Genomic DNA, 69,762 nt, shown 5'->3' with positions numbered 1-69,762 from the left:
AAATGTAATTAAAAATAAACAAAAGCATGAATGGTATATTATATACAAAATATTCATTTTTTATTTTTTTTGGACAGGGACAACCAAGCAAACCAAAATTGGCTCTGTGAAAGTTCCCAGAAAATAGTTCTCATAACACAAAATATGTTTGCCTGATGTTGCAAGAACGTTCCCAGAATGTTGCTCTCACATTTTGTTGTGGCAGTATGTTCTAAAAACATTACTTGTGTTATTACATTACCTGGAAACCCAATGACAACATCTGTGGTGGTTATCACAACATTTGAGTGAATTTTAGGAGAATATTCCCAAATAGATTTAATTTAAACATTTTACATTTAAATTTTACATTTAAGTCATTTAGCAGACACTCTTATCCAGAGCGACTTACAGTAGTGAATGCATACATTTCATTTCATGCATTTGTTTTTTGTACTTTTCTGAAAAACAACAATGTTTTGTTATCAAAAACATTATCCTAATGTCACAACTAATGTTCTGGGACTGTTCCCGGTTTTCTGGGAATACAAATCAATCAACATTTCTGTAAATGTGCCAGATTTAGACTTCTGGCTAGTTTTCAACTTCCTGGGCAGATCAATATATGTGACCCGTTTCAGGAAACTAGGCGTATGTCACGGGTCACTACTTCACAGGAGAGCTGTTTGAGTGTAAATTTTAAAAAAAAATGTTAAATAGTTTTTGGGGTAGAAATGCCTTCTCGAACATGTGAACTTTCATGTACCTTATCAAACGTATGTCATCTGTAAATACGAATAAATTTGTTAAATTACCAGCCTAGTTGCTTTAGCCACAAATAAAGTCAGCAACCCTCCCGCTAGCCATGATCAGCTTAGATAATGAGTGGGCTGGACATGCTGAAATATGTATTTGGATTGGTCTGCCATATAGCACTCTTCTGTCTATTTGAGCTGATCAGTATGTCTAGGTAATCCTGTCTAACACAGCTTTTAAAAAAATGAATCGCGTAGTTAACCTCTATGGGACCGGCGGGACGAATTCGTCCCACCTACGTAACAGCCAGTTGAATCCAGTGGCGCGATTTTTAAAACGTTTGAAATACTATTACTTCAATTTCTCAAACATATGACTATTTTACAGCTATTTAAAGACAAGACTCTCGTTAATCTAACCACACTGTCCGATTTCAAAAAGGCTTTACAACGAAAGCAAAACATTAGATTATGTCAGCAGAGTGCCCAGCCAGAAATAATCAGACACCCATTTTTCAAGCTAGCATATAATGTCACAAAAACCCAAACCACAGCTAAATGCAGCACTAACCTTTTATGATCTTCATCAGATGACACACCTAGGACATTATGTTATACAATACATGCATGTCTGTTCAATCAAGTTCATATTTATATCAAAAACCAGCTTTTTACATTAGCATGTGACGTTCAGAAAAAGCATACCCCCCGCAAACTTCCGGGGAATTTACTAACAATTTGCTAAATTACTCACGATAAACGTTCACAAAAAGCATAACAATTATTTTAAGAATTCTAGATACATTACTCCTCTATGCACTCGATATGTCCGATTTTAAAATAGCTTTTCGGATGAAGCACATATTCTAAGTATATAGCCCAGCCATCACGGGCTAGCTATTTAGACACCCACCCAGTTCAGCCTTCACCAAAATCACATTTCCAATAAGAAAAATGTTCTTACCTTTCCTGTTCTTCGTCAGAATGCACTCCCAGGACTTCTACTTCAATAACAAATGTAGGTTTGGTCCCAAATAATCCACCGTTATATCCAAACAGCGGCGTTTTGTTCGTGCGTTCTAGACACTATCAGAATGCTAAATCACGGTCGTGCGCATGGCGCAGAACGTGACAAAAAATTTCTAAATATTCCATTACCGTACTTCGAAGCATGTCAACCGCTGTTTAAAATCAATTTTTATGCAATTTATCTCGTAGAAAAGCGATAATATTCCGACCGGGAATCTGCAATTAGCTAAACAGCCGAATGAAAATACTCCACGGGGGCGAATCACGCACGCGCCTAATTCTATTGTCCCCTGATGGGACACTTGGAAAAGGAGATAATGTGTTTCAGCCTGAGGCTGCCTCGTCATCGTTCAGGTTTTTCCCGGGTTCTGAGAGCCTATTGGAGCCCTAGGAATTGTCACGTTACAGCTAAGATCCTGACTCTTCAATAAACAGAAGCAAGAACAACAACAACTTGTCAGACAGGGTACTTCCTGCATGAAACCTTCTCAGGTTTTTGCCTGCCATAGGAGTTCTGTTATACTCACAGACACCATTCAAACAGTTTTAGAAACTTTAGGGTGTTTTCTATCCAAACCTGAACAATAATATGCATATTCTAGCTTCTGAGTTGGTGTAGGAGGCAGTTAAAAATGGGCACATATTTTTTCCAAAATTCTCAATGCTGCCCCCTAGCCCGTAGAGGTTAAACTGTATAAGCTGTTAGGATTCCTTCCTTATGTCCTTGTTAATCATTGGTTCATTGGTGAAATAAGCATTATGACAATATCATTAATAAAATCATTCAAAAACCTTTATTAACTTATTAACCTGTTGGGGCTAGGGGGCAGTATTTGCACGGCCGGATAAAAAACGTACCTGATTTAAACTGGTTACTACTCTTGCCCAGAAACGAGAATATGCATATTATTAGTAGATTTGGATAGAAAACACTCTGAAGTTTCTAAAACTGTTTGAATGGTGTCTGAGAGTATAACAGAACTGATATGGCAGGCAAAAACCTGAGAAGATTCCATACAGGAAGTGCCCTGTCTGACAATTTCTTGCCCTTCGGTTGCATCTCTATCAAAAATACAGCATCTCTGCTGTAACGTGACATTTTCTAAGGCTTCCATTGGCTCTCAGAAGGCGCCAAAAAGTGGAATGACGTGTCTGCTGTCTCTGGGCGAAGAACAGCAGGGGAATTTGTGAGTGGTCAGGCTGGGAACAGTGACACTGGAGATGCGCGTTCATGAGAATTCTCAATTTTTTTCTTTCAGCCTTTGAATGAATACAACATCGCCTGGTTGGAATATTATCGCTATTTTACGAGAAAAATAACATAAAAATTGATTTTAAACAGCGTTTGACATGCTTCGAAGTACGGTAATGGAATATTTAGAAATTCTTTGTCACGAAATGCGCTCGCGCGTCACCCTTCGGATAGAGACCTGAACGCACAAACAAAACGGAGCTATTTGAATATAACTATGGATTATTTGGAACCAAAACAACATTTGTTGTTGAAGTAGAAGTCCTGGGAGTGCATTCTGACGAAGAACAGCAAAGGTAATCCAATTTTTCTAATAGTAATTCTGAGTTTAGTGAGCGCCAAACTTGGTGGGTGTCAAATTAGCGAGCCTGTGATGGCCGAGCTATCTACTCAGAATATTGCAAAATGTGCTTTGCCGAAAAGCTATTTTAAAATCTGACACCGCGATTGCATAAAGGAGTTCTGTATCTATAATTCTTAAAATAATTGTTATGTATTTTGTCAACGTTAATCGGGAGTAATTTAGTAAATTCACCGGAAGTTTGCGGTGCGTATGCTAGTTCTGAACATCACATGCTAATGTAAAAAGCTGGTTTTTGATATAAATATGAACTTGATTGAACAAAACATGCATGTATTGTATAACATAATGTCCTAGGAGTGTCATCTGATGAAGATCATCAAAGATTAGTGCTGCATTTAGCTGTGGTTTTGGTTTTTGTGACATATATGCTTGCTTTGAAAATGGCTGTGTGATTATTTTGGCAGGGTACTCTCCTGACATAATCTAATGTATTGCTTTCGCTGTAAAGCCTTTTTGAAATCGGACAATGTGGTTAGATTAACGAGAGTCTTGTCTTTAAAATGGTGTAAATTAGTCATATGTTTGAGAAATTGAAGTTATAGCATTTTTGAGGTATTTGTAATTCGCGCCACGCTATTCCCCTGGCTGTGGAATCGCAAGCGTCCCACGTTCCCAGACAGGTTAACCCCTGTGCGGCCTCCAGCGAAAAATCCTATCGCCATTAGCGTAACAAAATGTAATAATTTTTTTTTTCAATTTCTTTTTCAAATTATATCGTTTTATAGATACACCTCTCCTGAATCGAACCACGTTGTCCGATTTCAAAAAGGCTTTACAGCAAAAGCAAAACATTAGATTATGTTAGAGGAGTATATCGTAAAAGTAGCCACATAGCCATTTTCCGACCAACCACATGCATCACAAATAACCACAAAACAGCTAAATGCAGCACTAACCTTTTACAAACTTCATCAGATGACACACCTAGGACATCATGTTACACAATGCATGCATTCTTTTGTTCAATAAAGTTCATATTTATATATAAAAACAGCATTTTACATCGGCACGTAACGTTGACTAACTATTTTCCCTCAAATGCATCCGGTGAAACAGTGCTACAATTTACTAAATTACTATTCGAAAACATTTTTAAAATGTAATATTGTCATTCTAAGATTTATAGATGAATATCTCTTGAAAGCACCTGTAATGCCAGATTTAAAAATAACTTTACTGGGTAATCACACTTTGCGATAAAAGGGGATGCGATACTCAGAAAATTACCTAGTAAATATAGGTCTTGGAACAATCGCATATCACATCTAGTCTTGTATACTATTGTCAATAATCCCTTACCTTTGGTTGTCTTCATCAGAAAGCACTTCCAGAATTCCCAGGTCCACAACAAATGTATTTTCGTTCGAAAAAATTACTCCTTTATGTTCCAAGAGCTTGTTCTTGTTAGCGCGTCTGAAGGCTGATCCAAATGCTCTGTCGGCCGCGGGACAGCTATTTCGAGAAAATGCATTTTTTTTCCATTTAGGTTCGTTCAAACATGTCAAACGTTGTATAACATAAATCTTCAGGGCCTTTTTCAACAAGAGAGCCAATAAGATTCGAGGGGGACGATTGCATTGTGTTTCAAAACGTTTCGAAAGGGGAGGGAAGCCAGGGCCACCGGTGTCATAATGGTGATGGCCCTCCTCATGTGACCAATTTCAACAGCGTCTCATTCATTCAGTTTTAACAGTAGGAGACTCAAACCACTTTGTAAAGACTGGGGACATCTAGTGGAAGCAATAGGAAGTGCTCAATGAACCATTGCTCACTGTGTGAATTACAGGCAAAGATGTGAAGTTGAGTCCACAATTCAGAATTCCACATCCTGTTACGATCGGTCTCGGGGTTTTGACTGCCATATGAGTTCTGTTATACTCACAGACACCATTCAAACAGTTTTAGAAACTCTAGGGTGTTTTCTATCCACAAGTATTAATTATATGCATATCCTAGCTTCTGAGTTTGAGTAGGCCGTTTAAAATGGGCACAAATGTTTTTCAAAAATCGCTGTAGCGCCCCCTATCCTAGGGGAACGCGAAGAGGTTAATCTAACCGCATTGTCCGATTTCAAAAAGGCTTTACAGCGAAAGCAAAACATTAGATTATGTCAGGAGAGTACCCTGCAAGCGGAACGCCTCACCAATATCCAATGGTAGAGCGTGGCGCTAAATACAAATACCTCAAAAATGCTATATCCATCCAATCAACCCTGGAGTCTTCATCCTGTCATAGAACATAGTACAGTCGTGGCCAAAAGTTTTGAGAATGACACAAATATTAATTTCCACAAAGTTTGCTGCTTCAGTGTCTTTAGATATCTATGTCTGATGTTACTATGGAATACTGAAGTATAATTACAAGCATTTTATAAGTGTCAAAGGCTTTTATTGACAATTACATGACGTTGATGCAAAGAGTCAATATTTGCAGTGTTGACCCTTCTTTTTCAAGACCTCTGCAATCCGCCCTGGCATGCTGTCAATTAACTTCTGGGCCACATCCTGACTGATGGCAGCCCATTATTGCATAATCAATGCTTGGAGTTTGTCAGAATTTATTTTTTGTTTGTTTGTCCACCCGCCTCTTGAGGATTGACCACAAGTTCTCAATGGGATTAAGGTATGGGAGTTTCCTGGCCATGGACACAAAATATCGATGTTTTGTTCCCCGAGCCACTTAGTTATCACGTTTGCCTTATGGCAAGGTGCTCCATCATGCTGGAAAAGGCATTGTTCGTCACCAAACTGTTCCTGGATGGTTGGATGGATGGTTGGGAGAAGTTGCTCTCAGAGGATGTGTTGGTACCATTCTTTATTCATGACGGTGTTCTTAGGCAAAATTGTGAGTGAGCCCACTCCCTTGGCTGAGAAGCAACCCCACACATGAATGGTCTCAGGATGCTTTACTGTTGGCATGACACAGGACTGATGGTAGCGCTTACCTTGTCGTCTCCGGACAAGCTTTTTTCCGGCTGCCCCAAACAATTGGAAAGGGGATTCATCAGAGAAAATGACTTTACCCAAGTACTCAGCAGTCCAATCCCTGTACCTTTTGCAGAATATCAGTCAGTCTCTGATGTTTTTCCTGGAGAGAAGAGGCTTCTTTACTGCCCTTCTTGACACCAGGCTATCCTCCAAAAGTCTTCGCCTCACTGTGCGTGCAGATGCATTCACACCTGCCTGCTGCCATTCCTGAGCAAGCTCTGTACTGGTGGTGCCCCGATCCCGCAGCTGAATCAACTTTAGGAGACGGTCCTGGCGCTTGCTGGACTTTCTTGGGTGACCTGAAGCCTTCTTCACAACAATTGAACCGCTCTCCATGAAGTTCTTGATGATCCGATAAATGGTTGATTTAGGTGCAATCTTACTGGCAGCAATATCCTTGCCCGTGAAGCTCTTTTTGTGCAAAGCAATGATGACGGCACGCGTTTCCTTGCAGGTAACCATGGTTGACAGAGGAAGAACAATGATTCCAAGCACCACCCTCCTTTTGAAGCTTCCAGTCAGTTATTCGAACTCAATCAGCATGACAGAGTGATCTCCAGCCTTGTCCTCGTCAACACTCACACATTTACGTTTTTTTTTTTTTTACATTTAAGTCATTTAGCAGACGCTCTTATCCAGAGCGACTTACAAATTGGTGCATTCACCTTATGATATCCAGTGGAACAACCACTTTACAATAGTACTTCTATATATATTTTTTGGTGTTAACGAGACAATCACTGACATGACGTCAGCTGGTCCTTTGTGGCAGGGCTGACATGCAGTGGAAACATTCTGGAGTATAAGCAAATTGCCATCATACAAACTGAGGCAGCAGACTTTGTGAAAATGTATATTTGTGTCATTCTCAAAACTTTTAGCCACGACTGTACAATGTAGGACTTGATTGAAAGTTCTCTGGTTCAGTATGTCATCATAGGGTGTTAAAATGGTGTAACGGGGTGAGTGACTGGTTGCCGGGAAGTCAGGCGCAGGAGAGCAGAGATGGGTGATAACAGGAGAACTTTAATATACACCCTGGCCCAAAGGCACAGGCGAGGCAGCACAAAGCACAACCACTGTAACATTAACCAGATTAAACAAAACAAACAAACCTGTGTTTGAAACAAACCTAGCGCAAGCCAGCCTGTAGCGTAACACCCTACACAAAGAACAATTCTACACACAGACATGGAGGAAACAGAGGGTAATATACATTTAGTCTGATGAGGGAATGTGAACCAGGTGTGCGGGAAAACAAGACAAAACAAATGGAAAATGAAAGGTGGAGCGGCAATGGCTAGAAGACCGGTGATGACGACCGCCGAACGTCGCCCGAACAAGGAGAGGGACCGACTTCGGCGGAAGTGGTGACAAATGGACTCTTTTGACCTAAATTGCTTTTGTTTTGAAGATGAGTACTGAATTGCATGGCCTGTGAAGGCACATTTAAAAGTGTCCCATACAATAAGGGAATCTGCAGTACCTATGTAATGTCGGAAAAAGTCAGTTATAAATTATTCTGTCCTAGTTAAAAACAAGTGATTATCCAATAGGCTTTGATTACATTTCCAATATCCTCGCCCACGTGGAAATTCTGTAAGAGTAATATATTTGCCAATTATGTGATGGTCCGACCGCATTCTGTCCCCTATTAACACTTTTTTATATTTTGGTGCAGAGAGAATGACGTAAGAAAGTAATAAAGACGATAAGCTTGATTGAGCCTCGGCCATGTACATTTCACTAGGTATTTGCGCCTTCATATATCCACTAATATATCCATGACATTCATGATTTCCTTAAGTGCATGAGGCTGATAGTTTGTAGTGTGAATACCTCCACAGAGGTATTTAAAAATGTATTATAATCCCCAACCATAATAATAGACTATTTTATTGCTTGTAGGGTTGATCAATTATTATATATATTTTCAAAGAAGCATGGATCATCATTATTTGGACTGTATAGGTTAATAATATATATGTATATACAGTTGAAGTTTATGTCGATATAGGACTCGTTTTGCTGTGGATATAGATACTTTTGTACCTGTTTTCTCCAGCATCTTCACAAGGTCCTTTGCTTTTGTTCTGGGATTGATTTGCACTTTTCACACCAAAGTATGTTCATCTCTAGGAGACATAACGCGTCTCCTTCCTGAGCGGTATGACGACCATGCTGTTTATACTTGCATACTATTGTTTGTACAGATGAATGTGGTACCTTCAGGCGTTTGGAAATTGCTCCCAAGGATGAACCAGACTTGTGGAGGTCAACAATTTTTTTCTGAGGTCTTGGCTGATTTCTTTTGATTTTCCCATGATGTCAAGCAAAGAGGCACTGAGTTTGAAGGAGGGCCTTGAAATACATCCGCAAGTACACCTCCAATTGACTCAAATTATGTCAATTAGCCTATCAGAAGCTCCTAAAGCCATGACATAATTTTCTGGAATTTTCCAAGCTGTTTAAAGACACATTCAACTTAGTGTATGTAAACTTATGACCCACTGGAATTGTGATTCAGTGAATAAGTGAAATAATCTGTTTGTAAACAATTGTTGGAAAAATTACTTGTGTCATGCACAAAGTAGATATTCTAACCGACTTGCCAAAACTATAGTTTGTTAACAAGAAATTTGTGGAGTGGTTGAAAAACGAGTTTTAATGACTTTAATCTAAGTGTATGTAAACTTCCGACTTCAACTGTAAGTACACTGCTCAAAAAAATAAAGGGAACACTTAAACAACATAATGTAACTCCAACTCAATCACACTTCTGTGAAATCAAACTGTCCACTTAGGAAGCAACACTGATTGACAAGAAATTTCACATGCTGTTATGCAAATGGTATAGACAACAGGTGGAAATTATAGGCAATTAGCAAGACACCCCCAATAAAGGAGTGGTTCTGCAGGTGGGGACCACAGACCACTTCTCAGTTCCTATGCTTCCTGGCTGATGTTTTTGTCACTTTTGAATGCTGGCGGTGCTTTCACTCTAGTGGTAGCATGAGACGGAGTCTACAACCCACACAAGTGGCTCAGGTAGTGCATCTCATCCAGGATGGCACATCAATGCGAGCTGTGGCAAGAACGTTTGCTGTGTCTGTCAGCGTAGTGTCCAGAGCATGGAGGCGCTACCAGGTGACAGGCCAGTACATCAGGAGACGTGGAGGAGGCTGTAGGAGGGCAACAACCCAGCAGCAGGACCGCTACCTCCGCCTTTGTGCAAGGAGGAGCAGGCGGAGCACTGCCAGAGCCCTGCAAAATCAAAAAAAAAGAAAGAAAAAAAAAGACCTCCAGCAGGCCACAAATGTGCATGTGTCTGCTCAAACGGTCAGAAACAGACTCCATGAGGGTGGTATGAGGGCCCGACATCCACAGGTTGGGGTTGTGCTTACAGCCCAACACCGTGCAGGACGTTTGTCATTTGCCAGAGAACACCAAGATTGGCAAACTCGCCACTGGCGCCCTGTGCTCTTCACAGATGAAGCAGGTTCACACTGAGCACATGTGACAGACGTGACAGAGTCTGGAGACGCCGTGGAGAACGTTCTGCTGCCTGCAACATCCTCCAGCATGACCGGTTTGGCGGTGGGTCAGTCATGGTGTGGGGTGGCATTTCTTTGGGGGGCCGCACAGCCCTCCATGTGCTCGCCAGAGGTAGCCTGACTGCCATTAGGTACCGAGATGAGATCCTCAGACCCCTTGTGAGACCATATGCTGGTGCGGTTGGCGCTGGGTTCCTCCTAATGCAAGACAATGCTAGACCTCATGTGGCTGGAGTGTGTCAGCAGTTCCTGCAAGAGGAAGGCATTGATGCTATGGACTGGCCCGCCCGTTCCCCAGACCTGGGACATCATGTCTCGCTCCATCCACCAACGCCACGTTGCACCACAGACTGTCCAGGAGTTGGCGGATGCTTTAGTCCAGGTCTGGGAGGAGATCCCTCAGGAGACCATCCGCCACCTCATCAGGAGCATGCCCAGGCATTGTAGGGAGGTCATACAGGCACGTCATACAGGCCACACACACTACTGAGACTCATTTCGACTTGTTTTAAGGACATTACATCAAAGTTGGATCAGCCTGTAGTGTGGTTTTCCACTTTAATTTTGAGTGTGACTCCAAATCCAGACCTCCATGGGTTGATAAATTGGATTTCCATTGATTATTTTTGTGTGATTTTGTTGTCAGCACATTCAACTATGTAAAGAAAAAAGTATTTAATAAGATTATTTCTTTCATTCAGATCTAGGATGTGTTGTTTAAGTGTTCCCTTTATTTTTTTGAGCAGTATATATTTTTGCAACTGCATTTACTTTTGATTCTTAAGTTTATTTAAAAGCAAATACTTTTAGACTATTACTCAAGTAGTATTTTACTGGGTGACTCACTTTAACTTGAGTCATTTTCTATTAAGTTATCTTTACTTTTACTGAAGTATGACAATTGGGTTATTTATCCACCACTGGCTTTATTCACTCTTCCTACTACTATAATGAAACGGTCTGATGAGTCTGCCTCTACACTTGACATTGGTTATTTATCCACCATGGTATTATTCAGTCTTCCTACTACTATAATGAAACGGTCTGCTGAGTCTGCCTCTACACTTGAAATTGGTTATTTATCCACCATGGTATTATACAGTCTTCCTACTACTATAATGAAACGGTCTGCTGAGTCTGCCTCTACACTTGGCATTGGTTATTTATCCACCATGGTATTATACAGTCTTCCTACTACTATAATGAAACGGTCTGCTGAGTCTGCCTCTACACTTGGCATTGGTTATTTATCCACCATGGTATTATACAGTCTTCCTACTACTATAATGAAATGGTCTGCTGAGTCTGCCTCTACACTTGACATTGGTTATTTATCCACCGTGGTATTATACAGTCTTCCTACTACTATAATGAAACGGTCTGCTGAGTCTGCCTCTACACTTGACATTGGTTATTTATCCACCGTGGTATTATACAGTCTTCCTACTACTATAATGAAATGGTCTGCTGAGTCTGCCTCTACACTTGACATTGGTTATTTATCCACCGTGGTATTATACAGTCTTCCTACTACTATAATGAAACGGTCTGCTGAGTCTGCCTCTACACTTGACATTGGTTATTTATCCACCGTGGTATTATACAGTCTTCCTACTACTATAATGAAACGGTCTGCTGAGTCTGCCTCTACACTTGACATTGGTTATTTATCCACCATGGTATTATACAGTCTTCCTACTACTATAATGAAACGGTCTGCTGAGTCTTCCATGTCATTGTGAACGGTATTTTTTTACTGCTCCGCTAGTTTTAGACTGAAAATTGGAATGATATGATTGACTGCATATGACCTTGTAAATGTATGTTCCTTAAGGTTAGCCACATCAGTTTCGACTTCTTAACCATGGTTTGTAGCGTAGTCGTGTCGTCCGAGCATGATGACAAGCCTTGTTCCATGTCGTAGACGTTTTTTTTAACTGTATCCAATTCAGTACGAACCATTGCTGTATGCTGTGCGAGTTCATTCTTTTATGTCCTTACTGAGCGCCTCCTTGAGTTCTGACTTGCGTATAGATGAAATATCCGCTCTAAGGGCAACAAGAATCTCGGCCTTCAAATCCTCAGTGTTCATTTTTCCCGAGCTGATGGGAGGAGCCACTGCTCCCATTTGTTGAAGAACTCGAGTTCCTCGTCTTGGGCCTAGTGTTTTTGTCACGTCCTGACCAGTATAAAGGTTATTTGTTATTGTAGTTTGGTCAAGACGTGGCAGAGGGTATTTGTTTTATGTGGTTCGGGGTGGTGTTTTATGTAGTAGGGCGTTTGATTTATTATGGTTTTGGTCTATGTTCTAAGGAGCAAATGGAATTCAGTCTGGACTATAGGAAGCAGCGCGCTCGGGAAGAGATGGCATCCTGGTCGCTGGAGGTATTGGAATCTAGGATTGACTGGACATGGGAACAATTACTGGACTACTGTGACAACCTGCCTGGGAGGAAGGTAGAGCACGAGAGGCACCCCCAATACTTTTTTTGGGGGGGGGCACACAGGTAGTTTGGCTGGGCCAAGGGTGAGCCCTAAGCCAGCTCCCCGTGTTTATATGCAGAAGCGTATGGAGTGGAGGGCGCCGTGTTTTGCTGAAGTGCGCACAATCTCGCCCATACGCACGCACAGTCCAGTGCGAGTTATTCCAGCCCCTCGCAGATGCCGTGCTAGAGTGGGCATCCAGCCTGGTAGGAGGATGCCTGATCAGCGTAACTGGTCGCCGGTACGCCTCCTAGGACCAGGCTACCCTACTCCCGCTCTACGCACGGCAACCATCAGGCCCCTGCACAGCCCAGTTCGCCCTGTGCTAGCACCCCGCTCGTACAGGGCTACTAGTTCCATCCAGCCAGGACGGGTTGTGCAGGAGGTGAGATCAAGACCGCCTGTGCGCCTCCATGGCCCGGTGTTTCAGTTCCTGTCTCTCGTGCTGACCCGGAAGTGCGAAACCCCAGTCTGGCACGTCCAGTACCAGCACCACGCACCAGGCTTCCAGTGCGTCAGCCCAGTCCGACTCGTCCTGTTCCCGCTCCCCGCACTAGCCCGGAGGTGCATGTTCCCAGGCTGATACCTCCAGTACCAGCACCACGCATCAGGCTTCCAGTGCGTCAACCCAGTCCGACTCGTCCTGTTCCCGCTCCCCGCACTAGCCCGGAGGTGTGTGTTCCCAGGCTGATACCTCCAGTACCAGCACCACGCATCAGGCTTCCAGTGCATCAGCCCAGTCCGACTCGTCCTGTTCCCGCTCCCCGCACTAGCCCGGAGGTGCGTGTTCCCAGGCTGATACCTCCAGTACCAGCACCACGCATCAGGCTTCCAGTGCGTCAACCCAGTCCGACTCGTCCTGTTCCCGCTCCCCGCACTAGCCCGGAGGTGCGTGTTCCCAGGCTGATACCTCCAGTACCAGCACCACGCATCAGGCTTCCAGTGCGTCAACCCAGTCCGACTCGTCCTGTTCCCGCTCCCCGCACTAGCCCGGAGGTGCGTGTTCCCAGGCTGATACCTCCAGTACCAGCACCACGCATCAGGCTTCCAGTGCGTCAGCCCAGTCCGACTCGTCCTGTTCCCGCACCCCGCACTAGCCCTGAGGTGCGTGTTCCCAGTCTGGCACATCCAGTACCAGCACCACGCACCAGGCATCTAGTGCATCAGCCGCTCGCCAGTCAGGAGTCGCCAGAGCTGCCCGCCAGTCAGGAGTCGCCAGAGCTGCCCGCCAGTCAGGAGTCGCCAGAGCTGCCCGCCAGTCAGGAGTCGCCAGAGCTGCCCGCCAGTCAGGAGTCGCCAGAGCTGCTCGCCAGTCAGGAGTCGCCAGAGCGGCCCCTCTGCCCGGATCAGCCAGAGCGGCCTGTCTGCCCGGATCAGCCAGAGCGGCCCATCTGCCCGGATCAGCCAGAGCGGCCCGTCTGCCCGGATAAGCCAGAGTGGCCTGCCGCGCCGGAGCTGCCAGAGAGGCACGCCGCGCCGGAGCTGCCAGAGTGGCCCGCCGCGCCGGAGCTGCCAGAGTAGCTCGCCGCGCCGGAGCTGCCAGAGTGGCCCGCCGCGCCGGAGCTGCCAGAGTGGCCCGCCGCGCCGGAGCTGCCAGAGTGGCCCGTCTGCCCGGAGCTGCCAGAGTGGCCCGTCTGCCCGGAGCTGCCAGAGTGGCCCGTCTGCCCGGAGCTGCCAGAGTGACCCACCGCGCCAGATCTGCCAGAGTGGCCCGTCTAACCGGAACCGAGGGGGTCTGCCTGTGACCCGGAACCGAGGGGGTCTGCCTGTGACCCGGAACCGAGGGGGTCTGCCTGTGACCCGGAACCGAGGGGGTCTGCCTGTGACCCGGAACCGAAGGAGTCTGCCTGTGACCCAGAACCCGGTGAGTCTGCCTATGACCCGGAACCAAAGGAGTCTAGCAGCAACCCGGAACTGAGTAAGTCTATTAATGATCCAGAACTAAATATAAGTAACTGTGTTTCAAATGAGTCTGCCGACAGTGTGAAATGGAAGAGGTCTACCTACGATCCGGAACGAGGGGAGTCTGCCTACGGCCCGAAACGGATTAAGTCTGTCTGCATTCTGGAGGCTAGTAGGCCGGAGCCTGAACCACCACCTGTATAGGTGGGTTGGGGAGGGGGGGTGTAGCACAAGTGCCGTCGGTGACGGCAGCCACCCTCCCTTCCCTCCCTTTAGTTTAGGGGGACTTTTTTTGTTGTTGTTGTTTTGTTTTTTTGTTTATTTATGAGGTGCATCCGGGGTCTGCACCTTTAGGGGGGGGGGTACTGTCACGTCCTGACCAGTATAAAGGTTATTTGTTATTGTAGTTTGGTCAGGACGTGGCAGAGGGTATTTGTTTTATGTGGTTCGGGGTGGTGTTTTATGTAGTAGGGCGTTTGATTTATTATTTCCGGGGTTTTGGTCTATGTTCTATGTTTTGGTATTTCTATGTTCTTTCGGGTTTGTTGTATTTCTATGTTTAGGTTAATGGGGGGTTGGACTCTCAATTGGAGGCAGGTGCTTTCTCGTTGCCTCTGATTGAGAGTCCTATATATGGGTAATTGTTTGGGTTAGTGTTCGTGGGAGATTGTTTCTTGTTTTGCCTGTGTGAGCCTTACAAGACTGTTTTGTTGTTCGTGAGTTCTTCGTCATTTTGTTATTTTGGTGTTCACTTTAAGTTATAAATAAATCAAGATGAGCATCCACATTCCTGCTGCGTTTTGGTCCTCCATTCCAGACGACAACTGTGACAGTTTTCTCTTTTGTCTTTTGTCAGTGACTCCGCTGAACTTAAACTTTTGCAGGTAATGCGCCATTTACGCATTAAAACTAAGTAAAAACAAAGTAAAGCACGTAATTTCCTAGTTCTTTTTGGGTTGAAGCGCAAAGAAAATATTAAATAAATGCAATTTCAGCAGGAGCTCACAAAAACAAAGTTAAGTATAAATTATTCTAGCAATATCTGACCTACTTTTAAAACCTTTGTTTTGCATTAAAAGGAAAGTTTTGATTGCATAAAAATATTTAAATAATATGAAAATGCATTTAAATCTCTTGTTCGCAATAACTTTTACATTGATTGTCGTAGAAACATCAGAGAAAGTGCAAATGGTCTGGCCTACTTTTACAACCTTTGATTTGCATAAAAATTCTAGTTTTGATTTAGTAGAAATAATCAAGTTAAATAAAAATGCATTTAAATCTCTTATTCGCAATAACTTTTGCATTGATTGTCACAGAAACATTAAAGCAAGTAAAAATTATTCTAAACACATATGGCCTACTTTTACATCCTTTGATATGCATAGAAAGTCAATTTTTGATTCTATAGAAATAATCAAATAATTTAAAAATGGATTTAAATCTCTTTTTTGCAATAACCTTTGTATTGATTATCATCATTATCATAAAACGTGAAAACAAGTGTAATCTATTCTAAAAAGGTCTGTCCTACATCTACAAACTTTGATTTGCTTAAAAAGTCAAGTGTTGATTTGATAGAAATAATCATATCATATGAAAATGCTTTTAAATTTATTGTTCGCAATACCTTTTTAATTCATTTTCATAGAAACATTAAAACAATTGAAAATTATTCTAAAAACATCCTGCCTACTTTTACAACCTTTTATTCACATAAAAAGTAAAGTGTTCATTTGATAGAAACAATCCATTCATATACAAATGCATTTAAATTTATTGTTCACATAATTTTGCATTGATTGTCAAACAAACCTCAAAACAAGTGCACATTATTCTAAAAACATATGGCTGACTTTTACAACCTTTTATTTGCATAAAAACTAAAGTGTTGAAAATATGAAAATGCATTCAATCTGCAGAATGAATAACATAAACACATAACACTGACAGAAGCATTATTTAAACAGAAATGTTTCTGATGAGGTTACTAACGGCCATCATATTTGACATTAAACCATTGAATAAGATGTTAGAGTGGGAGAATTTTGTTTGGTTACACATCAGGTGGGATGTATCATTGGGGATTCATCATTCAGTATGGAGTCACTGTAGAAATGGGAGTATTCCAGGCAGGAGATGCCAACAACTGTCTGGAGTTGTGCCTGCCTACACTGTGATGAAAAGGTCAGTTTTCAATTTTGATGAATAGGCCAACATCCAAGCATTGATGGGTGCAAAACTTGAGTTACCCATTTTCATAAGCTATTTGTATATGACACAACAGACCAAACCCAGTTTGTCATACATTGGGCATCTCTGTGTATATAATGATGTGCACATATTGAGCAGTTTGTGTTCGCTTGGAAGACTGAAAGAAAAAACTGAATTACCAATTTTTTTATTCAATGTTGCCACATAAAAAAAGGAGTCATAAAATAAATTATTATTTTAATTGACTGGATAACAGGACTTAGATGTAATTCGTGCAACTTCATCAAAAGTGCTAATTCCTTGAACTCCACATCATGCCTGTGGAATCGTCCCAGCAAACTGTTCTCTTTTGAGTGACATTTCCTTCTGGGACAACATTATGGTCAAGTGTGATGGCATGTCGGGGAAGCTAGCAACAACCTGTGTTGCCATCTAAATATTCAGAAAAAATGTGACAATTTAATTGCAATTCATGAATGTCCATTATGACATAAAGGTCATTCACACATACAGTATGCACTCAGTAGACAGTTTATTAGGTACACCACCCCGATCACGAACATGATTCACTCCAACAGACAGTGAGTCATGTGGTTTGCTATATAAAGTAGGCAGACAGGCATTGAGGCATTCAGTTACTCTTCGATTGAACTTTAGCATGGGCAAAACAAGTGACCGAAGCGACTTTGATCGATCGTCGGTGCCAGTCGCGCCGGTTCCAGTATCTCAGGAAAGGCCGGGTTACACTCCTATCAGCTAATAACAAGAAGAAGCCGCTCCAGTGGGAACGCGATCACCAACACCATACAATTGAGTAGTGGAAATAAATCACCTGGTCCGTTGAATCCCGGTTCCTGTTGTGTCATGTTGATGGCAGAGTCAGGATTTGGCGTAAGCAGCATGGCCCAGTCGTGCCTGGTGTCAATGGTACAGGCTGGTGGAGGTGGTGTAATGGTGTGTGGAATGCGTTCCTGGCACACGTTAGTCCTCTTGATACCAATTGAGCAACATTTGAACGCCTCACCTTGTCAAATCCATGTCCCAAAGAATTCAAGCTGTTCTGGAGGCAAAGGGGGGTCTGACCCGGTACTAGGTGGGTGTACCTAATAAATTGGCCATTTATTGTATGTAAGACATTAGATAAAACATGTAATGTAGTGATTCAGTAATGTCATCAGCTCACCTCCATGACAAACACCCCACATTTGAATCTGTCCTGTTGTACAGTGTGGTTGATGGTAGCTCCCTTCTACTTAATCCCAGCCAGTCATCCTTCCCTGCCAGTTAAGGCACACTTTGAAGTACTCCGTGTCTTACAGTGCTTTTAGAAAGTATTCAGACCCCTTGACTTGTTCCATACTTTGTTACGTTACAGCCTTATTTTAAATGTATTTATTCTTTTAAATTCTCAGCAATCTACACACAATATCCCATAATGAAAAAGCAAAAACAGGTTTTTTGAATTTTTTGCAAATGTATTAAAAATAATAAACAGAGAATTCAAACACTTTGCTATGAGATTCGAAATTGAGCTCAGGTGCATCCTGTTTCCATTAATCATCCTTGAGATGTTTCTACAACTTGGAGTCCACCTGTGGTAAATGAAATTGATTGGACATGATTTGGAAAGGCACACACCTGTCTATATAAGGTCCCACAGTTGACAGTGCATGTCAGACCAAAAACCAAGCCATGAAGTTGAAAGAATTGTCCTTAGCGCTCCGAGACGAGGCACAGATCTGAGGAAAGGTAAACAACTCTGCAGCATTGAAGGTTCTCAAGAACACAGTGGCCTCCATTCTTAAATGGAAGAAGTTTAGAACCACCAAGACTCTCCAGCCAATCTGAGTAATCGGGGGAGAAGGGCCTTGGTCATAGAGGTGACCAAGAACCCAATGGTCACTCTGACAGAGCTCTAGTTCCTCTGTGGAGATGGGAGAACCTTCCAGAAGGACAACCACCTCTGAAACAATCCACCAATCAGGCCTTTATGGTAGAGTGGCCAGACGGAAGCCACTCCTCAGTAAAAGGCACATGACAGCCCGCTTAGAGTTTGTCAAAAGGCACCATGAGAAACAAGATTCTCTGGTCTAATGAAACCAAGATTGAACTCTTTGACCTGAATGCCAAGTGTCACGTCTGGAGGAAACCTGGCAGCATCCCTACATTGAAGCATGTTGGTGGCAGCATCATGCTGTGGGGATGTTTTTCAGTGGCAAGGACTGGGAGACTAGTCAGGATTGAGGCAAAGATGAACGGAGCAAAGTACAGAGAGATCCTTGATGAAAACCTGCTCCAGAGCGCTCAGGTCCTCAGACTGGGGAGAAGGTTCACCTTCCAATAGCACAATGACCATAAGCACACAGCCAAGACAACCCAGGAGTGGCTTCGGGACAAGTCTCTGAATGTTCATGAGTGGCCCAGCCAGAGCCCGGACTTGAACCCGATCTAACATCTCTGGAGAGACCTGAAAATAGCTGTGCAGCAACGATCCCCATCCAACCTGACAGAGCTTCTGTCAGGTTGGATCTGCAGAGAAGAATGGTAGAAATCACTCAAATACAGGTGTGCCAAGCTTGTGGCGTCATACCCAAGAAGACTTGATGCTGTAATCGCTGCCAAAGTTGCTTCAACAAAGTACTGAGTAAAGAGTCTGAATACTTATGAACTGTAATTTACATTTTTTATAAATTAGCAAACATTTGTAAAAACCGTTATGGGGTACTGTGTGTTGATTGATGAGGGGGAAAAATTATTTAATCCATTTTAGAATAAGGCTGTAACAACAAAATGTAGAAAAGTCAAGGGGTCTGAATAGTTTCCGAATACACTATACAATATTCTGCCTATATGAACAAATACAATATTTCTAGCCATACTTGATTTAATGAAAAGCAGTAAACATACACATTTAATAACAGACTCATGAACACAATCACGCAATAAACATACACATTGTTTCACATTCTTTAATAACAGACTTATAAAAAACAAACAAGCAATAGGCTACAGCTCGCTTCCGATTCCATGGCGCTTCACAGCTGCCCCAGGAAACTCAACCTACTGTAGCCTCATGCGGACGAAAGAGTAGCGAGGAAGGAATTCACTGCTGCTGCAATGTAAGCAGTAAGATACACGTTGTGACAGTACTTTGTGATTTTTCAGACATTTGGAGCCGTAGTAGACTACTACAGTGTGAGAGTTCCATGGTTTTACAGGTGTGACTACAGTGCTTCTTGTGCGTTGTCAGTTATCTGTAATGCTGTTTCCAGAGCCACTGTGGAAGTGGAATTTAATTGAATGCTGTAAGTTTTGTTTAATTTGTCTCATATGTGAGATATATGGTCAACTTTGTCATTTCTAGCTAATCATTTACTTATATTAGTGTGGTTGTGGTGGTTTTCGGCCAACAGAGGGGGCCGTTCGCTCTAGTGGTTGCTTCAGTTCACGGGCTCTCACTGCTGTAGTTCTCACGCTATGTTGTCAGTTGAATGAGTGACAAGCCAGCAGTGGCTGTACTAAGAGCAACCAGATATGAACTCATTGATTTCCAAGGTGAGTGAGTTGTAAAGCACATAATAAGAAACAAAGTTAAGAGGAGTGTAGTTATGTTACTGTTGTATTGTTTTCGTAATGTTTTCATAGTTAATCCTTTGACACATACAATCACGTATTTGTGATCATTGTTGAGTGGTCCCTGCGGCGTATGATCTCAAATATGTGATTGGAACTGAAGCAACAGAACGTATGACGCAACAAATGCGTCTAAACACCATTGTTGTCTGAACAGCATCTAAACATTTTTTTGTACTGATGGAAAATAAAGGTCTTCAACTTTATTCCTCAATTTTACCATTGTAAAAGATAAATGCGAACCTCATCATCCAAGCATCACACGGAACACATCCACAGCCAAAATCATTCAGTAAACCAGTCTAAATAACAGGTTGCGCTGACAAAAAACAAAACATAAGTTAGCGACCTAACAGCTTGACTAGTTTACAATGTACCACATCTCTGGTGAGCACAAAAGACTAATGTAATGTTTTTTAGAAAATAAATGCGTGTCAGCGAAGCTAACAGCAGCAACATTCTTTATGATGGCAGCCATGTTTGTTTACGTTTGCGAAAACTCCATAATCACAGAATGCGAATTCACTATAATGCCGCATTCAAAACAACTGGGAAATCGGAAATCTCCAACTTCCGACTTCAGTGTATTGAAAACCACTAGGAACTCAGAAAATAATGAGCTCCGACTGGGAAAAATAGATTTGAACGGTCGTCCAACTAGGAATTACAACTCAGGGCCTCTTTCTAGAGCTCTGACTTTCCGACGGGAACATCACTGATGTCATGATTTTACCTTGTATTTTTCCGATTTCCAAGTTGTTTTGAACGCGGCATAAGACACAAATAAACAAAGTCAAAGATGGCTGCTCCCATTGCCCGGAAATATCAACTTAGTTTGGCCACTTTTCAGCATATTATAAATCTGCATGAGCTTGTTATAGCGTATACACGAACCGGAGCACATGACTTGACAAGTTGTTTACAGTTTTTGACCAATCTCAAAGCAAAAAAATGTTATCGCCTCACAGATCATCACCCAAATACAAGCCTACTGCCTAGCCATAGCCTGAACAGGGTTGACAGATTTGGTTGAAACCATTTTAGTGGGGTTTGTGGGGGGTGTTCATTTAATTTGTGGGGGGTTTTCAGGTGCATGGGGGAGTAGAAATGGGGGAAGGTATCATGGGAGGAATATAATGGAGGAAATATTACTATGATGGGGGATTTATCAATAAATGGGGGGCAAACACAGGATAAGTTTATAAACTAAATAAAATAAAGTATAAATATACTGTATAGTAAGTAATAATTGAAGTTTATATAAATGTAACCACGTTTTGGAAGGAGAGCGATAACTGGTCCACCCACGTAACATTCAGCCCCTTAGATGGCGCCAAAGCATAAACCTAGATAATCGTGTCTAGCTCCATAGTTTATGACAATCAATTATATCTACAACCTCGCTTCACTCATGCCATGGTCTCTGCATACAATATAGCTGATTACACGCACGCAGCATTCAATCTGATCACCTGCACAAACTACCTCACTTTGTTGCTCACATTACTTTACCCACCACCCTGTTCTCATTATCCTCCGCCTCGACCAGGCTAAAACCTATCCAAGCCATAATACTCATCGCATTTGATGAGAAATATCTTCCTCGCTTGGTGACGAAGCAGTCATCTGTAGGCTACATATCCAGTGGTGATAATACATTGACATGGTGATGAAATGTAGCCACAGCTATAGCCTAGTTTTTCCAGGGGAGAATAAATTAAATTAATTTTTTTTTAAATGAAGAAAAGGTATTTAGGATGCCGGCCTTAGCAATGGTAGACATATGTAATATATGCTCATACCCCTCTCTCACTTTTTGTATGCCACTATTGTATCAAATACATCGGATTTCGCGCTTTAGGTTTCCCGCCCTATCTCACACATGCAGCCCCTCAGACAGGCTAATACCAAACCCTCTTTCAGATAATAATACATGTAATATAGATGATAATAATAATTATACAATGATCAAAAATACTATAGATACTCCTACTATAGGAAGAAAGATTTATAAAGCCTCATATGAATCAGACATTGCGGTATTGATACAATGTGGGGTGTGGAGAATAGCGACAAAATGCAACAATCAAATTCTAGAACAGAAGCATAGAATTCTGGTACCGCGTGCTAAAAGAACATGGTACCAGTGACAAACTTAGTGTCACTGACATTAGAGGGGAGAGGTCTGTGCAGATTCACACAGCAGAGGTCACTATTCGGAAGGAGTCCCGTATCAGTGGGCAGATAGGGGAGGGAAGGCAGAGGGACAGGCTCTCATACACCAACCTCATGCACCAGATAAACGGGGGGCTCTGCAAGGGTCACACAGAACCAGACATCATTGAAGCAGTCATCAAAACCATCAGCCCAGGGCTGAAGGTGAGGGATATGTTAGAGATCAAGTGTAACCTCACACTTCCAAAACTCAGAACGATCTTAAAAGGGCCCTACAATGAGGAAGACACCTCTGATCTATGTCAGAAGTTGCTTAGCATCTCCCAAGAATCCAGAGAGTCAGAACAAAACTTTCTGTTCAAGGCCATAGAACTAAAAGACAGGCTGCTATTTGCATCAAGGGAAAAGGATTGAGAGGAGCAGTACAGCCCAGATCTGATTAGGAAGAAGTTCCTGAGGTCAGGGTTGTTGTGTGGCAGTTTCAGATCAAGCCTTTCCTGGATGACCTGACAGTCAACGATGAGATGCTCATTAGAGAACAGGGGAATGAGGCTGCGAGCTTGGAGTCAGAGAAACAGAACAAGCTAAAGAAAGCAACAGTCAAGACAACCCAAGTGAAAGAGCTATAAACTGGTTCGAAAGGCGAGCACACCCACATTCAGCAGGTGACCTCCCCAAGACCCAGCAGCCCACAGCCCACCAGAGGTGCCATTGACTGGAGAGCAGAGGAGAGACCATCAGCAGCCAACCACACACCACTGACCGAGCTCCACACCATTGTGAGGGAGCTGAAAAAGGAGATGGCTGAGATGAAGAAGATGTGGATGGCATCCATTACCACCATTGACACCAAAGAAGCCTACCAGAGACAGCCAGCGGCAGAGAGAGCATTTGTTTTTCAACAGGACAATGACCCAAAAACACACCTCCAAGCTGTGTAAGGGCTATTTGACCAAAAAGAAGAGTGATGGAGTGCTATATCAGATGACCTGGCTTCCACAATCACCCGACCTCTACCCAATTGAGATGGTTTGGGATGAGTTGGACCGCAGAGTGAAGGAAAAGCAGCCAACAAGTGCTCAGCATATGTGGGAACTCCTTCAAGACTGTTGGAAAAGCATTCCAGGTGAAGCTGGTTGAGAGAATGCCAAGAGTTGTCAAAGCTGTCATCAAGGCAAAGGGTGGCTACTTTGAAGAATCTAAAATCTAAAATATATTTTGTTTTGTTTAACACTAGCACTTTTGGTTACTACATTATTCCACATGTGTTATTTCATAGTTTTGATGTCTTCATTAATATAGAAAATAGGTAAAAATAAAGAAAAACCCTTGAATGAGTAGGTGTGTCCAAACTTTTGACTGGTACTGTATTCCTTCACTCCAAATGCACATCACATTGAAAGACCCGACCCCTGTACATCTGTTCTAAAGCCAGCTCAGGATCTAATCAACAGTGGCTGTATTTTTTATTTTATCTTGGCAAGTCAGTTAAGAACAAATTCTTATTTTCAATGACAGCCTACCGGGGAGTAGTTTGTTAACTGTCTTGTTATGGGGGCAGAACGACATATTTTTACCTTGTCAGCTCAGGGATTCGATATTGCACCCTTTCGGTTATTAGTCCAAAGCTCTAACCACTAGGCTACCTGCCACCCCGAATCACAACATCAAAGTCACTCTACTCCTCACCCATTATCTGTGTCAGAAAGAAAGATGGGAGTTTAAGACTGTGCTGTGATTACAGAGAACTGAACCAGAAATCAGACTTTTCATTATACGACCTGCTTGCCGCTCCTCCCACTAACTCACCACCACTGCCTAAACCCAAAGGCTTCAAAGCAAAGGCAACAGCATCCAATGGACAGAGGAGCACCAGGATTTGTTAAACATCTTCGCCGACAGGCTGTCCAACCCTCCAATGTTAGCCTACCCAGACTTCAACCAGCTGACGCATCACAAGTAGGACTTGGAGCAGTCCTAAACCAACATCAAGAGGGCAAGATGAGAGTAATAGCCTATTGGTCCAGAACACTCACTCATCCAGAGAAGAACTACAATCTGCATTCGGGCAAGCTAGAGTTCTTGGCGCTGAGTGGGCTCTGTGAGCATTTCAGAGACTACCTATTCCATGCTCCTTCCTTTATGGTGTATACGGACAACAACCCCCTCACATATGTGACCACCTCTAAGTTGAATGCAACAAGACAGAGGTGGGTTGCTGTATTTGCTGATTTCAACTTCAATGTAAAGAACAGACCTGGAAAGGCAAATGGAGGCGCAGATGGCCTATCAAGGATGCCATTGGATATGTTCATGACACAGTGTACAGAAGGAGTAAGTCAGGACACTCAGTGCCACAAAGCAGGGTATCCTAATGCAGCAGGAAGAGCCTACTCCACTGTTCAGCTCTATCACATTTAATGCCATCCAAGAGCAAGCAGAGAATGAGAGACTACTCAGCAAAGTACAGCCAATCTCCAGAGATGAAATACGGGAGGCTCAAAAGAAAAATCCAGTGATCGGAAAAGTGGAGTTCAAGATGAGAAACCAGAGACCTAGTGCAAATATCATTCATACAGAGGAGGGTGAAGTGAGAGCCTTGCTCAGAGAATGGGGAAAGCTAGAGATCAAACCAGATGGAACACTGCACAGGAGAAGTTATTACAGATGTCAACTCGTTCTTCCAAAGCTCTACCATCCTCTCAGCGTCAAGGAACTGCATCAGGAAATGGGACATCTGGGCACAGAAAGAAGATTGACCTTAATCAGACCCGGTTCTACTGGCCCAAAATGCAGCATGATGTGGAACACTTCGTAAAAAATGAGTCTGAGGAAGAGGAAACCAAATAGACCAACACGAGCACCCATGATGAGCATCAAAATGACTCATCTGTTTGAGTTAGGTTCTGTAGACTTCCTTCACCTGGAGACGTGCAAAGGAGGTTATGAGTACATACAGTTGAATTCTGAAGTTTACATACACTTAGGTTGGAGTCATTAAACCACTCCACAAATTTCTTGTTAACCAACTATAGTTTTGGCAAGTCGGTTAGGACATCTACTTTGTGCATGACACAAGTAATTTTCCAACAATTGTTTACAGACAGATTATTTCACTTATAATTCAAGTTCAGTGGGTCAGAAGTTTACATTTTTACATTTTATATTTTACGTCATTTAGCAGACGCTCTTATCGAGAGCGACTTACAGTAGTGAATGCATACATTTCATACATTCATACATTAAAAAAAATTCTGTGCTGGCCCCCCATGGGAATCAAACCCACAACCCTGCTGTTGCAAACACCATGCTCTACCAACTGAGCTACAGGGAAGGCTATTTACATACACTAAGTTGACTGTGCCTTTAAACAGCTTGGAAAATTCCAGAAAACGATGTCATGGCTTTAGAAGCTTCTGATTTCAAGGCCTACCTTCAAACTCAGTGCCTCTTTGCTTGACATCATGGGAAAATCAAAAGAAATCAGCTAAGACCTCAGAAAAAACATTGTAGACCTCCACAAGTCTGGTTCATCCTTGGGAGTAATTTCCAAATGCCTGAAGGTACCACGTTCATCTGTACAAACAATAGTACGCAAGTATAAACACCATGGGACCACGCAGCTGTCATACCGTTCAGGGAGGAGATGTGTTCTGTCTCCTAGAGCTGAATGTACCTTGGTGCGAAAAGTGCAAATCAATCCCAGAACAACAGCAAAGGACCATGTGAAAAAATCCACAGTAAAACGAGTGCTATATCAACATAACCTGAAAGGCCGCTCAGCAAGGAAGCCACTCCTCAAAAACCGCCATAGAAAAAAACAGACTACGGTTTGCAACTGCACATGGGGACAAAGATCGTACTTTTTGGAGAAATGTCCTCAGGTCTGATGAAACAAATATAGAACTGTTTGGCCATGATGACCATCGTTATGTTTGGAGGAAAATGTGGGAGTCTTGCAAGCCGAAGAATACCATCCCAACCGTGAAGCATGGGGGTGGCAGCATCATGTTGTGGGGGTGCTTTGCTGCAGGAGGGACTGGTGCACTTCACAAAATAGATGGCATCATAAGGCAGGATAATTATGTGGATATATTGAAGCAACATCTCAAGATATCAGTCAGGAAGTTAAAGCTTGGTCGCAAAAGGGTCTTGATGAAGTATGAACCCAAGCATACTTCCAAAGTTGTGGCAAAATGGCTTAAGGACAACAAAGTCAAGGTATTGGAGTGGCCATCACAAAGCCCTGATCTCAATCCCATAGAAAATGTGTGGGCAGAACTGAAAAAGTGTGTGCGAGCAAGGAGGCCTACAAACCTGACTCAGTTACACCAGCTCTGTCAGGAGGAATGGGCCAAAATTCACCCAACTTATTGTGGGAAGCTTGTGGAAGGCTACCTGAAACGATTGACCCAAGTTAAACAATTTAAAGGCAATGCTACCAAATACTAATTTAGTTTTTGTAAACTTCTGACCCACTGGGAATGTGATGAAAGAAATAAAAGCTGAAATAAATCATTCTCTCTACTATTATTCTGACATTTCACATTCTTAAAATAAAGTGGTGGTCCTAACTGACCTAAGACAGGGAATGTTTACTAGGATTAAATGTCAGGAATTGTGAAAAACTGAGTTTAAATGTATTTGGCTAAGGTGTATGTAAACTTCCGACTTCAACTGTACTTGTTGTCATGGAACACTACACATGCTTTGCCCAAGCCTATGTAACCACAAAAAGTCAGCCAAGACAGGTGCAGACAAACTGCTCAATGAAATTCTGTTTTCTTGGGACAATATACCACGACCAGGGAAGAAAATTTGAAAAACAACTGTTACATCGACTGATCAGAGCTCTGTGGAATACGATGGTCACACACCACTCCGTTTCACCCACAGGGGAGTGGTCAAACAGAGAGATTTAATCATACCCTTCTCTCCATGCTCAGAACACTAAGAGAAAAACATAAGATTGACTAGAAAAGCTAGCCTCCACATCTCCCCATCAATCTCCTGTTTGGGATAAAAAGAGAGGACAATCCAGGCTCCTACAAGGACTATGTGGAGATGTGGAAAAAGAGAATGACTGAGGCCTATAGAGATAGCATCCAAAAATGAAGTCAAGTCAGCTGACAGGAGAACGAAGCAGTACGACAAGAGAACCTATGGGTCAGAACTTCAAAAAGGCAGCAGGGTCCTTGTAAGGAACATGAGAGAAAGGGGAGGGCCAGACAAAATCCACTCCTACTGGGGAGATTAAGTCTATGTCATCCAGGCCCGCAAAGGTAAAGACAGTCCAGTTTTCGAGGTCCAGCCCGACAGTGGGAGAGGTAAGATAAGAGTGCTCCATAGAAACCTGTTGTTGCCATGTGACTTTCTACCTGTAGCTCAAACCCCAGAACAACCTCAGAGCAACGACAGAGTAAAAAGACCGAGTAACGGAACAATGACACAGAACCATCAACACACAGACAGCGAGGAACATTCTGATGAGGAGTTCCAGGCAGGACTACTTACCTGGTCATCCACACTAAACCACACAGCACATGAGTTTCATCCTCAGAGCACACCAGAAGTACAGGAGAGGTGTCAGTCGCCACAAATGGCTGAAGAGGAACAGGAGCGAACTCAGCTGGAGAAGGAGTGGGAAAGGGGAAACTTAGTCAGTTGCACAACTGAATGCATTCAACCGAAATGTGTCTTCCGCATTTAACCCAACCATAGACAAACATTGGTGGTAGAATGGCCTTACTGAACAGCTCAGTGACTTTCAACGTGGCACTGTCAAAGGATGGCACTTTTCCAACAAGTCGTCTAGGAGCAATGGAGCCGTGGAAACGCGTTCTCTGGAGTGATAAATCACGTTTCACCATCTGGCAGTCCGACGGACAAATCTTGGTTTGGTGGATGCCAGGAGAACGCTACCTGTCCGAATGCATAGTGCCAACTGTAAAGTTTGGTGGAGGAGGAATAATGTCTGGGGCTGTTTTTCATGGTTCGGGCTAGGCCCTTTAGTTCCAGTGAAGGAAAATCTTAACACTACAGCATACAATGACATTCTAGACGATTCTGTGCTTCCAACTATGTGGCAACAGTTTGGGGAAGGCCCTTTCTTGTATCAGCATGACAATGTCCCCGTGCACAAAGCGAGGTCCATACAGAAATGGTTTGTCGAGATCAGTGTGGGATAACTTGACTGGCCTGCACAGAGCCCTGACCTCAACCCCATCGAACATCTTTAGGATGAATTGGAACGCCAACTGCGAGCCAGGCCTAATCACCCAACATCAGTGTCCGACTTCACTAATCCTCTTGTGGCTGACTGGAAGTAAGTCCCCACAGCAACGTTCCAACATCTAGTTGAAAGCCTGCCCAGAAGAGTGGAGGCTGTTATAGCAGCAGGTGTCTACATACTTTTGGTCATGTCATTTTTATCCGATTCGATCACAAAGCAGCCTGCAAAAACTCAAGCCCCCCCCAAAATGTAATTATTATTTAAAGTATTACTTATTTACAAAATCATTCTCACTTTTACAGTCGCTTATTTCTTAAAGACATTAAACAGTGCTTTCATTTCATTTTCAATAATTATAACTATGCTCAAGTCTTTGTCATTGATCTATTTTTCCAGTCCAGCAGAAAGAAAAAAACGAGGTGAGATTTTTGGCACATTAAATAAAATTCTGATCTTTGGGACACAAGCTCAAAAAGCAGATTTGAAGCAATAATGTTGTCTTAGTTGCATATATTGCATGAAAAAATGCCCACATGAAAATAGAATCACATATTTTACATGACATGATTCAGTCTATTATGGTTACAGCCAAAATGTCACCATTTTCCCTATGTAGTGCACTACTTTTGACCAGGGCCCGTAGTCCACCTAGACCCGCTCTCCGTCTTCCTGGGCACGCCTTCCAGTAAGTGTTGCAACACTAATGTTTGATTGTTTATGGTTGGTGAGAGGAAGGGTCTCAAAAGTGTTGCACTATACATAGGGTATAACCTATATCTGTGCAGGCCTGTGTACTGCTCTGTGATACAGCAGGCACTGCCACCTAGTGGAGAACAACTGTATAAATGCTTCAACAGGTGGTGGTGACAGACATACAGTACATAACTAAACAGGTCAACATTCACAAGGCCGCAGGGCCAGACGGATTACCAGGACGTATACACCAAGCATGCACTGACCAACTGGCAACTGTCTTCACTGACATTTTCAACCTCTCCCTGTCTGAGTTTGTAATACCAACATGTTTCAAGCAGACCACCATAGTCCCTGTGCAGAAGAACACTAAAGTAACCTGCCTAAATTACTACCGACCCGTAGCACTCACGTCTGTAGCCATGAAGTGCTTTGAAAAGCTGGTCATGGCTCACATCAACACCACTATACCAGAAACCTTAGACCCACTCCAACTTGCATACCGCTCCAAAAGATCCACAGATGATGCAATCTCTATTGCACTCCACACTGCCCTTTCCCACCTGGACAAAAGGAAAACCTATGTGAGAATGCTATTCATTGACTACAGCTCAGCGTTCAACACCATAGTGCCCTCAAAGCTCATCACTAAGCTAAGGACCCTGGGACAAACACCTCCCTCTGCAATTGGATCCTGGACTTCCTGACGGTCCGCCCCAGGTGGTAAGGGTAGCCCCTCAGGGCTCAGTCCCCTCCTGTACTCCCTGTTCACTCATGACTGCATGGCCAGGCACGACTCCAACACCATCATTATTTTTGCCGATGACACAACAGTGGTAGGCCTGATCACCAACAACGACGAGACAGCATAAAGGGAGGAGGTCAGAAACCTGACCGTGTGGTGCCAGGATAACAACCTCTCCCTCAACGTAATCAAGACAAAGGAGATGATCGTGGACTACAGGAAAAGGAGGACCGAGCACGTCCCCATTCTCATCGACAGGGCTGTAGTGGAGCAGGTTCAGAGCTTCAAGTTCCTTGATGTCCACAACAAACTAACATGGTCCAAGCACACCAAGACAGTCGTGAAGAGGGCACGGCAAAGCCTATTCCCCCTCAGGAGACTGAACAGGTTTGGCATGGGTCCTCAGATCCTCCATCTAGAGGCCTCAGACCACTTCCCTTTTACTCTGCTGCTACTCTGTTATTATCTATGCATATATCACTTTAATAACTCTACCTACATGAATATATTACCTCAATTACCTTGACTAACCGGTGCCCCAGCACATTGACTCTTTACCGGTACCCTTGTATATAGCATCGCTATTGTTATTTTACTGCTGCCCTTTAATTATTTATTTCTTATTTTTCTTTAGGTATTTTTCTTAAAACTGCATTGTTGGTTAAGGGCTTGTAAGTAAGCATTTCACTGTAAGGTCTACACCTGTTGTATTCGGCGCATGTGACAAATAACATTTGATTTGATTTAACACCCATTTCAAATGATGCAAAAGAATCAAACAGACCGAAATGGGGACCTACATGAACTTGCCCAATAAGACACAGAGCGTGCTCAGGAAACACAGAGTGCACCCAGAGTAGGCTATAGCGTTGTCGAATCATACAAAGTTTGTAACGGCGGTCATTTTTCTATTTTTTGTAAAAATGTTACCTTTATTGAACTAGGCAAGTCAGTTAAGAACAAAATCTTATTTACAATGATGGCCTACCCCGAACAACGCTGGGACAATTGTGCACTGCCCTATGGAACTCCCAATCACAGCCAGATGTGATGCAGCCTGGATTCAAACCAGGTCCATCTCTGGCACTGAGATTGAGTGTCTTAGACCACTGTACCACTCGGGAGCCCAAACAAAAGTCCAAAGTTGCTAAGCTTGCTAGATAGCCTCCAATTAATGACTATTTGGCTGATGATTATACAGATAGCAGATCAGCCCATGAATAACAAAGAGATGAAGAGAGGAAATTGTTTAAATATCAAGGTATCTTAACGGAGACCAACTGTTTAAAAAATATTTCCTTATCTACTCTCATTGGCCTAGCGTTTGTTGATCACACATTCTCTACTGAAGCTCCCACATCGGCAGCAATACCAGACATGGATTACAGAATAAAGTTAGGAATGTTCATGCAAGACAGGAGTCAGGATTTTGGGTTTCAGTGGGATTGGGACAATAGGAAATAAGCCTAGGCTCTATATAAGGCTACTACGTGAGTCAATAGATAAATAATACAATTGATTTAGGCTACATTATTGCATGCTAAGCGTTTCTGATCGGTGATAGATGAGCAAACTAATGAATTATCTACCACTTCCATTTGTCCAGCCAGAGATCAATTAACCAAATATACAGACAGAGATTCAGTGATTATCAGACAAGTCACAGGCTTTTGGTCAGGAGTAGGACATGATTGATTATCAGAGTAGGACAGGCTGAAGAGCCCCCCCCCCCCCCCCCCACCGGGTGCACGTTTCTTTTTTTGCCCTAGCACTCACGCTGCTGCCGCCCGCCTCCGCCGCGCTGTTCTCAACACCAGTTTAAATCAAATAGCCTACTGTTTTCTAGAAATCTGTCTTTTGTTTTTACTAATCTGATGCTCTGCATGTTGTGTATTTTGTGGAACTGCATTAGTACGACATTCGGGGAAAATGTTATAATTTACCAGGTCTTGTCATAAAATGTTTTCGGGAAATGTGAAGTGGTTCCGGGACAGTCCCGGGATCTCGGTTACCTGTGTTAATCTTTACTAACGACACAGAATCAAGTGGAGCACCAAAACATTCTGTGTGGAAGCACAGCTATCCAAATAAGGATAAAAAAAGCTGTACAGGCAAATCCCTTGCATTAATCTGCCTGAAGATAACAAAGTCACAGGCTGACACCAAATAAGAATTTACCAAAAATATGCATAGCTATGTCCCAAATGACACCCTATTCCCTATATAGTGCACTACTTTAGACCAGAGGCCTATTGAACCTGGTCAAACGTACTGTACTATATAGGGCATAGTGTGCCATTTGGGACGAAGCTAGAGTGTAGGACCTTCCAGATGCAGAGGACTAAAGGGAGTCCATCCAGTGGCATAGTCTGCAGTCCATACCAGTCTCTCCTTTTCCATTACAGTATGTGCTATGGGATGAGGGGAGTTAGTGCACACTATGGGGGTCTCCCACTCTGTAAATCAGGGGCATGGAGCGGTTACGGACCATCAGAGCTTGGTGTTCCCCTGAGAGGTGGAAAGATAGCAACAAACACACACACATTACTTTTAGAGGTCAGTTTAAGGCCGGTATAATACAAGTAATTTCTTAAAGATAATAACAGTTCTTGTGGAACATACAGTATGTTTTGTTTTGGTGTGTTATCAGCAAACAGATTATATTCTGTGCATGGGGATGGTAAAGGATGACATGAGGTGACTTGATGTTGAATGGAGATGTTTCAGAGTTTTTAGGAAACGTCCATAGTTGAAGTCGGAAGTTTACATACACCTTAGCCAAATATATTCAATGCTAGTAAAAATTCCGTCTTAGGTCAGTTAGGATCACTACTTTATTTTAAGAATGTGAAATGTCAGAATAATAGTAGAGAGAATGATTTATTTCAGCTTTTATTTCTTTCATCACATTCCCAGTGAGCCAGAAGTTAACAAACACTCAATTAGTATTTGGTAGCATTGCCTTTAAATTGTTTAACTTGGGTCAAAGGTTTCGGTTTGGGTGAATTTTGGTCCATTCCTCCTGACAGTGCTGGTGTAACTGAGTCAGGTTTGTAGACCTTGCTCACACATGCTTTTTGAGTTCTGCCCACAAATGTTCTATAGGATTGAGGTCAGGGCTTTGTGATGCCCACTCCAACACCTTGACTTTGTTGTCCTTAAGCCATTTTGCCACAACTTTGGAAGTATGCTTGGGGTCATTGTCCATTTGGAAGACCCGTTTACGACCAAGCAACTTCCTTAACTTCCTGACTGATGTCTTGAGATGTTGCTTCAATATATCCACATCGTTTTCCATCCTCATGATGACATCTATTTTGTGAAGTGCACCAGTCCCTCCTGCAGCAAAGCACCCCCACAACATGATGCTGCCACCCCCATGCTTCATGTTTGGGATGGTGTTCTTCGGCTTGCAAGCATCCCACTTTTTCCTCCAAACATAACGATGGTCATTATGGCCAAACAGTTCTATATTTGTTTCATCAGACCAGAGGACATTTCTCCAAAAAGTACGATCTTTGTCCTCATGTGCAGTTGCAAACCGTAGTCTGGCTTTTTTATGGCGGTTTTGGAGCAGTGGCTTCTTCCTTGCTGAGTGGCCTTTCAGCTTATGTTGATATATGACTCGCTTTACTGTGGATATAGATACTTTTGTACCTGTTTCCTCCAGCATCTTCACAAGGTCCTTTGCTGTTGTTCTGGTATTGATTTGAACTTTTCGCACCAAGATACATTCATCTCTAGGAGACAGAACGCGTCTCCTTCCTGAGCGGTATGACGGCTGCGTGGTCCCATGGTGTTTCTACTTTTTGCGTACTATTGTTTTTACAGATGAACGTGGTACCTTCAGGCGTTTGGAAATTGCTCCCAAGGATGAACCAGACTTGTGGAGGTCTACAATTTTTTTTCTGAAGTCTTGGCTGATTTCTTTTGATTTTCGTATGATGTCAAGCAAGCGGCACTGACTTTGAAGGTAGGCCTTGAAATACATCCACAGGTACACCTCCAATTGACTCAAATGATGTCAATTAGGCTTATTATCTGAAGCTTCTAAAGCCATGTCATCCTTTTCTGGAATTTTCCAAGCTGTTTAAAAGCACAGTCAACTTAGTGTAGGTAAACTTCTGACCCACTGAATTATAAGTGAAATAATTTGTGGAGTGGTTGAAAAACGAGTTTTAATGACTCCAACCTAAGTGTAAACTTCCGACTTCAACTGTAGATAGTTCAGTGATCTTGGTTCGTGAAATATCTACCATCAATATCTTGGGGCTCTATTCAATCGGATTGAATAGAGCCCCATGAACGTGAAAGAACACCTTCCTCACCTTCTCTTCGTTGCAGTCTGTATCCCTCTCTCCCTCCTTTTCTTTGCAGGCCAGCTCTTCCCCCTCTTCTTTCTCTCTCTCTGTAGATGACTCCTCCACTGAACAACTCTCCCTCCCCTTCTCCTTCTCCTTTCCTCCTCCACACCCCTGACCACAATCTTTCACCTCTTCTCCTCTAGACTCTTTTACCTCCTCTCCTTTCTGTCTCTCCTCTGCTGTCTGTCTGTCCTCCTGTCTCTCCTCTCCTGTCTGTCTCTCCTGTCTCTCCTCTCTCTGGGGCTCCAGCATTTTTTCTGACTTTGTCTTTTCCAGTGGGTCAGTGTCTGTGGTTGAGCTGTCTGTTGTGGCAATCTGTTGCTGTGAGTTAGCAGGGATAGAGGAGCCTGTCTCTATCTTTGCTTTGGTAGACAAAGTGGTGTCTGCTCTTTTGCCATCCTTCTCTTCCACTTCCTTCTCAAACACCTCCTCCTCCTCTCCCTTCTCTTCCTCCCCAACTTTGGCCTCAGGGTCGTCGAATGTAGTTAGGGGCGACTCTTCACCCGTCGCCCCGTCTCCTTCCTCTCCGCTGGACTTCCTGTGTCGTCTCGAAGGTGGGCGTCGCCGGATGGACAGGCGGGCTCTTCCCTGGAGAGGCAGGGACACAGACCATTAAGAACAGCTATGACACAGGATATGACATAATACACATGCAGACAAACACACAGGCTTAAAGGTATGACACACACACACACACACACGTGTGCACTTACACACACACACACACACACATTTGTTTTACTAACCTTGAGGGGACCAAAAAATGTATTCCAATCCAAATCCTATTTTCCTTAACCCCTAACCCTAACCTTAACCCTAATCCCAAACCTCTAAACCTCTAACCCTAATTGCAACCGTAAACATAACCCTTAACACTAAAATAGCCTTCTTCCTTGTGGGGACTGGCAAAATAATGAATAAATTATTATTTAAAAAAAATATATATATATATATATTAAAATTAAGAAAAAGCCTTGAAAGAGTAGGTGTGTCCATACTTTTGACCGGTACTGTGTGTATATGTATATATATACTTTTGACCGGGACTGTGTGTGTGTGTGTGTGTGTGTGTGTGTGTGTGTGTATATGTGTGTGTGTGTGTGTGTGTGTGTGTGTGTGTGTGTGTGTGTGTGTGTGTGTGTGATATATATATATCACACACACACGCACACAGTACTGGTCAAAAGTATGGACACACCTACTCATTCAAGGCTTTTCCTTAATTTTTACTATTTTCTACATTGTAGAATAATAGTGAAGACATCAAAACTATGAAATAACACATGGAATCATGTAGTAGCCAAAAAAGTGTTAAACAAATAAAAATGTATTTTATTTTTGAGAGTCTTCAAAGTAGCCACACTTTGCCTTGATGACAGCTTTGCATTTTAATGCATTTTAATTAACAAGTGTTCCTTGTTAAAAGTTCATTTGTGGAAGTTCTTTCCTACTTAATGCGTTTGAGCCAATCAGTTGTGTTGTGGTATACAGAAGGTAGCCCTATTTGGTAAAAGACCAAGTCCATATTATAGCAAGAACAGCTCAAATAAGCAAAGAGAAATGACAGTCCAGCGATACTTTAAGACATGAAGTTCAGTCAATCCGGAAAATATCAAGAACTTTCTTCAAGTGCAGTCACAAAAACCATCAAGCGCTATGATGAAACTGGCTCTGATGAGCACCACCACAGGAAAGGAAGACCCAGAGTTTCCTCTGCTGCAGAGGATAAAGTCATTAGGTTTTAACTGCACCTTAGATTGCAGCCCAAATAAATGCTTCACAGAGTTCAAGTAACAGACACCAACTGATCAGAGGATTGCCCAAACTTTTGATTGGTGCTGTATGTGTGTGTGTTTTATTGTCACATACACAAGATAGGTGCAGTGAAGCGTGATCTTTTACAGGGTCAGCCATGGTAGTATGGAGCAAATTAGGGTTAAGTGCCTTGCTCAATGGTACATCAACCTGATTTTTTTGCCTTTCGTTTTTTTGCCTTTCGGTTATTGGCTCTAACCACTAGACTACCTGCCGCCCTGAAATGTTACCACTTGTCTGAATTTTCATTGTTTTACTATCCTTGAGGACTTCTGATCCCCACAAGTATAGTAAAACCAAAAGCACCCACACACTTAGCAGACCTTGTTGATACTGGGCAGTAGGGATCCTTCAGTGGGTGTGGCTGGGACCTCAAAGGTGGCAGGCGTCTCTTCCTCGCTCAGCGACCGAGGGAGGGGTGCCCTGCTGACTGGGGAGGTGGGGGTTACCGTAGTAACAGGAGGGGTGGGGGAGCAGGGGGAGGTGGGGGTGAAGGAGGGGGGCAACAGTCTCAGCCCAGGGCTCTTAGGAGAGGGCAGGAGGGAACAGGGGGATAACGCCAGGTTAGCCTAGAGAGAGAGAGAGAGGGAGAGAGAGCGCAAGGAAGAAAGAGAGAAAGACAGGGAGAGAGATAGTTATTGCAATGTTATTACATACTAAGACGTACCTAAGATTCAGAGAGCATAGCAGGCATTTTGTGTGGGCTGTCCTCAGTGACACTGACTGGATGTTGAAGTGTGAGACACTCAGTCAGGAAATGGCTGCTCTCTCTTATTATCAACCTGTGAGACTTTACTGTAACTGATCCTCTCCATCTGACCTCCCTTCTCTTTCCTCTCTCTGCATGCACCTGCACTGCTCACTGGCATACAACAGGGAGCGGCCTTGAATACTCTTCACATAACTGTATGGTACAGCAAGAGCTTATCACTCTCCAAATCAACACGCACACAGATGCAGACAAGTACTTACACACACACCATGCTCACCTGCAGTTTCTCAATAAGAGCAGAGTTCCTTTTGGTTTTGGCAGGATGCAGAGACGGTGAGATGGGTTTCTGAAACACAAGTGAGAAAAACACACATGCGCACACACACACACACACACACACACACACACACACACACACACACACACACACACACACACACACACACACACACACACACACACACACACACACAAGCACTTCATCACGGCATGCTTCTCTGTCTCATCCTATATATTAACCTTATCTCAGTCTGTATTAGATACCAGGTTTAGGGTCAACTCTATTTCAACCCTAGTAGTCTTCATTCAGTGATACTAAGATACAGAACTGCACAAAACACAGCACTACCCCTCACACACACATGTACACACAGACATCAAAAGGGACATGGCATTATAGAACTGTACAACACACAATTGTCAAACAGTCCCCTCAAACACTCACAGCCACACACTCCTCTCACCTCCTCGTCCACCTGTCCCTGTGCTGTGGTCTTGGGGAGCTGTAGGGTTCGAGGGGGGCGTCTCCTAACAGGCTTACTCTGGAAGAGAAACCAACACCAAGAGGCTACTCAAACTATACCAACAGCCATAATACAATTACACATAGCATAGCACTTGCATGGCACTAGCATAGCATAGTAATCACATAATACTAACACATGCACACAGATCAAGAGACACAAGACCAGAGGCTACTAAACCAACACTGTGCAATGAACACAATGGGCCTACTAACAACATAACATCCACTGAAACGTCAACATAACAGAAGACAACAGAACAACACAACTAGAACCACTACAGACATGCAGACATACAAATCTGATACTACAACACTCACACATGCCACTGACCAACAACACAAACGTTCATTTTAGAGATAAACAAAAACGATCATAGTGTACTGTCCCTGACATGACTCAGAGGCACACAACACAAATAAACTGCTCCAAAAAATAAAGGGAACACTAAAATAACACATCCTAAATCTGAATGAATTAAATAATCTTATTAAATACTTTTTTCTTTACATAGTTGAATGTGCTGACAACAAAATCACACAAAAATAATCAATGGAAATCCAATTTATCAACCCATGGAGGTCTGGATTTGGAGTCACACTCAAAATTAAAGTGGAAAACCACACTACAGGCTGATCCAACTTTGATGTAATGTCCTTAAAACAAGTCAAAATGAGGCTCAGTAGTGTGTGTGGCCTCCACGTGCCTGTATGACCTCCCTACAATGCCTGGGCATGCTCCTGATGAGGTGGCGGAACGGTCTCCTGAGGGATCTCCTCCCAGACCTGGACTAAAGCATCCGCCAACTCCTGGACAGTCTGTGGTGCAACGTGGCGTTGGTGGATGGTGCGAGACATGATGTCCCAGATGTGCTCAATTGGATTCAGGTCTGGGGAATGGGCGGGCCAGTCCATAGCATCAATGCCTTCCTCTTGCAAGAACTGCTGACACACTCCAGCCACATGAGGTCTAGCATTGTCTTGCATTAGGAGGAAGCCAGAGCCAACCGCACCAGCATATGGTCTCACAAGGGGTCTGAGGTCTCATCTCGGTACATAATGGCAGTCAGGCTACCTCTGGCGAGCACATGGAGGGCTGTGCGGCCCCCCCAAAGAAATGCCACCCCACACCATGACTGACCCACCGCCAAACCGGTCATGCTGGAGGATGTTGCAGGCAGCAGAACGTTCTCCACGGCGTCTCCAGACTCTGTCACGTCTGTCACATGTGCTCAGTGTGAACCTGCTTCATCTGTGAAGAGCACAGGGCGCCAGTGGCGAATTTGCCAATCTTGGTGTTCTCTGGCAAATGCCAAACGTCCTGCGCGGTGTTGGGCTGTAAGCACAACCCCCCCCTGTGGACGTCGGGCCCTCATACCACCCTCATGGAGTCTGTTTCTGACCGTTTGAGCAGACACATGCACATTTGTGGCCTGCTGGAGGTCATTTTGCAGGGCTCTGGCTGTGCTCCTCCTGCTCCTCCTTGCACAAAGGCGGAGGTAGCGGTCCTGCTGCTGGGTTGTTGCCCTCCTACGGCCTCCTCCACGTCTCCTGATGTACTGGCCTGTCTCCTGGTAGCGCCTCCATGCTCTGGATACTACGCTGACAGACACAGCAAACCTTCTTGCCACAGCTCGCATTGACGTGCCATCCTGGATGAGCTGCACTACCTGAGCCACTTGTGTGGGTTGTAGACTCCGTCTCATGCTACCACTAGAGTGAAAGCACCGCCAGCATTCAAAAGTGACCAAAACTTCAGCTAGAAAGCATAAGAACTGAGAAGTGGTCTGTGGTCACCACCTGCCGAACAACTCCTTTATTGGGGGTGTCTTGCTAATTGCCTATAATTTCCACCTGTTGTCTATTCCATTTGCACAACAGCATGTGAAATTTCTTGTCAATCAGTGTTGCTTCCTAAGTGGACAGTTTGATTTCACAGAAGTGTGATTGACTTGGAGTTACATTGTGTTGTTTAAGTGTTCAGTCAAAAGTTTGGACACACCTACTCATTCAAGGGTTTTTCTTTATTTTTACTATTTTCTACATTGTAGAATTATAGTGAAGACATCAAAACAATGAAATAACACATATGGAATCATGTAGTAACCAAAAAAGTGTTAAACAAATCAAAATATATGTTATATTTGAGATTCTTCAAAGTAGCCATCCTTTGCATTGACGACAGCTTTGCACACTCTTGGCATTCTCTTAACCAGCTTCACCTGGAATGCTTTTCCAACAGTTTTGAGGGAGTTCCCACATATGCTGAGCACTTGTTGGCTGCTTTTCCTTCACTCTGCGGTCCAAATCATCCCAAACCATATCAATTGGGTTGAGGTTGGGTGATTGTGGAGGCCAGGTCATCTGATACAGCACTCCATCACTCTCCTTCTTGGTCAAATAGCCCTTACACAGCCTGGAGGTGTGTTGGGTCATTGTCCTGTTGAAAAACAAATGATAGTCCCACTAAGCGCAAATGATATGGGATGGCGTATCACTGCAGCATGCCGTGGTAAAGGGAACTGAATGTACTCAACTGAAATGTGTCTTCTGCATTTAACCCAACCCCTCTGAATCAGTAAGTGTGCCTTCAATTCTAAATAAATCACTGACAGTGTCAACAGCAAAGCACCCCCACACCATCACACCTCCTCCTCCATGCTTCACGGTGGGAACCACACATGCTGAGATAATCCGTTCACCTACTCTGTGTCTCACGAAGACACGGCGGTTGGAACCAAAAATCTCAAATTTGGACTCATCAGACCAAAGGACAGATTTCCGTCGGTCTAATGCGTTTTTCAGCAATTTGACCATGAAGGCCTGATTCACGCAGTCTCCTCTGAACAGTTGATGTTGAGATGTGTCTGTTACTTGAACTCTATGAAGCATTTATTGAGGCTGCAATTTCTAAGGCTGGTAACTCTAATGAACATATCCTCTGCAGCAGAGGTAACTCTGGGTCTTCCTTTCCTTTGGCGGTCCTCATGAGAGCCAGTTTCATCATAGCGCTTGATGGATTTTGTGACTGCACTTGAAGAAACTTTAAAAGTTCTTGAAATTTTTCAGAATGTAGAAAATAGTAAAAAATTAAGAAAAACCCTTGAATGAGTAGGTGTGTCCACACTTTTGACTGGTTCTATAAATTTCACGAATGAGTGTTAATGACCGAGTGTGTGTTTAAGATCTATTTGGTCATACAGAAATAAACACATAAAAACATAAATGAGGAGCTAATATTATTATACTGACACATTACAGTGCCCATCATTACATCAATGAATGTGGTTGTGTATTTTAAAGCAGGGCTGACACTGTGTTCACACAGAGGCACAGATATTCATAGAACCACTCCTTCCATTTCACTTCCTGTGTGTAACTTCCTGTTTCACTTATCTGTGTTTTAACACGTGTAGCTGCTTCAGTACTATCTATCTGATTGTGAGCAAGAGAAAGAAGAGAAGAGAAAAGAGAGCAAAAAGAGAGATAGAGAAAAGGAAGTTATAATGACCTCACCCCGTCAGTTCCCGTTGGGATGGGAGGGGCATGAGCTTTGAACTTTCCAGCCAGCTCCGCCACTGACTTCTTAGGCGGGGCGTCCTCCTGAAACACAGGAAGTACAATATGGCTTAGTGCACACACACAAAGTAAATGGCTGCTGACACACACACAGATGAGGTGAGGTCATTGATTTGGGGGAAGCTGGGGGGGATATTGGACAGGGAATGCTTCCCAAATGGTACTTTATTCCATAAATGTTCAAATCAAATCAGATATTATTGGTCACATACACGTTTAGCAGATGTTATTGCGGGTGTAGTGAAACACTTGTGTTTCTAGCTCCAACAGTGCAGTAGTATCTAACCATTCACAACTACACACAATACACACAAACCTAAAAATAAAATAATGTAATTAAGGAATATTTTAGTATTAGGATGAGCAATGTCGGAGTGGTATAGAATAAAATACAGTAGAATAGAATACAGTATATACATATGAGATGAGTAAAGCAAAAGTATGTAAACATTATTAAAGTGACTAGTGTTCCATTATTAAAATGGCCAGTGATTTCAAGTCTATGTATATAGGGCAGCAGCCTCTAAGGTGCAGGGTTATGGAACTGGGTGGAAGCCGCCTGGTGATGGCTTTTTAACAGTCTGATGGCCTTGAGATAGAAGCTGTTTTTCAGTCTTTCGGTCCCAGCTTTGATGCACCTGTACTGACCTCACCTTCTGGATGGTAACGTGGTGGACAGGCAGCGTTTCGGGTGGTTGTTGTCCTTGATTATCGTTTTGGCCTTCCTGTGACATCGGGTGCTGTAGGTGTCCTGGAGGGCAGGTAGTTTGCCCCCGGTGATGCATTGGGCAGACTGCACCACCTTCTGGAAAGCCCTGCGGTTGCGGGCGTTGCAGTTGCCGTACTAGGCGGTGATGCAGCCCGACACAAAGCTCTCAATTGTGCACCTGTAAAAGTTTGTGAGGCTTTTAGGTGCAAAGCCACATTTCTTCAGCCTCTTGAGGTTGAAGAGGCGCTGTTGCGCCTTCTTCACCACACTGTCTGTGTGGGTGGACCATTTCAGTTTCTCAGCGATGTGTACGCTGAGGAACTTGAAGTTTTCCATCTTGTCCCCTGCGGTCCAGTCGATGTGGATAGGTGCGTGCTACCTCTGCTGTTTCCCGAAGTCCATGATCAGCTCCTTTGTTTTCTCAACATCGGGAAGTGTGCAGTGCGATGGCGATTGCATCGTCTATGGATCTATTGGGGCGGTAAGCAAATTGAAGAGGGTCTAGGGTGTCAGGTAAGGTGGAGCTGATATGATCCTTAACTAGTCTCTCAAAGCACCTCATGATGACTGAAGTGAGTGCTACGGGGCAATAGTCATTTAGTTCAGTTACCTTTGCTTTATTGGGTACAGGAACAGTGGTGGACATCTGGAAGCATATATGGACAGCAGACTGGGATAGGGAGAGATTGAATATGTCCTTAAATGTCCATAAACACTTCAGCCAACTAGTCTGCACATGCTCTGAGGATGCGGCTAGGGATGCCGTCTGGGCCGGCAGCCTTGCGAGGGTTAACACGCTTAAATGTCTAACGCACATCAGCCACGGAGAAGGAGAGCCTACAGTCCTTGGTAGCGGGCCACGTTAGTGGCACTGTGTTATCCTCAAAGCGGGCGAAGGTGTTCTAGCTTGTCCGGAAGCAAGACGTTGGAGTCCGCGACGTCAGTATAGAAACAAAATGAAGTCACAATTGAACGGCTCAGACACGAGACGTATGTGACGTTTTGCCTGTTGATTGCCTTATGAAGGGAATAACTACACTGTTTCTATTCGGCCATATTCCCAGTCACCTTGCCATAGTTAAATGTGGTGGTTTGCGCTTTCAGTTTTGCGCGAATGCTGCCATCTATACACGGTTTCTGGTTAGGGTTGGTGTTAATAGTCTGTGTATTTGTCGATGTTATTCTCAGAGGCTAGCCGGAACATATCCCGCGTGATCAAAACAATCTTGAAGCGTGGATTCCGATTGGTCAGACCAGCGTTGAATATTCCTTAGCACGGGTACTTCCTGTTTGAGTTTCTACCTATAGGAAGGGAGGAGCAAATTGGAGTCGTGATCAGATTAGCAGGGAGGTCCTTGTAGGCATTTCGAAAAGTTGATTAGCCCTGGTCCAATGTTTTCTCAGAGTGAGTGCTAGTCAATGTGTTGGTAGAACTTCAGTAGTGTTTTTCTTAAATTTGCTTTGTTAAAATCGCCAGCTACAATTAATGCGGCCTCAGGATATGTGGTTTCCAGTTTGCATAAAGTCTAATGATGTTCTTTGAGGGCTGTTGTGGTGTCGGTTTGAGGGGGAATATACACAGCTGTCACTATAAGCAAAGAGTATTCTCTTGGGAGAAAATAATGTCGGCATTTGATTGTGATGTATTCTACGTTGAGTGAACAAAAAGACTTGAGTTTCTGTATGTTATCACAATCACACCATGAGTAGTTAATCATAAAACATACACCGATGTACTGAGAACCCAGCTGGCTGTATGGACGGAGACAGTATATCCTGAGAGAGCCATGTTTCCATGAAACATAGTACGTTACAATCCCTGATGTCTCTCTGGAAGGAGATTCTTGCCCTGAGCTTGTCTACTTCCAGAGACTGAACATTAGCAAGTAATATACTCGGAAGCGGTGGGTGGTGTGCACGCCTCCTGAGTCGGACTAGAAGTCTACTCCGAATACCTCTTCTCCGCTAGCAGTGTTTTGGATCAGCCTCTGGAATCAGTTGTCATGGTTGTCGAAAAGAGGAGACCAAAGTGCAGCGTGTGTGTCGTTCCACATTTTATTTCTACTGTGAAACTATGCAATACATAAATAAACTGAATGACAAAACAACAAACCGTGACGCAGAGGTGAAACATACACTACTCAAAATTAATCTCCCACAAACCCAGGTGGGACAAACACCAACTTAAATATGACCTCCAATTAGAGACAATAATGACCAGCTGCCTTTAATTGGAGATCATCCCAAACAAAGCCCAACATAGAAATACAAAACTAGAACAACCCAACATAGAAATACAAAATTAGAACATACCAACATAGAAAAAACTAAACTAGAAAGCCCCCCTGTCACGCCCTGACCTACTCTACCATAGAAAATAACAGCTTACTATGGTCAGGACGTGACATCAGTTAAATTGCCTTTGGGGGTACGAACATAGGATCCAATTCGGGAAAGTCGTAAAAGTTATTTCCGGCTGTATGTAGTAACACAAAAAAAATCCTGGGCTAATAGAGTAAGAATTAACACACACAAAAAACAAATACTGCAAAGTTGCTTTGGCGCTAGAAGCAGAGCTGCACTATCTGTCGGCACCGTCTTGTGGGCATGAGCCCTGGTTAAAGGTAGCACACAATGTAGGGAATAATGTGGCATTTGGAACACAACTTCCCCAATACACAACCATGCTGACACAACGGTACATTTACATTTATATTTTAGTCATTTAACAGACGCTCTTATCCAGAGCGACTTACAGTAGTGAATGCAAACATTTTCGTACTTTTTCGTACTTTTCCAATTTTCCACAACAGGAAATGACCTCACACCCTCAGAATGGCTAGGGAAGGATATAGGGGGAATACAGCAAGGAGCATGATTAAAAGAAAACCGAGAGATGGATATAGAAATAGAACGAACAGTTGGATGTGTTTGCCTGTCTGCCGTTATGTCTGTCTATGAATGCTCTCTCTCTCTCCCTCTCGTCTCTCTGTATCCTGTGACCTCACCACACTTATATTTGCCACTCCCCTTTCCTTCTAGCTCTGGAACAGTCAGATTACACAGGTTACACACAAATCTCCTCTCTCTCTCTCTCTCTCTCTCTCTCCTTCCATCTCCCTCCCTCCCTCCACTCACCCACCCACCCCTCCCTCTCTTTCTCTCTCTCTCTCTCTCTCTCTCTCTCCGTATGTCTGGGCTACCCAGTTTTCCTAGCAAGTTTGTAGCTTTCCTCAATGCTCCTGTAAATCTAACATAGAGATAGATGAGAACCATTCTGTGTCTTATGGTAAGTAATTCTGCCATATACTGTGGCTCTTTCTACAGTCTAAGTATGACCTCACCCTGCTCTCTCTCTCACTAGGGCAAGACCCAGTTAGATCATGACTATGTCCCAAAAGGGCCTTGGTCAAAATCTGTGCACTATAAAGGGAATAGGGTGCCATTTGGGACAGAGCCCATTCCCCTCCATCCAGAGCTGAGGTCATATCCTTCTCTCTTTTTCCCCCCCCCCCCGCTCTCAGCTGCTTTCCCCTTCTCTGGTCAACAAGCACTTCCCTCTCTAGATATCCCCACTGCCCACTCAAGAGAGAGTGAAGAGAGGAATAGGGAAGACAGAGAGTATTGACAATTTTGATTATTATTTTTATAATGTTAATATTGTAAATCTCCAAAGTAAGCTTTGGCAATATGTACATTCTTACATCATGCCAATATAGCAAATGTAATTGAATTGAGAAAGAGAGAGAGAGTGCAACCCATGTGTCTGTCTGTGGGTGGGTGGCTGGGGACCAGGGGACTTGGGACTGGAGGACATTACATAAAGTGGCAGTGAATAAGGTAAATGACAGGCTGGTGAAAGAGAGAAAGCACTGGCCTGAGAGATCTACTAGGGAGAGGGAGAGAGAGCGAGAGAGAGAGAGAGAATGAGAGGGAGAAAGATGAGAGATATCAGTAACAGATTGAGAGTCTGCTGCCTGGACCATAAACAACCCTTACCCTCTAACCCTTACTCTGTGGTGTTTACAAATCTGAAGAAATGGGATAGGTGTGAGCAATATGTGACAATAAAGCCTAAGTGGGGCCATCACTATATTACTTAGGCCCCAGACGCCCTGTCCCCACACCCAGATGCCTGGCCCCCCTGGACCTGGACCTGAACCCAGACCCTCAAACCCAGACCACCTGTCCTCAGACCCAGATGCCTGGCCCCCCCGGACCTGGACCTGGACCCAGACCCCCATACCCAGACCCCCTGTCCTCAGACCCAGATGCCTGGATCCCTGGACCTGGACCCTCAAACCCAGACCCCCTTTCCCCTGACCCAGATGCCTGGCCCCCCCGGACCTGGACCTGGACCCAGACCCTCAAACCCAGACCCCCTGTCCTCAGACCCAGATGCCTGAATCCCCGAACCTGGACCCTCAAACCCAGACCCCCTTTCCCCTGACCCAGATGCCTGGCCCCCCGGACCTGGACCCAGACCCTCAAACCCAGACCCCCTTTCCCCTGACCCAGATGCCTGGCCCCCCGGACCTGGACCTGGACCCAGACCCTCAAACCCAGACTCCTTGTCCCCAGACCCAGATGCCTGGCCCCCCGGACCTGGACCTGGACCCAGACCCTCAAACCCAGACCCCTTGTCCTCAGACCCAGATGCCTGGCCCTGGACCTGGACCCAGACCCTCAAACCCAGACCCCACCAGGCTCTGCTCTATGGACACATCCTGAAAGGATGGATTGGATGCCAGGCATTTTTTCAACAGTTTCACTTATTCCCATGGAATTCTCTCTGGTGGTAAAAGTTTATATGAGGAAAAATGGGATGGCCCTTCTTACTGAGGTGCGTTGTTTAGGAGAGAGAGGGAGAGAGACCAGAGCTGTTGATAGTTCCAATGCTCCATTCAGGCCTGCTTCTACAGTACAAGACCTTTCTTCCTGTTTAATAAGTCCAGTTAACACATACACTCAGTATTTGGGACCCATGCAAGCAACCCACAAACCTAGGGTTGCCACTGCCAGTACTATGCTCCACATACAGTGCCTTCAGAAAGTATTCATACCCCTTGACTTAAATCTCTCAGAGCTTTCCACACCTGGATTGTGCAACATTTGCCCATTATTATTTTCAAAATTCTCCAAGCTCTGTCAAATTGGTTGTTGATCATTGCTAGACAACTATTTTTAGATCTTGCCATAGATTTTCAAGTAGATTTAACTCAAAACTGTAACTCAGCCACTCAGAAACATTTACAGTCTTCTCGGTAAGGAACTCCAGTGTAGATTTGGCCTTGTGTTTTAGGTTATTGTCCTGCTGAAAGGTGAATTAATCTCCCAGTGTCTGGTGGAAATCAGACTGAACCAGGATTTTGTCTGTGCTTAAGTCCATTCTATTTATTTTTATCTTGAAAAGCTCCCCAGTCCTTAACGACTACAAGCATTTTATGGCATAACATGATAAAGTCACCACTATGCTTTAAAATATGGAGAGTGGTAATCAGTAAGGTGTTGTATTGGATTTGACCCAAACATAACACTGAATTAATTAGTTAATTGCTCTTAGAGATTTACCCAGAAAGACTCACAGCTGTAATCACTGCCTAAGCTGCTTCTGCAAAGTATTGACTCAGGGGTGTGAATACTTATTTAAATTAGATATTTCTGTACTTCATTTTCATCTTTTGGAATATTTGTATTCTGTACAAGCTTCCTCCTTTTCACTCTGCCAATTAGGTTAGTATTGTGGAGAAACTGTTGTTCATCCATTCTCCGTTTTCTCCTATCACAGCCATTAAATACTGTAACTGTTTAAAGGTCACCATTGGCCTCATATTGAAATCCCTGAGTGGTTTCCTTCCTCTCCGGCAACTGAGTTAGGAAGGAAGCCTGTATCTTTGAAGTAACTGGGTGTATTGATACACCATCCAAAGTGTAATGTCCTGTCTTGACACATAATCATTGACACATAATCTAAATTTAATCCATTTTAAATTCAGGCTGTAACACAACAAAATGTGTTAGGCACTGTAGACTGTGAGTGTGTGTGTGTGTGTGTGTGTGTGTGTGTGTGTGTGTGTGTGTGTGTGTGTGTGTGTGTGTGTGTGTGTGTGTGTATGTGTGTGTGTGTGTGTGTGTGTGTGTGTGTGTGTGTGTGTGTGTGTGTGTGTGTGTGTGTATGTTTAAGCATCACAAAGACATTCTTTGTCAGTGTGGGAATGAGACCACCAGCATGAGCATGATTCTATTAGTGGTGCTGAGAGAGAGAGAGAGAGAGAGAGAGAGAGAGAGAGAGAGAGAGAGAGAGAGAGAGAGAGAGAGAGAGAGAGAGAGAGAGGCCTATCGGATAGAATGGAACCGTCAAATTACACAAATTACAATCTGACTGTTCCATTCTGTCAGATAGACACCTCTCTCTCTCATGACATCATCATCTGGCTCTGCTTATGTGTGGTGGATATGAGGTGTTGGCAGAGACTAAACATTAAGCTCAGACAGCTTCCCAAATACACTCCGAACACACACACACTTTCAGTAAGACCATACCCAGATCTTTACTGTCCTTTACTTCCCTTCCTCTCTTACTCTCCCTCTTCCTCTGTCCCTCTTTCCTTTCTCTCTTTCTCCCCCTCTGTCTTGTATCTCCTTGTCCTTCATTATCTGCCCTCACTTGAGGCAGCAGCGGCCTACACACACACACGGCTGTTGAAGTGGAGTTGATACACACTCCTCTAAATTGAAGGACTCACATTGCTGGCATTCAGCAGATAATGAAATCACATAGCCCGGAGGCCAGGCGCACGTAGGCGTACACACACTCAAATTCATTCTCATCCTTAAAGGCAGGAGACCAAGTCTATGAGTATAAAACATGTCTTTAGCATGGACTGGACCTGTTGTCAATAGGGAATAGGGTGCCATTTGGGATGCAGACATTCTTGATCTTACATCTCTCCTCTGGACAACTAGTCGCCCAATTAATGTCACGTTTCACATCCCACTCATGTGTAGAATTATGCAACTCCATGTGTAGAAACCTGTTGCAAAAGCAACGGTTACACCACTTCCTCTGTGTGTGGGGTGTGTTCCTGTCATACTTCCTGTTTGAGTAACGTACTGAACAACATTGATGCAGAGAAGCAGCTACAGTATAGTCAGCAAACCAGGAAGTCTTCCTGTGATAGGCTACCATCGCCATCATTCCACCACCACATGCATCGTGCATCTAACTCAAACCAAAATGCTACAACTCTATTCTAACAACAAGTGACATTCTTTCATCATAGCCTAATGCAGAGGTGTCAAACTTAATTCCTGGAGGGCTGGTTTTCGCTCTTCCCTTGTACTTGATTGATCAATGAAGTAAATTGTTCAGTTAGAAAACTCCCCTCACCTGGTTGTCTGTTTGTTCTAGTCCCCAGGTCCAGAACATATTCAAGAAAACGTACAGTATTATACAGAGCCATGATTGCATGGAACTCCCTTCTATTTCATATAGCACAGGTGAACAGCAAACCTGGTTTAAAAAAACAAATAAAGCAACACCTCACGGCACAACGCCTCTCCCCCATGTGACCTGATTGTTTTTTGTATGTATTGACATGTGTAACTAATGGATGCGCACACACACACACACACACACACACACACACACACACACACACACACACACTACATGTTAATATTTTTTGTATTTTTTCAGTAATGTGTTCTTCTTTATGTCTCGGACCCCAGTAAAACTAGCTGTCACCATTGGTGTCGGCTAATGGGGATCGTAATAAAAAAATACAACATTTTAAAAAGTATGTCTTAATTGTACACAAATTGAAAGGTCGTAACAAAAAACAGGAATAACATTTGACACCCTGGGCTTAATGCATACAAATTCAGTCATTAGGCTATATGCTTGACAGTCTCTCACACAGTGATGGCACTATGAACATGAGAGAAAGAGAATGAGAGTGATATGTCATGACAAGTGACAACATGCATGACTAAAAGTTTAGTTCAGTGAAATGTATGGGCTAGAACTAAGCCCAGGCCTGGTTGTTATGCTCCTCTGTAATTCAAAACATGTGAATCATCTAATCTGCATGCTATCAGTTTGGTCCATACAGATCACACAGAGAGTGTCATGTCTTGTGCAGGTTATTAGACTACATAGCCGACAAAACTCAGCTCTACAATTTACGAGTTTAGTCGGCTATAGACTACATTGTACTGGACAGTACAGAATCACAGATATAATTCCATATGTAAATCAACAACTTAACAAAAACATTTTAAAACACCCCAAAACTCTGTTTACCTCCATCCTCTGCTGCAGCTGCCTTGACTGTCGTCCCGTTCGCAGCAAGTTTCAACTCCCTCTAAAAGTTTTATTTTGGGACTTGTCAAAGTTGCGCTCGGTCTCCTCTCCTCACACCCTTCTCTCCTGCCAGGCCCGTGTATGTGAGCTATGCGAGAACCCTTAGTAGGCTGTAAAGGTGGTCTCTCTCTCCCGCTCTCTCTCTGCGGTTATATTTAGAAAGCACTCTCACAACATTTCCAGAACGGGTGACTAGAGTGAGAGTGAGTGAAGCAACAGTAGCCTGTTGGTTTGTTTCAAACTGTAGTGTTGCGTTGCATGCATTTTCACGCCGAACCGATGCTGAGATTTATACAAAGTGATTGAAGTTAATTTTAGGGATGCGTATGACGCAGGTGTAACTACCAGTGGAGGCTCCTCAGAGGAGGAAGGGGAGGACGATCCTACTCAGTGAATTTCATAAAAATAAAAATAGTGCAGCATTTAAAAAATGTATCCTTTTTACTATACTAAATATATTCGTCACCAAATAACTGATTAAAACACGTATTGCAATTAAGCCTCAGCAGTACCCTCTAGGGTAGCACCATGGTGTAGCTGGAGGACAGCTATTTTCCATCCTCCATTAAATGTCATCTTTCTGGTGCTCCTAAATTCTGTGGTGCTTAGATTAATGTTCTTTCCTCAAATGTAAGAAATCAATTTTCTGAGTATCTTTGTTGGACTATTTTTAGCACAATCCATACAGAAAAGGCATTTTTTTATTTTAGCTATAATGATAGAAATATCTGCAGATATATCGGTGATAATTTCCACTCTAAAATCGGAATTGGTATTGGATCCAAAAAAACGTTCTCCAACCTATCAGAACTGTTGCAGGATGAACTGACATGTTGTCATTCAATCAAAGGATCCAATAATTTAATTTAGTACTGAAAGCATAAACTACAGCTAGCTAGCACTGCAGTGAAAAAAGTGTGATGAGTATTTGACTCAAAGAGAGAGAAAGGCAATTACTTAAATTCAGGAGAAGTAGCAAAGAGAGAGATAGCTAGCTATATTGTATTGTATTTTTTTTCTTCTTAGTTTATCTTTCACTTACTTTTGCCTAACACAATAACCTGACTGAAACAGAGAGGAATGATATTTATCTTATTTAGTTGGCTAAGGCTATCCAATACCGTTGTTGCCTGAACCTATCGATGTTACATTGAATTGGGTGAATTGACAGTCATCCAATATGTTGTAATAGAAATAAGGCCATTTATCACGACTCAGGATATGACCCACTATTTGCCAAGAGAGTTTTCTTCAATTTTTTTCGTGACTGTTTATTTACCACCACAGATGGACGCTGGCACTAAGACCGCACTGAGACAGCTGTCACGTCCTGGCCAGTATAAGGGTTAATTAGTATTGTAGTTTGGTCAGGACGTGGCAGAGGGTATTTGTTTTATGTGGTTCGGGGTGGTGTGTTTGTTGTAGGGACATTTGATTTAAGTATTCTGGGGTTTTTGGGCACTGTTTGGTTTTCATGTATTCTATGTTTAGTCTAGTGTGTCTGTTTCTATGTTTTGGTTAATTGGGGTTGGGACTCTCAGTTGAAGGCAGGTGTTGTCTATTTGCCTTTGATTGAGAGTCCCATATATTAGGGTGTGTTTGTGTTTGTCATTTGTGGGAGATTGTTCCGTGTTTAGTGTGTGTAAACCTAACAGGACTGTCAGTGTAGCGTGCGTTAGTTTTTTTGTTATTTTGTATGTTCATTTTGGGAATTTATTAAAAGTTCAAAATGAACCATCTCAACTCCGCTGCATATTGGTCCTCATTTTCCGATGATGATTTCGCTATATCGTCAAGCGACGAGGAAATCCCTGACAACAGCTGTATAAGTAAACAGGAAACCGCTCACCCAGAGGCGGCACTCCTAGTGGCCGGGGACTTTAATGCAGGGAAACTTAAATCAGTTTTACCTAATTTCTATCAGCATGTTAAAATCGCAACCAGAGGGAAAACAATTCTAGATCACCTTTACTCCACACACAGAGACGCGTACAAAGCTGTCCTCGCCCTCCGTTTGGCAAATCTGACCATAATTATATTCTCCTAATTCCTGTTTACAAGAAAACATTAAAGCAGGAAGCACCAGGGACTCTGTCTATAAAAAAGTGATCAGATGAAGCAGATGCTAAGCTACAGGACTGTTTTGCTAACACAGACTGGAATATGTTCCGCGATTCTTCCTATGGTATTGAGGAGTACGCCGCATCAGTCACTGGCTTTATCAATAAGTGCATCGACGACATTATCCCCACAGTGACTGTACGTACATACCCCAACCAGAAGCCATGGATTACAGGAAACATTCGCACTGAGCTAAAAGTTAGAGCTGCCGCTTTCAAGGTGCAGGACTAACTTGGAAGCTTATAAAAAATCCTGCTATGCCCTCAGACGAACCATCAAACAAGCAAAGCAAAGTGCCAATACAGGACTAAGATTGAATCGTACTACACCGGCTCCGACGCACGTCGGATGTGGCAGGGCCTGCAAACTATTACAGACTACAAAGGGAAGCACAGCCACGAGCTGCCCAGTGACACAAGCCTACCAGACGAGCTTAATCACTTCTATCCTCGCTTCGAGGCAAGCAAAGCTGAGGCATGCATGAGAGCATCAGCTGTTCCGGACAACTGTGTGATCACGCTCTTGGTAGCCGATGTGAGAAAGATCTTTAAACAGGTCAACATTCACAAGGCCGCTGAGCCAGACCGATTACCAGGACGTGAGCTCCGGGCATGTGCTGACCAACTGGCAACTGCCTTCACTGACATTTTCAACATGTCCCTGATTGAGTCTGTAATACCAACATGCTTCAAGCAGACCACCATAGTCCCTGTGCACAAGAACACTAAGGTAACCTGCCTAAATGACTACCGACCCATAGCATTCACATCCGTAGCCATGAAGTGCTTTGAAAGGCTGGTCATGGCTCACATTAACACCATTATCCCAAAAACACTAGACCCACTCCAATTTGCATGCCGCTCAAACAGATCCACAGATGATGCAATCTCTATTGCACTCCACACTGGCCTTTCCCACCTGGACAAAAGGAACACCTATGTGACAATGCTATTCATCGACTACCGCTCAGCGTTCAACACCACAGTGCCCTCAAAGCTCATCACTAAGCTAAGGATCCTGGGACTAAACACCTCCCTCTGCATCTGGATCTTGGATTTTCTGACGGGCCACCCCCAGGTGGTGAGGGTAGGTAGCAACACGTCTGCCACACTGCTTTTCAACACTGGACCCTCTCAGGGGTGCACGCTCTGTCCCCTCCTGTACTCCCTGTTCACCCACGACGGCATGGCCCGGGCACGACTCCAACACCATCATTAAGTTTGCAGATGACACAACAGTGGTAGGCCTGATATCCGACAATGACGAGACAGCCTATAGGGAGGAGGTCAGAGACCTGATCGTGTGGTGCCAGGATAACAACCTCTCCCTCAACATAATCAAAACAAAGGAGATGATTGTGGACTACAGGAAAAGGAGGACCAAGCACGTCCCCATTCTCATCGACGGGGCTGCAGTGGAGCAGGTTGAGAGCTTCAAGTTCCTTGGTGTTCACATCACCAACAAACTAGAATGTTCCAAACACATCAAGCCAGTCGTGAAGAGGGCACGACAAGACCTCTTCCCGCTCAGGATAGTGAAAAGATTTGCCATGGTCCTCAGATCCTCAAAAGGTTCTACAGCTGCAACATCGAGAGCATCCTGACTGGTTGCATCACTGCCTGGTACGGCAACTGCTCGGCCTCCGATCGCAAGGCACTACAGAGGGTAGTGCATACGGCCCAGTACATCACTAGGTCTTAGCTACCTGCCATCCAGGACCTCTATACCAGGCGGTGTCAGAGGAAGGCCCTAAAAATTGTCAGACCCAGCCACCCTAGTCATAGACTGTTTTCTCTGCTACCACATGGCAATCGGTACCGGAGCACCAAGTATAGGTCCAAAAGGCTTCTCAACAGCTTTTACCCCCAAGCCAAAAGACTCCTGAACAGGTAATCAAATGGCTACCCGGACTATTTGCATTGTGTCCCGCCACTCCCCCCAACCCCTCATTTACGCTGCTGCTACTCTCTATTTATGATCTAATCATAGTCACATTCACTATAAATTCACATACATATTACCTCATCTATCCCGACTAACTGGTGCCCCCGCACTTTGACTTTGTTCTGGTACCACCTGTATATAGCATTGCTACTGTTATTTTCATTGTCATTTTGCTGTTTCTTTATTTATCTATTGTTTACCTAATACCTATTTTTTACTTAAAAATTGCACTTTTGGTTAGGGCTTGTAAGTAAGCATTTCACTGTAAGGTCTGCACCTGTTGTATTCGGCACACGTGACAAACTTTGATTTGATTTGACCCAGATGCAGACACAGGAGGCAGATAGTTTGATTCTCAGAATATTTATTATAACAAAGGGAAAGGACAGTTCAATGGCAGGAAGAGGTTCGTAATCCAAGACAGAGTCAATCAGGGACAGAACGGCAGGCAGGCTCAGGACAGGCAGAAAGGTCAAAACCAGGAAGACTAGAAAACACAACATCAGAACAGGTGAAACACGCTGGTAAGACCTGACAAAATAAGACGAACTGGCAACAAAAAAACAGAAAACGCAGGTATAAATACACAGGGGCTAACGGGGAAAAATAGGAGACATGGTGGGGGGTGGAGACAAGCACTAGACAGGTGAAACAGATCAGGGTGTGACACCATGCTCATAAAAGAATTTGAATCCTCCCTAATCTTAAAATGCACTGGTAGCTACTGTAGGTTACAGGCCTAGGCCCTATCTGTCAAAACATGTCAAGAGATATTGCTCCACTGCTTCCTCTGCTGGGGCAGGAGAAGGATAGTGAGACCCTATTCTGTCACGCACTGCACCGCAGACCTAATCTGGTGGGAGAGTGCAGCCATGGAGTAAACAAGTTTATTCAACTCCAATGAATCAACAGTGCATGGATGAATTATCAAACTAGCTACTTGAAAATATTCAACAAACTAATGGCATTACAATGCAATGTCGCCAAAGTATATTTCTGCCAGGATCATAATATTTTTTAAACACTGCTTTATTTGGGTTATTTAATTAATCTCGACTAATCATCAAGCGGTTGATTAGTTGAAGCAGGTGTATAAGTGCTGGTCAGGAACAGACATGTGCAGTCCATTGAGGCAGGCTTTATGACTGTGGGCCTTGGATTGCACTTTTGTGTGACGTTGGGTCGGGAGACAGGCGCAGGAATGCATAATAGAGTTTTTTATTTCTTACCCAAATTACGGCGTGCCATGTAAAGGCTTGGGGACAAAGACCAAACAAACACTATACACAACTCAGGGTTGAAACCCAAACAAAAGAGCGAGGAGTACCTCGAATAAATGACACAAGCGCACAATGATTAACACACGGGATGAGACCCGTAATCATCTGCACAATCCACAATGGCATAAAAGCTAAAACACACAGCACAGGTACTCACACGAACCAACGGACATTGTAACAATAATCGACAGGACACTGGTAAACCAAGGGCACACTTATACAATTACTAATCACTGGGAATAGGGGCCAGGTGTGCATAATGAAAGTTCCGTAGGGATCTGTGACAATTTGGGAAGATTCCATGGGCTTCCATAGCATCAGGCAAGCTCGGTCATTTGTCTAAAAGAAAACAAACAGTATTTCAACCCAGGTGTGTAGGAACATTTATCTCCTCTCTCTAACTGCATCTTTGCTCCTCACAGGAAGTTGAGTCAGTGAACTGCTTTCACTTCTGCTTCTTACACACTGTGAAAGTTGTGAGTCACATTCAGCAGCAGGCCCCTCGATAGAGCACACTGTCGTGTCTGGACTATCACTAAATGTGAAGACTTATTTATATCAAATCAGTTTTCTAGGTTTAATTTTTATGTGATTAATCATGTAAACATTAATTAACTAGGAAGTCGGGGCACCATGGAAAATGTTAAGATTTACAGAGTCATCTTTTTCTGAATATAACTCTTCAGATACTTTAATATCTGATCAATTACAGTCTTATATTAATTAATTATTATTATTACCTCATCTGTTCTCATTACTGAACGTTTCAAACGCTTGGATATATGCATGAACCCTAGTTTCCATAATGAATCAGAAATATCCAAATTGGCTTAATTTTTTATTTACTAACTAACTAAATAATCACAGAAAATGACATAACAAACAAACAGTGGACATTGGTTACTAACAATGATAGAAAAGTCCCTAGTGGGCTAAGCCAATATGACAGCTTGGTAGACAAAGGAAAGGGGTGGGGACTGAGAAAGAGCGGGAAAGACAAAATGGATCCACTACACACAGTGGATAGTTATATTTATTGAAATGCTAATCCTTTGCACATGAACGGCTGCTCATTCGAGAATAATTGTAATGTATATATTTATGACCGTATGTCGTTGTTGTCTCCATTGAAAACACTCGATTGTCCTGTAGAGTTGGGAGTCTGGTTAACTTTGGCAGAAGTCACAATGTCTTTCGTGGTTGTAGGTGGTTAGAACGGATACTTCAGAGTACCATTTGGAAATGTTCTCATAGAAAAGGTGATTTGGCAGTTGTCGGTATTCTCTTTCTAGACTTAAGTCATTTCTAGCTGCAGACTAGAAAGTATATGTCTAAGATGGGTTCATATTCTGTAGTGATTGATAGTCTCAGAGTTTAACCTGTTTAGGATAGGGGGCAGTATTTTCACGGCCGGATAAAAAACGTACCCGATTTAATCTGGTTACTACTCCTGCCCAGAAACTAGAATATGCATATAATTATTTTATTTGGATAGAAAACACCCTAAAGTTTCTACAACTGTTTGAATGGTGTCTGTGAGTATAACAGAACTCATATGGCAGGCCAAAACCTGAGAAGATTCCATACAGGAAGTGCCCTCTCTGACTATTTATTTTCCTTCTATAGCCTCTTTATGGAAAACAGAGGATCTCTGCTGTAACGTGACATTTTCTAAGGCTCCCATAGGCTCTCAGAAGGCGCCAGAACATTGAATGATGACTCTGCAGTCCCTGGGCGGAAAACAGTAGGGGATTTGGATAGTGGTCGATCTGAGAACAATGACACGGGTGTGCGCATGCACGTGAGGACACCATTTTCTTCTTTCAGTCTTTGAACGAAAACAACCTCTCCCAGTCGAAATATTATCGCTATTTTACGAGAAAAATCGCATAAAAATTGATTTTAAACAGCGTTTGACATGCTTCGAAGTACGGTAATGGAATATTTAGAAATGTTTTGTCACGATATGCGCCAGTGCGTCACCCTTCGGATAGTGTCTTGAACGCAAGAACAAAACGCCGCTATTTGGATATAACTATGGATTATTTGGAACCAAAACAACATTGGGTGTTGAAGTAGAAGTCCGCGGACGGCGTCGGGCCGCTCACAGGGGGGGGATCTTCCAGGAAGTCATCGAACGGAGTCTCTCGCACCTTCCATTTCCGTTAAATAAAATGTTCACATTTTGGTCATTTCTTTGCAGTCCCGGATTATTCCACGAGAGGGCGAATGGAATCATATTGCAAATGTAACATATATCACCAATCACGACACGGCTTTTTCTCCTAAACTGAAAAAAATTCGAAGATGGGGGGTTTGGCATAACGGGCAGTTGGCCCCGAACAGGATGGAGTCGAGGCCTCAACGCTTTTCGAGTTAAGGCTATTTTTCTGGGATTGAAAGTCAAACAGGAAAATAGAGTGCTGATTTGACCGCTTCACATCAAACTACATGAGCCTACGGTGTCAGGAGAAAAGGAACCATGCATTTACCAATGTTCATTTCAGAGAAATTGTACAATGACACATTGGTGATATTCAACAATAGGAGGGTTTTTTTCAAAAAAGTTACATATCCAGTTGCAGCGTGTTCAGATGAGTCCGTTAAGGCGGGTTTCGGAGCTCTGCGAGATTTCTGTGATTTTCTGTGATTTTCTGAAACAACACACACTTGTTCAACCCTCTGTAAATAAGTCAGTTCTTAACAGAAACACTTAAAACTCAATATTCTATAAGAGCCTAACGTTCAGATTCCTGTGTCAACCAGAAGTGCCTTAAATGGTGTCATAGGGGCTGTTATGAAGGGTTAAAAAGGTCAGATCTTTTCACAACTTCATATGTGTGACTAGGCAACCCTCATGAACTGTAAATCAGTCATTTATCCTATCAGATGTCAAAGAAAAGCTCTCTCACACACACACACAGCAAGGATGGAGTGACGCAGTGCGGTGCTTAAAGACACAAAGAGCCTGCAATGGCATTACCATTATCTCCAGGCTGAGACGAGTTCAACGAGATGCCCCGCTTGACCGTAGCTCGTTCGGTCTGAGCGCAGCGACCGTGAGAAAACTAGGCCCAAAATGATGCCTGCACCAATATGTCAAGTGCTTTTGGGTGACAGTGAGAGAACCGTTAGGGTTAGAAGCACAATTCAACCTCTGCAGCGTTTCTGAGGTCCTCTCGATCTGTGCAAGCCTAACCTTGACCCTGTGGCATTAACCCTTCACAGTGAAAAGAAGGTGTTTAGATCAAAAAGTGTGCAATGACTTATCTCCCCATAGGAATACATTGACTATTCTGCTAAATTCAACCTGAAGTCTATGTGGGTTATGAATTCCTTATGAACCTGTCTTCTATAACAATCCATCAGGCTACTGTGAGGTCTACCTGTGTCGATTCTAAGGTTCCTGGAGCAACCGGAAGTTGTTAAAATCACCCTAGAGCTATTGTCATATAACCAGCAGATAGTGAAAATCACGCAACTCAACCATGTGTCATTCAGTCAATTCTTAAGGTAGAGGCTTCATATTCAGGATTCTGTTTATGTCTACCCCAAAGACAACGTGTGTGGAGCAAGAGCTTCCTGTGAAAACCGGAAGTTGTTAAAAACAGCCTAGAGCTATTGTCATATAACCTGCACATAGAGAAAATCACGCAACTCAACCATCTGTCATTCAGTCAATTCTTAAGGTAGAGACTTCATATTCAGGATTCTGTATATGCCTACCCCAAAGACAACGTGTGTCTATTCTTTTTGCAAAAAAAACAAAAACACACACACACAGTTTGGCCATAGGGACATAGTGTGGGGCTTAGAGGCTTATACCGCATTCAATAGTTACTTTCGTTCAAACGATTCAAGAACCGTCAGACCTAGAGCTCCGAAATTTTAGAAACCTGTTCTAGAGCTCAAGTCGATAGTGCACGGTGATTTATGGGGCTCTAGAAGGTTCCCAGACCGAGAAACCGCCTCGTGCATTTGCAATATGTTCAATTCATTTTGAATATCACGGACATGGCGACATGTAGAAATGTCCCAGAGTCGCAAGACTAGGTGCATTGAAACCGTCTCGGCCCATAGAGACGGACCCCAATGTCTCTGTCCGATAGCTCATTCAGGGACCCCGTAGTAACGCCCTGAAAAAGTTGATTTTCAGCACCAATTAAGGCCATTGCTTGGGCACTGAATGACCTATCGAGCCGAAACTTGGGATTCGGGGTCGCCTCACATAGGCCTACACATAATGTCAGAGCTGGACCCGCAGCTATAACATAACTATGTGTTTTATGTTTTTTTATGGTTAAAATTGAAAGCACTGTGAATTATGGGCCTTCTCTGACATATGTGATAGTTGGCTTCTATACGAGTTGGAAAAAGTGGATTTGGTGTCAGATGGTATCAGTTTGGTGTCAAAATGACATCTAATTGACTGATGGACGCTGACTGCTGGGTGACGAGCAATGGAGAGGAACCACAGTCACTGCCCGGCCATCCCGAGTTCATCGGGCCAGTCAATTATGCATTTCTGCAGTATTTTTTAGCATGCCTAAATTGGTGATGCTAAATGCCCATTGAATCATATTGCAAACGTAACGCGCTATATTGCAAACGTAACGTGCATTTGCAATATGATTCAACAGCAAAAAATATCACCAAACTTGACATGATGAATCATATTGGAAACGTAAAGCGCAATATTGCAAACCTAACGCGCATTTGCAATATGATTCAACAGCAAAAAATATCACCAAAGTTGACATGATGAATCATATTGCAAACGTAACGCGCAATATTGCAAACGTAACGCGCATTTGCAATATCATTCAACAGCAAAAAATATCACCAAAGTTGACATGATGAAATCAACACAATGAGCGATAGAGAGGAACCACAGTCACTGCGCGGCCATCCCCAGTTCATCGGGACAGTAGATTATGCATTTCTGCAGTGTTTTTGAGCATGCCAAATTCGTGATGTTGAGATCCATTGAAACATATTGCAAATGCGCATCCGTGCACATGGTGACCCGAAATGGGTTACCAGGAGTAATTTTTTAGAAGGGTTTTAAATGCCTTTAGGGGGGTGCAAGGGGTCCACGGTTGGGTAGGGAGCACCTTCCATCAGTGCCCATCCAGTATGGGGCGCCCCTAGTCATTTTGGACATTGTCAAAAAATTGCTAAAAAACGACAGTCCCAATTCTCTCATGTCACCATCAAGCCATGGAGAGGAACCACAGTCACTGCACGGCCATCCCCAGTTCATCGGGACAGTCAATTGTGTATTTCTGCAGTGTTTTTGAGCATGCCAAATTCGTGATGTTGAGATCCATTGAAACATATTGCAAATGCGCATCCGTGCACATGGTGACCCGAAATGGGTTACCAGGATTAATTTTTTAGAAGGGTTTTAAATGCCTTTAGGGGGGTGCAAGGGGTCCACGGTTGGGTAGGGAGCACCTTCCATCAGTGCCCATCCAGTATGGGGCGCCCCTAGTAATTTTGAACATTTTACAAAAAATCACAAAAAAACGACAGTCCCACTTTTCTCATGTCACCATCAAGCCATGGAGAGGAACCACAGTCACTGTACGGCCATCCCCAGTTCATCGGGACAGTCAATTTTGCATTTCTGCAGTGTTTTTGAGCATGCCAAATTCGTGATGTTGAGATCCATTGAAACATATTGCAAATGCGCATCCGTGCACATGGTGACCCGAAATGGGTTACCAGGAGTAATTTTTTAGAAGGGTTTTAAATGCCTTTAGGGGGGTGCAAGGGGTCCACGGTTGGGTAGGGAGCACCTTCCATCAGCGCCCATCCAGTATGGGGCACCCCTAGTCATTTTGGATATTTTTCAAAAAATTGCTAAAAAACTCACCAAACTCAGTCACTGCACGGCCATCCCCAGTTCATCGGGACAGTCAATTATGCATTTCTGCAGTGTTTTTGAGCATGCCAAAGTTGTGATGCTAAATGCCCATTGAATCATATTGCAAATGCGCATCCGCGTATTTGCAATATGATTCAACAGCAAAAAATATCACCAAAGTTGACATGATGAAATCAACACAACAAGCGATGGAGAGGAACCAGGAGCGTTCCTGAGGTCCTCCCGATCTGTGCAAGCCAACCTTGACCCTGTGGCATTAACCCTTCACAGTGAAAAGAAAGTGTTTAGATCAAACTGTGTGCAATGACTTCTCTCCCCATAGGAACACATAGACTATTCTCCAAAATTACACCTGAAGCCTATGTGGGTTATGAATGCCTTATGAACCTGTCTTCTACAACAATCCATCAGGCTACTGTGAGGTCTACCTGTGTCGATTCTAAGGTTCCTGGAGCAACCGGAAGTTGTTAAAAACAGCATAGAGCTATTGTCACATGGCCAACCAGCAGATAGTGAAAATCACGCAACTCAACCATCTGTCATTCAGTCAATTCTTAAGGTAGAGGCTTCATATTCAGGATTCTGTTTATGACTACGCAAAAGACAACGTGTGTTGAATAAGAACGTCCTGTGACAACCGGAAGTTGTTAAAAACACCCAAGAGCTATTGTCATATGGCCACCTGCAGATAGTGAAAATCACGCAACTCAACTATGAGTCATTCAGTCAATTCTTAAGGTAGAGACTCTTATTCAGGATTCTGTTTATGTCTACCCCAAAGACAACGTGTGTTGAGTAAGAACTTCCTGTGACAACCGGAAGTTGTTAAAAACACCCAAGAGCTATTGTCATATGGCCACCTGCAGATAGTGAAAATCACGCAACTCAACTATGAGTCATTCAGTCAATTCTTAAGGTAGAGACTCTTATTCAGGATTCTGTTTATGTCTACCCCAAAGACAACGTGTGTTGAGTAAGAACTTCCTGTGACAACCGGAAGTTGTTAAAAACACCCAAGAGCTATTGTCATATGGCCACCTGCAGATAGTGAAAATCACGCAACTCAACCATGTGTCATTCAGTCAATTCTTAAGGTAGAGACTTTTTATTAAGGATTCTGTTTATGTCTACCCCAAAGACAACGTGTGTTGAGTAAGAACTTCCTGTGACAACCGGAAGTTGTTAAAAACAGCCTAGAGCTATTGTCATATTACCTGCACATAGTGAAAATCACGCACCTCAACCATCTGTTATTCAGTCAATTCTTAAGGTAGAGACTTCATATTCAGGATTCTGTTGATGTCTACCCCAAAGACAACGTTTTTGGAGCAAGATCTTCCTGTGACAACCGGAAGTGGTTAAAAACAGCCTTGAGCTATTGTCATATGGCCACCTGCAGATAGTGAAAATCACGCAACTCAACCATGTGTCATTCAGTCAATTCTTAAGGTAGATACTTCATATTCAGGATTCTGTTTATGTCTACCCCAAAGACAACGTGTGTGAAGTAAGAGCTTCCTGTGACAAACGGAAGTGGTTAAAAACAGCCTAGAGCTATTGTCATATAACCTGCACATAGTGAAAATTACGCAACTCAACCATGTGTCATTCAGTCAATTCTTAAGGTAGAGAGTTCATCTTCAGGATTCTTTTTATGTTTACCCCAAAGACAACGTGTGCTGAGTAAGAACTTCCTGTGCCAACAGAAAGTTGTTAAAAACACCCAAGAGCTATTGTCATATGGCCACCTGCAGAGAGTGAAAATCATGCAACTCAACCATCTGTCATTCAGTCAATTCTTAAGGTAGAGACTTCATATTCAGGATTCTGTTTATGTCTACCCCAAAGACAACGTGTGTGAAGCAAGAGCTTCCTGTGACAACCGGACGTGGTTAAAAACAGCCTAAAGCTATTGTCATATAACCTGCACATAGTGAAAATCACGCAACTCAACCATGTGTCATTCAGTCAATTCTTAAGGTAGAGACTTCTTATTCAGGATTCTGTTTATGTCTACCCCAAAGACAACGTGTGTTGAGTAAGAACTTCCTGTGACAACCGGAAGTTGTTAAAAACACCCAAGAGCTATTGTCATATGGCCACCTGCAGATAGTGAAAATCACCCAACTCAACTATGAGTCATTCAGTCAATTCTTAAGGTAGAGACTCTTATTCAGGATTCTGTTTATGTCTACCCCAAAGACAACGTGTGTGAAGCAAGAGCTTCCTGTGACAAACGGAAGTGGTTAAAAACAGCCTAGAGCTATTGTCATATAACCTGCACATAGTGAAAATCACGCAACTCAACCATGTGTCATTCAGTCAATTCTTAAGGTAGAGGCTTCATATTCAGGATTCTGTATATGCCTACCCCAAAGACAACGTGTGTCTATTCTTTTTGCAAAAAAAACAAAAACACACACACACAATTTGGCCATGGGTACATAGTGTGGGGCTTAGAGGCTTATACCGCCTTCAATAGTTACTTTCGTTCAAACGATTCAATTAAGGCCATTGTTCGGGCACCGAATGACTTATCGAGCCGAAACTTGGGATTCGGGGTCGCCTCACATAGGCCTACACATAATGTCAGAGCTGGACCCGCAGCTATAACGTAACTATGTGTTTTATGTTTTTTTATGATTAAAATTGAAAGCACTGTGAATTATGGGCCTTCTCTGACATATGTGATAGTTGGCTTCTATACGAGTTGGAAAAAGTGGATTTGGTGTCAGATGGTATCAGTTTGGTGTCAAAATGACATCTAATTGACTGATGGACGCTGACTGCTGGGTGACGAGCAATGGAGAGGAACCACAGTCACTGCCCGGCCATCCCGAGTTCATCGGGCCAGTCAATTATGCATTTCTGCAGTATTTTTTAGCATGCCTAAATTGGTGATGCTAAATGCCCATTGAATCATATTGCAAACGTAACGCGCTATATTGCAAACGTAACGTGCATTTGCAATATGATTCAACAGCAAAAAATATCACCAAACTTGACATGATGAATCATATTGGAAACGTAAAGCGCAATATTGCAAACCTAACGCGCATTTGCAATATGATTCAACAGCAAAAAATATCACCAAAGTTGACATGATGAATCATATTGCAAACGTAACGCGCAATATTGCAAACGTAACGCGCATTTGCAATATCATTCAACAGCAAAAAAATATCACCAAAGTTGACATGATGAAATCAACACAATGAGCGATAGAGAGGAACCACAGTCACTGCGCGGCCATCCCCAGTTCATCGGGACAGTAGATTATGCATTTCTGCAGTGTTTTTGAGCATGCCAAATTCGTGATGTTGAGATCCATTGAAACATATTGCAAATGCGCATCCGTGCACATGGTGACCCGAAATGGGTTACCAGGAGTAATTTTTTAGAAGGGTTTTAAATGCCTTTAGGGGGGTGCAAGGGGTCCACGGTTGGGTAGGGAGCACCTTCCATCAGTGCCCATCCAGTATGGGGCGCCCCTAGTCATTTTGGACATTGTCAAAAAATTGCTAAAAAACGACAGTCCCAATTCTCTCATGTCACCATCAAGCCATGGAGAGGAACCACAGTCACTGCACGGCCATCCCCAGTTCATCGGGACAGTCAATTGTGTATTTCTGCAGTGTTTTTGAGCATGCCAAATTCGTGATGTTGAGATCCATTGAAACATATTGCAAATGCGCATCCGTGCACATGGTGACCCGAAATGGGTTACCAGGATTATTTTTTTAGAAGGGTTTTAAATGCCTTTAGGGGGGTGCAAGGGGTCCACGGTTGGGTAGGGAGCACCTTCCATCAGTGCCCATCCAGTATGGGGCGCCCCTAGTAATTTTGAACATTTTACAAAAAATCACAAAAAAACGACAGTCCCACTTTTCTCATGTCACCATCAAGCCATGGAGAGGAACCACAGTCACTGTACGGCCATCCCCAGTTCATCGGGACAGTCAATTTTGCATTTCTGCAGTGTTTTTGAGCATGCCAAATTCGTGATGTTGAGATCCATTGAAACATATTGCAAATGCGCATCCGTGCACATGGTGACCCGAAATGGGTTACCAGGAGTAATTTTTTAGAAGGGTTTTAAATGCCTTTAGGGGGGTGCAAGGGGTCCACGGTTGGGTAGGGAGCACCTTCCATCAGCGCCCATCCAGTATGGGGCACCCCTAGTCATTTTGGATATTTTTCAAAAAATTGCTAAAAAACTCACCAAACTCAGTCACTGCACGGCCATCCCCAGTTCATCGGGACAGTCAATTATGCATTTCTGCAGTGTTTTTGAGCATGCCAAAGTTGTGATGCTAAATGCCCATTGAATCATATTGCAAATGCGCATCCGCGTATTTGCAATATGATTCAACAGCAAAAAATATCACCAAAGTTGACATGATGAAATAAACACAACAAGCGATGGAGAGGAACCAGGAGCGTTCCTGAGGTCCTCCCGATCTGTGCAAGCCAACCTTGACCCTGTGGCATTAACCCTTCACAGTGAAAAGAAAGTGTTTAGATCAAACTGTGTGCAATGACTTCTCTCCCCATAGGAACACATAGACTATTCTCCAAAATTACACCTGAAGCCTATGTGGGTTATGAATGCCTTATGAACCTGTCTTCTACAACAATCCATCAGGCTACTGTGAGGTCTACCTGTGTCGATTCTAAGGTTCCTGGAGCAACCGGAAGTTGTTAAAAACAGCATAGAGCTATTGTCACATGGCCAACCAGCAGATAGTGAAAATCACGCAACTCAACCATCTGTCATTCAGTCAATTCTTAAGGTAGAGGCTTCATATTCAGGATTCTGTTTATGACTACGCAAAAGACAACGTGTGTTGAATAAGAACGTCCTGTGACAACCGGAAGTTGTTAAAAACACCCAAGAGCTATTGTCATATGGCCACCTGCAGATAGTGAAAATCACGCAACTCAACTATGAGTCATTCAGTCAATTCTTAAGGTAGAGACTCTTATTCAGGATTCTGTTTATGTCTACCCCAAAGACAACGTGTGTTGAGTAAGAACTTCCTGTGACAACCGGAAGTTGTTAAAAACACCCAAGAGCTATTGTCATATGGCCACCTGCAGATAGTGAAAATCACGCAACTCAACTATGAGTCATTCAGTCAATTCTTAAGGTAGAGACTCTTATTCAGGATTCTGTTTATGTCTACCCCAAAGACAACGTGTGTTGAGTAAGAACTTCCTGTGACAACCGGAAGTTGTTAAAAACACCCAAGAGCTATTGTCATATGGCCACCTGCAGATAGTGAAAATCACGCAACTCAACCATGTGTCATTCAGTCAATTCTTAACTTCTTGAGGCTACCTGGGACGTTAGCGTGCCACCTGTGGCGCACCCTATCAACAGCAGGTGCATTTCAAGAGCGGCAAATTTGAAACCAAATAAATGTACAAATTCAAATTTCTCAAACATACAACTAACTTACAGCCTTTGAAAGATAAACATCTTCTTAATCTAACCACGTTTACCGATTTCAAAAAGGTTTTACGGGGAAAGCATAAAGTTAGGTTATGTTAGGAGAGTACATTGACAATAGCTGTGTGCAATGCATTGTCGATTCAAAGACATGCGTCACCAAAACCATACAATCAGCTAAAATTATGCACTAACCTTTTACAATCTCCATCAGATGACACTCCTAGGACATTTTGTTAGACAATGCATGCATTTTTAGTTCTATCAAGTTCATATTTATATCTAAAAACAGTGTTTTACTATGGCGTTGATGTTCAGGAAATCGTTTCCCTCCAATACCGGCAGTCAAGTCATGACGACAAAATAATTAATTAATATTAGAAAACATTGCTAAAATATTATATTGTCATTCAAAGAATTATAGATTTACATCTCTTGAACGCAATGGACTTGTCAGATTTTAAATTAACCTTACTGGGAAATCACACTTTGCAATAATCTGAGCACTGCGCCAGAAAAATACGCATCGCGATACAGACTAACCGCCATGTTGGAGGAATCTAAAATCGAAAATACTATATAAATAATCCATTACCTTTGATTCTCTTCATCAGATGTCACTTCCAAAGAATCCCAGGTCCATAACGAATGTAGTTTTGTTCAAAAAAGCTCATCATTTATGTCGAAAAACCTCCGTGTTGTAGCGCATGATCTAAGCCAGCCGGACTTCACTTCACTTCAAGAACGGAAAAAATATATTTCCGTTCGTTCAAACATGTCAAACGTTGTATCGCATAAATCATTAGGGCCTTTTTTAACCAGAACATGAATAAAATTCAAGGCGGACCATTGGGTTTTCTTTTAAAACGTTTCGGAATGAGAGTACCCACCATCAAATCGCGCGCCAGGGTGAATGATGGACCATCACGTTCCATGGCTCTTATTCGGTCAGATCTCACTGTAGAACACTCAAAACACTTTGTAAAGGCTGGGGACATCTTGTGGAAGCAATAGGAAGTGCCAGAATATACTTCACCCCCTTTGTTTTTCAATGGCATAGGCTCAAAGTCAATTCAACACATCAGGTATCCACTTCCTGTCAGAATCTGTCTCAGGGTTTTGCCTGCCAAATGAGTTCTGTTATACTCACAGACACCATTCAAACAGTTTTTGAAACTTTAGGGTGTTTTCTATCCATATATAATACGTATATGCATATTGTAGTTACTGGGTAGGTGTAGGAGGCATTTAAAAATGGGCACATCTTTTTTCAAAAAAGTCTCAATACTGCCCCCTATACCCTAACAGGTTAAGGTAGAGACTTTTTATTAAGGATTCTGTTTATGTCTACCCCAAAGACAACGTGTGTTGAGTAAGAACTTCCTGTGACAACCGGAAGTTGTTAAAAACAGCCTAGAGCTATTGTCATATTACCTGCACATAGTGAAAATCACGCACCTCAACCATCTGTTATTCAGTCAATTCTTAAGGTAGAGACTTCATATTCAGGATTCTGTTGATGTCTACCCCAAAGACAACGTTTTTGGAGCAAGATCTTCCTGTGACAACCGGAAGTGGTTAAAAACAGCCTTGAGCTATTGTCATATGGCCACCTGCAGATAGTGAAAATCACGCAACTCAACCATGTGTCATTCAGTCAATTCTTAAGGTAGATACTTCATATTCAGGATTCTGTTTATGTCTACCCCAAAGACAACGTGTGTGAAGTAAGAGCTTCCTGTGACAAACGGAAGTGGTTAAAAACAGCCTAGAGCTATTGTCATATAACCTGCACATAGTGAAAATTACGCAACTCAACCATGTGTCATTCAGTCAATTCTTAAGGTAGAGAGTTCATCTTCAGGATTCTTTTTATGTTTACCCCAAAGACAACGTGTGCTGAGTAAGAACTTCCTGTGCCAACAGAAAGTTGTTAAAAACACCCAAGAGCTATTGTCATATGGCCACCTGCAGAGAGTGAAAATCATGCAACTCAACCATCTGTCATTCAGTCAATTCTTAAGGTAGAGACTTCATATTCAGGATTCTGTTTATGTCTACCCCAAAGACAACGTGTGTGAAGCAAGAGCTTCCTGTGACAACCGGACGTGGTTAAAAACAGCCTAAAGCTATTGTCATATAACCTGCACATAGTGAAAATCACGCAACTCAACCATGTGTCATTCAGTCAATTCTTAAGGTAGAGACTTCTTATTCAGGATTCTGTTTATGTCTACCCCAAAGACAACGTGTGTTGAGTAAGAACTTCCTGTGACAACCGGAAGTTGTTAAAAACACCCAAGAGCTATTGTCATATGGCCACCTGCAGATAGTGAAAATCACCCAACTCAACTATGAGTCATTCAGTCAATTCTTAAGGTAGAGACTCTTATTCAGGATTCTGTTTATGTCTACCCCAAAGACAACGTGTGTGAAGCAAGAGCTTCCTGTGACAAACGGAAGTGGTTAAAAACAGCCTAGAGCTATTGTCATATAACCTGCACATAGTGAAAATCACGCAACTCAACCATGTGTCATTCAGTCAATTCTTAAGGTAGAGGCTTCATATTCAGGATTCTGTATATGCCTACCCCAAAGACAACGTGTGTCTATTCTTTTTGCAAAAAAAACAAAAACACACACACACAATTTGGCCATGGGTACATAGTGTGGGGCTTAGAGGCTTATACCGCCTTCAATAGTTACTTTCGTTCAAACGATTCAATTAAGG

The 69,762-nt window shown here is 43.2% G+C and overlaps 1 protein-coding gene across 1 annotated transcript; it reads right to left on the bottom strand.

Annotated features, from left to right (window-relative positions):
- Positions 1 to 31,853: 31,853 nt before the first annotated feature.
- LOC115197795 (capZ-interacting protein) lies at positions 31,854 to 46,223 on the bottom strand. The gene is made up of 8 exons (XM_029759581.1): positions 46,079 to 46,223; positions 41,924 to 41,973; positions 41,208 to 41,294; positions 37,633 to 37,710; positions 37,167 to 37,235; positions 36,501 to 36,746; positions 34,327 to 34,950; positions 31,854 to 32,506 (listed from the first exon to the last, which is right to left on the bottom strand). Exons 1-8 carry the CDS (start codon positions 46,221 to 46,223, stop codon positions 32,489 to 32,491), a joined length of 1,317 nt encoding a protein of 438 aa, XP_029615441.1. The 3' UTR covers positions 31,854 to 32,488.
- Positions 46,224 to 69,762: the final 23,539 nt, after the last annotated feature.

Source organism: Salmo trutta, chromosome 7 (genome assembly GCF_901001165.1).
Source record: "Salmo trutta chromosome 7, fSalTru1.1, whole genome shotgun sequence".
Classification (NCBI taxonomy): domain Eukaryota; kingdom Metazoa; phylum Chordata; class Actinopteri; order Salmoniformes; family Salmonidae; genus Salmo; species Salmo trutta.
Note: the sequence above shows the minus strand (reverse complement) of the source record. Positions and strands in the feature narration are given on the sequence as shown.

Bases quoted from the DNA above. Each gene is read 5' to 3' on its own strand.
- LOC115197795 (XM_029759581.1), bottom strand. From the start codon at position 46,223: ATGGGGGTCTGGGTCCAGGTCCAGGTCCGGGGGGGCCAGGCATCTGGG. The intron at 41,295-41,923 runs GTGAGGTCAGTA...CCTGTGTTTCAG, and splicing joins ACCACGTTACCATCCAGAAG to GAGGACGCCCCGCCTAAGAA. The intron at 36,747-37,166 runs GTGAGCATGGTG...CTCTCTCTCTAG, and splicing joins CTCTTATTGAGAAACTGCAG to GCTAACCTGGCGTTATCCCC.